The sequence below is a fragment of the Macrosteles quadrilineatus genome, unplaced genomic scaffold (assembly GCF_028750875.1).
Source record: "Macrosteles quadrilineatus isolate MER2022 unplaced genomic scaffold, UCM_ALF_1.0 Scaffold_10__1_contigs__length_6754688, whole genome shotgun sequence".
In the NCBI taxonomy this organism is placed as follows: Eukaryota; Metazoa; Arthropoda; class Insecta; order Hemiptera; family Cicadellidae; genus Macrosteles; species Macrosteles quadrilineatus.
The window spans coordinates 6,660,125-6,732,213 of NW_026542603.1; positions in this window are offsets into that span (position 1 = coordinate 6,660,125).

A 72,089-nucleotide genomic window follows, 5' to 3' on the forward strand; every position below is an offset into this window, starting at 1 on the left:
AATCTATTATATAGTATATTATTCACATAGCACTAAGTTAGTGTTACAACTAAGGTGCGATAGTATAATCTTTAGATAGCAATAAGTTTAACCATACCAACTATAGTGGCACAACTATGGTGCAATAGTGTATTCTTTACATAGCACTATGTTTAACCATATCAACCTATGATGTTACAACTATGGTGCGATGGTACAATCTTTACATAGCACTATGTTTAACCATATCAACTATAGTGTTACAACTATGGTGCGATACAGCGTGGCAGCAAGGTAGGAGGTAGGCACCCTGTAACTTTAGACCCTCTTTACTGTGGCTTCCACCTATGCTTGGTCGATTACTGAGTGCATAACGTTGTCTATGTAGCCAGGGGACACAAGAGTGGCTCCCCTACAATCTTTTCTCGCTTTTCTACTTTTCCGCTTTGCTTTGCCGTTATCACTACCCTGGGCGTGGACAGTCACTCTTGTGTCCTATGGTGAGTGTGGGAGCGGTGGCTATAGAGGGATTATGCACACTTGGAGGTTACTATGTAGATAACGTTTTGAGGAAACATTTGCTAAGGGGTGTTTTGATATTGATAAAGTTGAAAATACGTTTCGATTTTTTGTATGAATGCAATTGTTTTTTTCTTCGAAACCCCTAAAAATATTTTTCAAAAAAATATTCTATTTCCACATAAATTAAAGTGTTAGTATTCCCAAACACTGATAGTCCACGTGAACGATTTTATGAGATACAAAATTTCACAAAGGACCAATCCGTTTCTGTTATAGTTTTTAATCGGGTTATTTTTGTGCAGTCAGCTTGATAACAGTCCCTTGTAAATATAAAGAACCTAGAGAACTATCGGGTTATTCTATTTTTGGGTAACAATGTGAAAACTTGTTGAATCAATTATCAATGGGGGTTTTCACAGTAATTGATATTCTTTTGTTGCCATTCTTTTCTAAATATATTGGATGTCCTACCTGATAGGGTTTTTTACGGATGGTTTGCAATTTTTTATACGCTGGGTTGATCCGAGTTAGTGCTACCCTATAGCCACCACCCGCCACTAAACGCTTACCTACAGCCATGTACAACACTGACAGGTGTTTTCCTCTTTTGCAGACCTAACCCTCAGAGGACACTCCGCCACCCCCGCCATCACTCCGCTTAGCTTGTCGGCCAACCGATATGCCAGCTTGACCGGTCCGCTAGCTTCGCTTTCGCTTCCTTCACCCCGTCGTCGACATTTCCTGCAACATTTACTTCGAGTACGATCCCGCGGCCGTGGCGTCCACCCCGAGTGATGAGCTGGCCGCACCTCAGGTGCTAAGTGTTCCCTGTGTCCCAGTACCCCCTTCCCCGCCTCTGACCATGGCTATGGTGAACATGAACAATCTGCTCAATGGCAAAGACTCACGGTGGCTACAGCTGGAGGTGTGCCGGGAGTTCCAGCGCAACAAGTGTTCTAGACCTGATACGGAGTGTAAGTTCGCCCATCCTCCGGCCAATGTGGAGGTGCAGAACGGCCGCGTCACTGCCTGCTATGATAGCATTAAGGTACGTCACTACTGTACACTATGTGTAGACTAGAAGTATGCTGCAGTACACAGAGAAGTAAGGTACAAGGGAAACTATAGGCGTAGGAATGTCATTGGCGTTGGAACACAAATACAATATCGAGAAGTGAAAAGGGTAGTTCCAAAATGATCAAGTTTTTCACTGTTTTAAATTTTTGAGAGGAAACAATTCCTTGTTCACCGTACTTCTCTGTGGTAACTACTATACATTGATACGGACTATAACTATACAGTTAACTCGACATTGTAGAATATCTTTTTTACGTGTTTTCACAACAGAGCTTTAAAACTGATCTTTACACTTAGGATCAGTGATGTATAGCAAAATCATACTGTGTAAGCATCTACTTAAGCTTCCTGGAGTAGTGTTAGAGATCCCCAATGTATATCGCATTCTTCTTGCTTCAGCTACCTTGTTAACCACACAACTTGGTTATGCTGTATATTTATGCCCTTTGCTCTAACCTATTATTGCTGGAATTCTTGAACGGAAGTTTATTACTTTTATGCAAAATATTTTGTAAAATACAGTGTAATTCTGAAGAAGTAGAACTGCATAGGACTTCCAGTCAATATATTGCACATGGGAGGCTAGGTTATACAAAGTACTTTACTTGTCCTACGAGTATGGATTTAGAGTACCACGAGGCGTAACATCCAAACAAAATTGTTTGCACAAATTCAATTTCTCATCCCATTTATCCTACACAAAGCCATTATGCAGCTTGACTTTTAATCTAGTTTACACAAAAAATTAATTGTCTAGGGCTTGGAGAAAAACAACTCTCGTTAAAGGAGGCACGGTAAGGGAATTAGTCCTGTAAATTACCTAGCAATTTATGGGACTAGCTACTGTTTAACCTGGGTTTAGGCGGAGTTTTTGGAATATAGTAGCCCAGCAAGTATTTGTTATGAGGTTTTTAGTGATTCTTGTGGTATATGTTTAATTATAGCCATTAAACATGAGATATCTTTTGCAAATGTTGAGTCTTTTTCTAATTATCGTGTGGTGTGAGTTTAACAATAATTGATTGGCCGAATCTCGGAATGTCTAGTCTAAAACTTGTGCACCTAAAATTTATAGTAAACTCAAAAAATTTAATTAATTTTTTTTTTGTTTTCCTAAATTAAAAAAAAATTGCGCATCTTGATTACTGACTTGTCTGGATTAATGTAGTTAAACCGCTTGCTGGTTGTGTCCGAGTGTTCGAAGAGTTGTAGTGGAGAGCAAATAGGTACGTTGACAAATTTGGACCGTGTTCGTATTTGTGTTACTCAGCGAAACAATAGACTTGGATCTCGTGTCGGCAATACACTATACACTATGTGGTGTATACATACTCATGGTGATGGAGGTTTTAAGCTGGGCATTGTTATGGGGTTGATGAATGACGAGCTAATTGGATATACTGTTGGTCACTGACTAGGGTATCTTACATGTTATAAAGTTATGTTGAGTATTGAGTACTAAGGCATTTCTTTTAGCAACTGGTTAGTTGTTGAGTAATTTCAGTATGTTTTCTCGATATTCGTGGATTACGTTTTGGTTTGCTCGCGAAAGTATCACATTGGTGTTTCAACAAAATACGACCCAAGTATTATTCCGTACTCAACTAATTGTCCTGTCGTGATTCAACTAAAGTTTGTAATGCGGAGCTACATAATCATTTTTAGATAGTTGCTGTTCAATTGGAGTCAAGTGAATCAACTAATTGTGATCTATGTCAAAGTTTATCGTTGTATCTGTTCTCCACTCGTGTTTATTTTCAGTTACCACAATCGTCAAAGTTAATAACCAATGACACAACAGAATGAAATTCCTCGTTACTCGTGCATTGAAGATCTATCTTATATCAAATCCTAGTAGCTCAATTAACTTTTTCAAATTGTTACGGAAGGGCTCCATCCAACATACACACTTTTTAAACTACAGTATAGAGGCAGATGTTTTTTCAAATTTACCAGAGATTTTCACCTCAAGTTCTATCACTCCATGTGTCCTAGTGTGGGTTCCGAGCCACTCGGACAAGTGCGTGGCCGTTGGTAACGTGAGAGCAGCGAGTGGGAGACAGCAAGTGCCCCCCCCCCCCCCCCCGCTGTACGAAGGTCACCTCTCAATGCGTCGACACCGGGGTCAGCTGATTCAAAAAGAACCGGTCGTGGACAAAGCTAAGCTACGGGGGTGTCAGAGAACCAGTCCGCCGCCGAGATGCTGCCTAGCAACGCGGCGATGCCACTTCTCCAACATATACTGTGTATGCAGTAAAGATGTTACGATATGAAGATTGGTTTGGATATATTTAGTAGAAAATATTAAATCCAGTTGACCTTTTTGCTAGGTTGTAATAGGTGTATAGGTGATTCGGATTATCTATATGGGTTGGAAATTTAGTTTACTGTACTTTCAGAGGAAATTTCTCTAAAATTTAATTGGTTATTAATTTACAATAGAATAGTTACAACCCAACTACATAAGACTTCCAGTCAATTGATCACGGTACTAAGTTAGATACTAAATTGTATGTACATTTTCATACTTCATGTAAAAATTAAAACACAAAATTGTTTGCGCAAATTCCATTTCTCAGCCAACTTATCCCTACAAAAACCCATTATGCAACTTGACTTTCATTTTACACAAAAAGTTAATTGTCTAGTGCATAAAACACCTTATAGGTTTAGCTAATGTATGCATTTTATTTAATTAAAACCAACAATTAATTAACCTGCGATGTACTTTACTGGATAGTAAACGTATGGTGAAATTCGTCCAAGTAAGAAATGTTGAAACCTCCACGAACATCAAAAGCAAATTAAAACCGTAAACGAAACCCCTCTTACGATTCCACAAACAAGCGGTAATAAAGTTGATCGAGTATAAAATCCCACCCAAAGAGCTTTTAATTATTTTCTCCAGAGTTTCTATAAATATTAATAGATTTTAGTTGTAACGTAACGGGGTCGGGACTTACAGTACGGGACTGCAGTAAAGCAGTTTTATCGTTGGGCCCCGAACATGCGCGCCCGCGAGATAAGGACGTTATTTCATTTTACTTTATGTGCAGCGCCGCTCATTCGCTCAACATTACACGGCCAAAGTTGGGCTCTTGGTGACGCGTATAAATCTTTCTGTACGAGTTTCTCTGTCACTGGCGGGTGATTAATACGCGTCGCTGTCCAACAACTTAAATTCAATTCCCGTTGTTTCCCAAATTCCTGGAATTATTTCCCGGAGGGTCCCGCAGAATCCCCTTCTGAAGCGGTTCATGTATGTTTGTGAACTCCAAAACGGCTAAGTCACCAAAATAATGGTTGGTTCGCTGTAGAAGAATCGCCACTTAGAATCAGCGAACCGTCTTATTTTGGTTTGTAACATTTTAATGTAGAACCATGTTAGCAAGGCTCTCATTGGAATTATTGGATAAGACGAGTTAACATAGTTGCCTTCTTATCGAGGTTTGCAATAAAACATGGAGTAAAACAAATTCTAGGTGATTTGAAAATACAGTACTGTACTTGTTATTGACTTATTATCGAGGATCCAATTAATTTACCAACGTTAATTTCAGCTGAACATGGGCTTGACTCACGGTCGTAACCTCTACTTAAAATTCGCTAATAACATTTTTCTATGTATTAACTCCACAGTTTTCATTATAATCGTCAATAACAACTATTTGGAAAATGAACTCTTAAATTTATTTTGTTGAAGCATTTAATTGCACATTTCATTAAAAACGTAAATCTGTCTGAGTTTTGAATTAATCTTCCTAAAAGCGAAGTGGAGTGTTTATGAAGTTTACAGTGGAACAGGTATAATACTTCTCTGTAGTTGGCGCAACTTGCCTAAGTAGAGTTCTTGGCAATTAGCAAATTACTTTGACGTTATCAGCATTGTGGATCGGTCACCTTCGGGCAAACATGAAAGTAACAAGAGTTTAGCTTGTACACGATCTTCTCATTTGTGTGTTCATCAATTACAAATATTGCATTAAAATAATTATATTTGGCGAACTTAAATTTTTAACGTATATTTTTGAAGACAAAGTTGAAACACATTGGAATACAATTTGGAAGTAAATCACTTGCTTGCTCGACCGTAAATACTGTTTAATGTGCGGTACAGACGTATAAATTGGATAATGGATTGAGGGATTATGTAATAATTCAGCCGGTGTTTTGTATCCCGAACCTAGATTAGAGCAATTAATATTGTTCGGACCACGGAACCCTCTGCTAACAGCTGTGCGAAGTATTCCTACCTGATCAGCTGATCTCAGTAGAGTAGTTTCTTTACGAGTTGAGCCCCGCTCTTAATGAAATCCCCGACCGGCAATATTCAAGATGGCGGCCATGGATTATCCGCCGTTATTGGACACTTATTGGAGATTGAAATTCATTACCGGCCGCCACTTTTTGTCCCGTGTTTGCATGCAAGGATGGTTTCAATTTTGAGATTTGGGGATTTTCTTGTTGGTTTTAAACCGGGATAGCAGGTATTACATGAGCGGATGGGGCTTATCGAAACAATTTTCTATAAGGTCAAATATTGCCCGCGTTTTTGTAATCACGCGAGGTGTTAATCTTTTCATTATTTCGTGATTAAATTGTTATAAAACAATCATGTTTTTATTGATTCTTCAGTATACGCTCAGATTTTCATATTGAGACAAAACTGCATCATTATCTATTCAATTTCACATGTTATCCTCTTTTAACTACAATGTACTGTACTGTAAACCATTTAATCTCTTGTGATTTAACGCGTATAAAGGATATATTAAACAAAAAACACCTCGGCGATATAGAATAAAAATAAGGAAGCCTCCTTTTGGATTCCAACTCAACGCGGACGAAATTTATAACATGGATAGAAATGTAGGTGGAAATTTCGTATCCTAAAAAACACTTAATTTTTCCTCCTGGTTCATGATCTGAGAACTGAGGTGTTTTTGTTTGGCAGAATAATTTTCGGTCACCATATCGATTCAGATGAACGAACTCGGAACTAATCATTAGCTAAACCTGACCACACCTAATTATTTAGAATATGGCTGATCCAACAATCAAAGGTAGAACATCCTGTGTTAAAAAGTAACAGACTTAGCTAACGTGTGATTTGTGGACACCCTGTACTCCAATTTAAAATAAACGTATCGTGTTTTTATTTGTTATTTTTACAATAACTATGGGAAGCTTTTATACCTTAAAATGAAAGAGAACACCGACACACGGCAGACAATGGAATATCGATCCTCTGTGCATGCGGTAGTGTAAATCACCTGATAGTGATAACAGAAGGGCTGAGCGTTATCAACAGAAGGGGGGTACAGGGGGGTTGACCAGGCGCTCTTGGCTTAATAAATAATCATTTGCAACTGAGACCACCGCAATCCTCACCTTCCTAATGCTCTTATTCGATTGGGAAGCTTCCATTGGAGGATTGTCTCAAAATTCCAACTAATTCCTTCTAATTGGTCGCCAAATTAATCCCTTTTGGGAAATTCAATCGGGGATAAACGGCGGTGGATTATGTAAGATGCTATTTTTAGATCGTGACACCTATTTGAGTAAAAAGGTAAAACCAGTTGAGGTAATTCGTTTAAAACGTGTTTTTGTGTGTGTCCACCCGACAGGCATTTTGCATGTTAATTGTGAGGAAATTGTGAAAACCTAAGACTTGTTACTATTTTACGCAAATGTTATCGAAAACATTGATACAAATCAATACAGTACGGCAATGGTAAAAATGCGATTCGATTCACAATAGATTTCATGATGTTGTCAGTATGTCTAGACAAATATGACAATTGGTACATAATGGGTATAACGCGTAGACTATTCAGGCTATTTAAATCAACTCTGCACCAATAAAATACAACTCATACGATTTATCAAACAATTTCGTTATTGTAATTTCATTGACGAATATTATTCGTGCATCTACACTGTCTAGTAATGATTAGTGTAACTTTTTTATGGAACTCATTTAATTTAGTTTTTCTGTGTGTTTCTTCCCCCCAAACAAATGAGGTCAAATTCTTCACCAGAGAATGATGAAAATATAATTTTACCAACGAAAGTTTACTTTTCATATCTTATTTCTTTCCATCTAGAAAAACAACAAGTATACTTCACACGTTTAGTAAACGTCTATGTAATCTACTTTGTAGTATTTCGTACAGAGAACGAAACAAGTGGGAAAACACCGCTCAAGAAATGTGTCAGAACCGCCACATAAACTGAAGACGTTAGCTATCGGAGGAATCGGCCAAACATGTTTTGAAACTGGCGGAGCGCTTCTATCCATCGATATATCGATGTATCGACCGGTCAATCGATATATCGGACACAGTAACAGCCCAGTAGCCTTCAATCATGATCGCATCTCGTGCATTATGGTATTATGTTGGCAACATTGAAAATGCAATTTGTAAATGGGCAGCTCCCTGTGTTATGGTTTTATTATGCACTGCCAGTACGCACGAACAGTTGTCATAATGTATTGAATTGGTCATTGCAATAGTTTTGAGGGGATAAAATCCTAATCCAAGCACTGAAAGTTAAATTTGTCGTCCTCAGGAGAGAGTTACAGAATGAATTTAATCCTTTTAATCCTCCGACAGGAAAATAATGTGAAGCTGTAAATTTATTCTTGATTAGGCCCACTTGATATTTAGTGACAACTTTCAGTGAAAGAACTAAATAAATAAATAAAAAAAACTCAATCTGCTCTACAAATTTTAATTATTTATTAAAATAAATTTTGAAGAATGTGCTGCTAGACAATTGGTTAGTGTCTAATGAATTGTGTGTATGAGTGACGGGTACACAAATTTCGATAATTTTGCCCCGAGTATTCTTATTACTGTATGTGTAACTGTGAATTAAATGTCGATTGTATAAAAGTTATTTTTTAAACGTACCCGCACCCTGGCACGATTAATTCAAGTACGAGTCTATAAGTCTTAGTACTATATTTAAAAACTCAGAATTCCCAGAGGATAAAAAGAGACACTCCTTACAATAGCGGTTAAAATACGACAACGTCTCTTTCACTATGCAAGTAAATAAAATTAGGTATCTTTAATTTCCAACTACATTTGAGTGATGTATTTTCCCTCGCATTTCTCCGCCACACAACAATACCCTCTGATTAGAGCCGACTTTTGGCGGGAAGCGCATCGCTGCCGCCAAATATCCTGACGAAGGAACAAAATTAGTCGACGAGGCACAACAGTTTGTCCCGTAATTACTTTACTTGCAGGTAATCTTGGGTGAATTATTCAGGGCGGCCTTATTGCAACCTGGCTTCCATCTTGGAACGAGGGAAACAAAAACAGGGAGTAATGTGTTTACGCATTATTTTGAGGGGAAATTGCACTGTAGCAAATATGATCTAACAACTCTGTGAATAGGTTCATGCGTGTTTTTTTGTGGTTTCCTTTAGTTAAATTGTTAAGTCAGCATATTGTGCATGTTTCGTTGCTTTTACATAAATTATTTTATCAAATGGTTCGTGGTGATGACGTAGTACAAAACTTTTACAAGGTTGTTTCTATTTTAATTTTATTCAACATTTTCCACTATTGTGCTGATCTAAAAATGGTTAATCCTAATTATGGACAGTTTTCCTTTATTTATTAATTACAGTTAAGTATTGGTCTCGTGTTTGCTTTAATCCACACATTTGCTGCAAGACACAGTAAAGATGGAGTAGGCCTAACTTTGTTTGTTACCGTCTCGGATGCAAGGACGTCGTGCAGTTAGAATTTCCAGATGCTCATACGACAGAAGATAAAAGTTTCCAAGAAAATTGTCTTTATATTAAAACAGCTTATGTAGGTAACATTTTACGATGAGCCGGACATTGTTACAGCGATACAAAAATTGAACTGTTTTACCCTGTGCTCTCTGGTTTTACCCAAAAAGACTTAATTCACAAATTCCTTCCACTACTCCCACATAATGACGTGACCGTGTGTAATATGACTGTGGTGGGAATTGTATCAACATTTTTATAATTTCAACTACATGGTAGATGCAATGTTCACGATGGATTTTGATGGGATATATTTATCAATTATCGTGAGCGTTGGGAGCAAACGGTGCATTAAATGTGGTAATGCAACCAACTCAACCGTTGGTTGGCTGGTAACTGTTTACAGTGTTTCTCTTTGGTAATCCACGCTATTACAGGAAATATGTTTGGTTTCATTTGATGTGATTGGCTAAACACGCTTCAGTAGTGATGGGAATTACATATTGTATTGCTTTACAGTTATGAAACTATACAAATACTAACAGGGGTGCCACTATTACAAATTTCTCTATGCAAATGAAAGTGTTTGAAATAAATTAGGAGTATTGATAGATATACATGTTAAAATGACCAAACCTAAAATAACCGTAACATAACCTAACCTAACCTAACTTAACTTAACTTAACCTAACTTAACCTAACGTAACATAACCAACATGCAACATGCATAACATTGCAGCCGAATCATCCCCGTATCACAATTCTAGTATATCTAGTAGTGATAGATATACATGTTAAAATGACCAAACCTAAAATAACCGTAACATAACCTAACCTAACCTAACTTAACTTAACTTAACCTAACTTAACCTAACCTAACTTACACTAACGTAACATGACCAACATGCAACATGCATAACATTGCAACCGAATCATCCCCGTATCACTATCAAAATTCATCCACAAAGCAGTAATAATTATTTAATTCTCTGTATTTTAATACGTAGTGGTGTGTACGTATTCGAGGCAATACCAGGTCGGGGGTATTCTAATGTAATATTGCAACATTAACTAACCTACACATCCTGCAGTTAACATAGGACACATTTTGGTATAATGGCCATCTTCAAAAGATCCGGCAAAAATAATAACTTAGAATCACAATTATTGACACTGAGGATTATGCTTACCATTTCACTTACCACTTATTTTGCATTCTACCTCGCTAAGTATCCTCAATTCCCTGGACAGAATGCACTTTAAGGTTACAGCTACAATGTGTGTACGAAAAGCATACTAAGAGTGGGGTTTACTGAGGGTGGATGTATGGTGTGTATGGTGTATGTATATGGTAGAATGGTAGATCGGAGATACTATGATTTAACAGAGTTTGGCCAGTCTCATTTATGCAAGACCATTCCCGGCCTACAGGCGTTGTGTGAGTTTTAAATGTTGAATCACATCCTGTATCGCGAATTCGCTAGTCTGCCGTCGGGTGGTGATCAATTTTATAGCTTGTTCGAGAATTAAATCTGTTTTACGCGGAAATAAAAGTTGGAGGTTCAACTACGGTTCAACACAAACCCCGTTGGGAGTATTTTTGATAATAAATTATAACAATGGATCCAGAGGCTATACCATAAAAATAAATTATAAGTAATACATAAAATTACATTACATCTGATAGGTAAAGTAATTATAAGATTTCTTTGACGGCAATGTATTTTAGAAGGTTGCGTATACCAAATTACAATATTTCGATTCTTATTTCATTTTATTGAGTCAGCGATGTGTATGAATAAATATTATAACTTCACGTCATTATACGTTCAGTGTGTTCAATCATATATAAAACCTGTGTTGTGTTGGTTAGTCTAGTCTAATGTTCAATCCAATTGTATGTCTTAACAGATATTGCAATGTATATTATTGTTCAAATGTGTATACTTTTAAAGCAGTGAAAAACAAGAAAAATGTTAATATCTTAAAGTTTTTACTGTTTAGCATTTTTAATGCGTTAAACGTTTTAACATCCGTTATAATTATAATCAGATTTTGCGGTAACTTTTGTACCTAAGATCCAATAAATTAACAAGAATCGTTATTTAGCGCTACAATATTTAGTGTCAGGTTCATATTGTTCCTCCAAGAGGAAATTAACTGAACACTGAGTCTGCTATTGTTTGTCTGGGGCTTAATTTATGTGAGTCGCGTCATAAAAGGTGAGATATGTTAGTGCAATGTAGGCAATAAGGCAATTGTAGCCCACAGACTTGAGTCAGCGATATTGTTGTCAGCTTACTGCTAGCTTCGTGTTCAACTTGCTCCCCCTTCTCTACTGTTAGTTTTGTATTCAACTTCCTTCTCATTCTCTACTGCTAGCTTCGTCTTCAACTTGCCCCTCCTCTACTGCTATTTCCATATTCTACTTGCTTCTCTACAGAAGATCTCTACAGTTATCTTTGCATTCAATTTGTTTCTCATCCTCTACTGCTTGCTTCGCATTGTAATTATATTACCTATATTATGCTTTTCGTTTCTTCTTTACTGCTAGCTTCGTATTTACTTGATTCTATTTATCTTTATTTTCCTTTGCTTTTGCAATCTAATTTAGTGGTACTTTTAACTTCTCATTTTGAATGCCCTTCTGTACTGGTTGGATATATGAATTTCGAACCAATTTTTATTTACATAGAGGTCTCCAGGTTTTTTTAGAAGGTGTTACGCAATCCGCACAGCATATTATTAAAATAAATTCTTCGTCTAGTTTTCAGGCGTTTAAACTGTTGGCCTATGCTTTAAAAAAGAAATTGTGTCCTGCTTTCACAAGTTTGTAATATATTTAGTATTGGATATGGAGAGGTAATATTACTGCATTTTTTACGAACCCCTTACTTTTCACATACGAACGGACGTCATCAATACAATTCCCAATAGTTTCAACCTAACCGCACGTTTTGTTGCGGCATCGTACGCCGGGTCCCGGGCGAATTTGAATGTTTAACCGGGCAAATCGATTGTCAGTTCGGAAAATAACCGCAGCCCAATTTCGGTCTATTCCCAGCTGACGGCGTCAATAATCATCAGTCAGCTCTGTTACAACTATGGGGCGTTCTACAGCTGTACGCTGTATACTGCATAGCGACCAAGTCTAGCGAGCACAACACTCTACAGTCTACACTCTACAGTCTTGGTCTAGACATCATTACGTAATGCTACTTACCGCCCACAGCGGAACGGCATTGAACTATACAGAGCTTTGTGCTCGAACGACCCTGTACGAGTTTTGTCGATCGATACGTACTTTCGTGGCGCAGTGAGGTGTTCCTTCGCAGTACACTGAGCAAAGGACGTGGAAAAAGTAAATGTGGCAGGACTAGCTGCACCTTACAGCACGAGTAACTGTCTGGTAGAAGTTCTCAACCAAATTTTAGCTGTTTAGCCACAACCGCAGCGATTTAGGAATGACCATGTTGGTAACTCTAGTGAAAGCTCACTAACCTATTATAATTAGCATTTCTGCAACAGCTAATATAATTCCCTGTCTAGCTGGGTGTATAAAGTACTCGCATAGAGCTTAAAGGGTAGCGGGTTCGATCCTGAGAAAAATATGGTGGGACATTCTTCTTTCCTTTTTCTTGATTTTTCAGAATATTGCCTTAAACAATATGTCAGATTTGATTCCATCAATAATGTTAGTTTCATTGAGTACTTATGCTGTTACAAGCAAGGTTATGGGTGTTTTATTACATTTCTTTGGTTACAAAATGAATAAATTTGCCAAATTTGAGTAGTATAAACATGTAAACTACAACAGTTTACTTATTCTTCATACAAATAAGTAGGTAATTTTAAATTTACAAATACGTTCTAATACGTTCTCGTAGCTTCAGTCCTAACAAAAAGTAATACCGTGTGTTTTAACGCCATGTATACAGTGCAGTGTAGTTTTAGCGTGCCTGCCTGCTACACGCACAGCCAGAGTACATACACTGTGTACATAGACATGAAATGTATTGACACTGAGCTGTCTGCATGTGAAGCACGCCTCGGCCATCACGAGCCATCACCTCACAGACAGGGTCAACTGTGATGCGGTTTGTTATACTATGGTGGCTTCGAGTGATTTAATTCGACGTTCTATTAAACTTTAGCGGCCAAAATGTCTAGAATATCATCTGTAGGTAAATGCAAATTTGAGGGTTTGACAATACCTCACGTAATGTCCTTTAAATCTCGTCCTGATTATGGCTACAACTGGCTGCTATTTACCACTAAATATTCCTAACATTTCCACCAGACGATCAGGGTTTCTTTTGATACATACGAGTAAATTCCGACGACAAGAACATTTTTTTCTTCCAATGGCGTAAGTGAAGCCCACAAATGACGACTCTATTAAGAAGATATTAGGGTCGCGACGAACTGATATCGCTGGAATAATGGAACGTCGAACGCCATTAAAAAGAAGTAGGAATCCGTAAATAATGGCGAGCGGAGCAGCATCGATCCACTGTAGTATGCGCAGCTAAGATTAATGCGGCCGTGGATATTAAAACTGGTGGTCATTAGGGCGACAAGCCTGAGGCGCTACGTCGGGTGGCGTAGAGACGTAGCGGCCTAGCTACGTGGCGTAGTGTGGCAAGGAGAAATTGTGCAAATCATACTTTTGGTCATATATAATAATATACTAATCGACTGTTAAATAGTTAATTCGAATTGGCAATTTATTTAATTTATTTTGTGTGGACTAAATATGATACAGTAACTCAGAACGATAAAATAATTTAACTAATTCAAGCCTAATATATAATCAATTGCAGGGAAAATTAGGTGTATTAAATGCTTAAATTGGAAGAATATCACGAAAAACATCACAAATAAATAACAAAATTAACCCAAAACCCCAACAACTCTTACTAATTATCATAATTTGCATTCCAATGCAGACCCATTAAAATCTGCAAACTGCAACACAATTACCCCAACTACAAGGGAAGTGTTTTATTGGCGAATTGAATTATTCACATCATAAAAGCGATATTGGCTGAAGTATATGACAATTATGGTTTATCGATGCGTACGTGATTAGCCCTACAAATAGGTTAAACTTGCAACTCGCGATATCACCCGATGCTGTTGCAATATTTACGCGGTAATCCTGGTATTTACGCGCCATTTTTGTTCTCATTTACCCGCGCTGATCTCCCATTCGTTCTGATTCTGATGGGATTGTGGCCTGATGCACTTAGCCGTTGTACAACACTGGACATAAACTGGTGTAGAATTGCTGGCCCGTGAGTTCTTGTTAAAGTTAATTTTAGATTTTACTCGTGGCTGCGTGCGTGGGCTATGTTTTACCGTAGAGTTACGACTTTTTCACCACACTATGATGTTTTTGGCTGTATTACATACGTTAATTGGTGGCTGAAAGTTACGTTTTGCTGGCCATGCCAGCTGTCATCGAAATTTGGGGACCGAGCAGGTTTTTACAGGCCGGGGCCGCAAAATCAGCTGTCCGCTTACTTACTTAAAACATGAATGCATTTTAAATGCACAATCAAAATCCATAGCATTGCAATAGAATTGTGTTATTGTCGCCGTTGCCTAGCAACTATTTATTTTTATTTTTGCTGATTCCTCAAATTATTTCTTTACATAACCTTAAAGTTGTAGTTGTGTTGACTATCAGTGTGCATTATTATAATGGTGAATAGTGGTAATAGGGTATAGTGTGGTGAAAAATAGCGTTCGTACCACGGGCCGAAATGGTTTTGCAGCTCTCGATCGATTTAAGTTCTCGACTTCGTCTCGAACTTAAAAACTATCTCGAGCCGGCAAAACCTCATTTTCGGCCCTAGGTACGAAATATACTATTGTACAGTATACTTCTCGTAACACGTTTAGTCTAATCCGGAGACCATTTGTCGTGGTATTCCACGACGTGAAATGGTGATAAGTGTGATTTTATTTGGTTATACACTTAAATGTCCTATACACATTAAGAACATAATAACCCAATAAATAGACCACATCAGTGAGTTTCTAGCTTTTCAATTTAGATTGCTATGGCCTCTATGGAATCGAAGGTCCAAATATTTTCGGATTGGATTTAAAAAATCTTCAAGCGGTATATTCCTATATGTTTGTTTTACTATTCTCTTATGTGTGTGTCACTTTTATTCTCATACAACTATCGACTATGGTAAAGTATCTTCACTAAAACTACAACCACGTAATAAACAGAGAATCACATTCAACAAAAAGAATCATCCAACGAGTGTAACAACGGGATTACAAGCAGATATAGAATTGGTAATGAAAATCAATTAAATCTAAATAAAGAGCGAAGTTTGAAATGCACTTGAGACGGACGAGAATCAAAGTAATTAAAGCAGCGTAAACGTGCAAGAGCGAGAAAGGGGTGCGGGGGGGGGGGAGAGCAGACGACAAATGCTACAGCTATTGATGTTGAGTTTGATTTGAATAAATAACCACCAGGCGTTACAGAGTACAGAGCTCTTGACGTCGCGAACCATTCATACCACGGCGACAAGGGACATACAGTTGTCGAGTACCACGCTAGTGCGTTCAGCGAAGGCCATCATCAGGAGGTGAACACATTGACTACCGTCTCAGTCTTTATTGTAAGCTATTAGCGAATTTTAAACCGTAGGTCTCATACACCTTTACCCCAATTCCTATGTTGTTTTGGAGAATAAATAAACTGTCGTAGCTTGCTGGCTTATGGATATGTTTGGCAAATTTGTTTACTTATCAAGCTACTAATATTTCAATAAAAACACACTTTATTACCTTCCTTGTAGCAGTGAACCTAAGTGTTAATTAGCTTTAATGGTATTTTAATAGAAAATAAACAGTTTTAAGGGAATATTTGAGTGGAATTTCGACCAGGTAAATGAAAGTTTGTTTAGTCTGCAGGTTTGCTGTGGCATGGATATTTTAATACCTTGTGATGGGGTGGGGTGTTTCTATTGGTGTCTGCTGTCAATAATTAGTAGGTTTGCATGTATACTTGTCTCTGCAGCTATAGTGTACCACACACCCAGTCGCCCCCGCTCGTCTTATCACCGTAGATAAGCCCCTCATTTACTAGTTACAAGTCTCGCTAATGAACTCTAAATTGCCCCCGCCAACACCCGGTGTAATCGCTAATTAATTATTTGCCTCGGACAGTTTGCGGTTTTGCCTACGCTGTCGGCTAGCGTACCGTTGTTTTCGTAACCACAGCGAAGAATATGGTCAGCACTGCTAAAATGAAATTGGAATAGATACATATTTACCTTTGATCGTCCAACCATATTTGATATTGGTTAAAACATGTTTAATTGTTTACAAAGATAGGTTCTCCACTCGTATCTAATTGCTTGTTTTGTTTACAAATATTTATAGGCGTTAGAATCACACCTTTATAGCGATACTCAGCAGAACGCTTATACCGATGGTCGTTAAATAAACTTTATGATAATTTCCACCTGCAGCGGATGCTATAAACCATGTTTTCTCGGTCCTCAAAACGCAATTAAGATTTGTCGCGGAAGATGTGAGGTTATAATTGAAAATTCCTTAACTGAGAATAGCCTTTAGTGATTAAATTTCAAGCAATAGCTGTAATTGTGTATTGTGGACTTTTTTACAGTCCGCAAAAAAGTCATATTGCAATAAGGCTATTGCAATCTCAGTTTTCGGGAGTATACAGGCTGTGGATCAGGTTTTCCTTGTGGGTTCCACTTGGCAAGTACAGTGAAAATCCTTAACATTGAGATATTGGGAGCCAAGTGTGTGAAGACATTTTTGCTTGGTCTTTACAGTAACAGTGCATTATGATCTCTCTCTACGGATTGTTTTCCGATATCGAGCCTAAATCGAAAGTGAGGAGGAAGTCGCTGCATTCTTTGCTGTGATTGGTTATTTTACAGAAATTGTTCATTAGGGCTGTGAGTTTGAAACGATCTTCTCTTCGAAATTCTTCCTAAAGTGTTTGGAGGGTGCATTGTATAGCCAACATACCATACTGAAGGTGTGATCATACTGTAGTAGCTCTGGTCATACTGTAGTAGCTCTGATAGTCATATAGTAGTTTCTGTAGAAAATTTAATAACATTTTATGGTAACCAAATTCACAATATAGCATGTCTGGAACGAACACATTTTTAAGCCTCAATGTTATTTTAGGCAATTTTTTTGTTATTTTATGCAATTGTTGTTTGTTGTCTGGGAGAGGTTTGTCGCGAAATTTTCTTACGCGGAAATGTGTGTGTTTCGTGGAGAAGTTTTCCTCAGTTTTACAGTTCGCCAGTAAGTTTCATGTCTATTCGCAGAGTCGTCGAGGTAGTGGGAGCTAAGTTATGGTCGACAGCCTCTGTTGGCCTTAGGCCATGTTTGTCTCTCGGCTCCAGTCTCGCACTCCGACGTTTAGAAGCGATCGTAATTGCGGTTGTTCGCTGTATTTAGCATCGTCATTTACAAACAGCCTTTCTACTCGGTTGCGTTAATATTAGGTTCAGTGCCAAAAAGGTGATTTCTCCAACGCGGATTTAAAGTATAGTGATATTAATTAATTAAATTTTTTTCACAAATCATAGAGGTTTTGATTCTTAGCCTAGTTTAAAATTGTCACATCTGTTTTTGCCTTCATTTTAATCATTTTTATACTAGAATAGAAAGTTTTGAACCCAACCCAAACTGACACAACCATGAGAATTTACCAGTAAATGCATATAATCTGTGCGTTCAGATCATTGAAGTATGTGTATTCAGACCGTTTCTTCTAATGATGAGTCACTGTGTAGGAGGAAGGTGCGGCTGTAAGTGTTATTTGATACAGTTATCACCGTTATCTATCTGGCCTTGGTAGATACGCGCCTTCTTCACAGACACTTGCAGTTGACTTGTAACGTTTGTTCGTGTCTACTGTAGTCAGTTTTTACCTTGGTAGAAGTAAATATAATTTAGAATTTTAGAAGACTTATTGAATATAGTTTGAACCTGTACTAAACGTGTAAACAATAACTTCATGACGTTGCAGGTGTGGTCTTTTTCATTCCATGCACAGAGAATAACTTTATCTTCTTCCAGAGTATGCTATAACGTGTCTTCTGTGTTGTCGTTCAATTAACCATGGTTGAACGTTGAACAGTTGTAAGATAGCAAGCAGTAGTGAGCGCTACTCCGGACACTTCAACGTCATTTTTCACTTATTGTTATACAAGCATTAATTCTTCGATACGTAAATAATTATTCCATATAGACCAGCTCAGTCAAGGATGATGTAGTTAAAATTATATTTTCTCTTTTGATTGTCACTATGATACCTATGGTGACGTCACATAAAAGTTGCTAAAGCGTACAATAAGTCGTTCTCTAAGTTTGGCTTGGTTGAAAAAGTGGTATATGCAATAATTGAAATAATTAACTGACATCGAGCATTATGCTAGAACTGGTAACGATATGAATAAGACGTCTACTCCCCAGTCATCGATACAAACCCTATTTGCTCCAGTTGTCGAATGTTCAACCCAAGGGACGCATCCCACTTGCCGATGTCAAGTTTCTATCCAGTAGTCAAGTGTCGGACCGGTGGTCAGCTGTTGAGGGAGGGTGGAGTAGTCAGTTTCTCACGAGGTCCAGCTCCAGACTCACAATGTGTGTCAGCGGGCCGCCCTGACCAACGGACAAATCACATGTTGCTTACCCTTTGTTGCTCTCCCTCGGCTAATAAGAACCTTCCTAACGTATTGGACTTTGGCGTGTCTGTGTTCTGTTCGACACGTAAAGTGTTCAGGATGTAAAAAACTGTAGATTAGTCTAGGCTTTGAAATTATGAATAGTGGATGTTTCCATATTATAAATTGTATCGACACACCATCAAAAATCATGACTTTTTTTGTGACGTGTTGAAACTGAAATTGCTAAAATACAATTAGATGATTAAATCTTTCGTACCCGACATGGTATATTGCCAATTTTCTTATCATTTGTTATTCATTTTCCCACAAAAACTGCTATATGACTATCTGAGCTACAATAGTATGAATAGAGCTACTGTACTACAGTATGATTACAGGTTCAGTATGGTATGTTGGCTATACAATGCCCCACGTTAGGGGAGAATATCGAAGACAAGATCGTTTCAAACTCACAGCCCTAATGAACAACTTCTGTAAAATAACAAAACCAATCACAGCAAAGAACACAGCGATTCCCTCCTCACTTCGTTGTAGGCTCAATATCGGAAAACAATCAGTGTTTGACTTGGCGATCACAACTCGTTCGGATACATCCGTATTGTTGTCGATCCCTAGATGATCGGATACATCCGTCGTGTTGTCGATCCCTAATCGATCGGATACATCTGTCGTGTTGTCGATCCCTAATCGATCGGATACATCCCTATTGTTGAAGATCACATATAGATCGGATACATCCGTATTGTTGGCGATCACTAATCGATCGGATACATCCGTATTGTTGGCGATCACAACTCGTTCGGATACATCCGTAGTGTTGTCGATACATAATCGATCGGATACATCCGTAGTGTTGTCGATCCCTAATCGATCGGATACATCCGTATTGTTGGCGATCACAACTCGTTCGGGTACATCCGTATTTTTGGCGATCACAACTCGTTCGGATACATCCGTATTGTTGTCGATCCCTAGATGATCGGATACATCCGTAGTGTTGTCGATCCCTAATCGTTCGGATACATCCGTATTGTTGTCGATCTCTAGATGATCGGATACATCCGTAGTGTTGGCGATCACAAATCGATCGAATGCATCGCGATAAAGGGTGTTTGGTAAAAATCGTAATGTTTAATTCAAGTAGTGTTTGTTTGGCTCAGATGATAAATGCAAATTGACGAGAAGCCGTCGCTCGGTATCGAAACTGTTTGAATTGTATGATAAATATTAATGTAAGTAGGGAGGCGCTCTAGACTGTAGAGGGCTCGGGCGTTCGTGCGAGATGAGGTAACGAATAATGAACCTTGTCTTTCTCTCTTCTGCTGTCTGCTGAGTCAGCATCAGACGATTCTTGTATTGTGTTTGTACCTGGTGAGTTCTACAATCGGATGCATATCATGGTCTTCTAGAATCTAGAGTAATCCGTTAGCGGTCAATGGTGTTCTAAAGTAGTTTGTACAGAGGTGTTTAGCTTCTGTATTCTTTTCGTTTTAATTTCAGCCACAACAGCTACATACACGATTTTTTCTAATTTCTGGTGGGAAATGTGCCCCTTAAACATACAATTTTGGCAAAAATCCTGTAAAGCGAGATTAAGTTTCTCAGTTTTATAAGAATTCATATTAATTGTTTCTAAATCTTCAAACCGGGTTATCTGGCGTAATGGTAGACTATCCGTTCCAATTACAATCTAAGAAACAGAAACAACTATTTAGCATATTTTCGAAGATATTTATGAAATAATTAAACCACTGATGTCATAAAGTATAAAAATCCCGTAACTTCTATCTAGATGTTACTTAAATGTTGCAAAGGTGGATTAAATCAACTCCAACAGTAACACTTGTGTCAAACCGCCAGTAGTCAATTTCCTGAGAAACTGGGTACGGTCAGTCAACATAAATACACAGAGTGAAGTTAATTCCAAAATCTAATTCATCGAATATAATGGTGCCAATCCAAAAACTCTAACAGAATGGCTTTAAAATCCGATTGCGTAAATCTGGTAATGGTTATTCAATAATGTGATTATGCATTTCTCTCTTGGGGAGACTTTGCTATAGCTTTGTACCACTCTTTGTCTGGGTGATTTGGTGTTTGATAATTGTTTCTTGTTTTCATTCGCCTACTTTAACACTATTTAAATTGATATACAGTAAAATAGTTGTTTGTCTGTGTTGTTTGTTGTTGTATTAAAACGAAAGAGTAATGTGCATACTGTACCCAAAGTAAAAGTATATTTATTGGACCTTAGCACCTTCAAGGGAACCTGAACATGCAACACACAAAAAACGGGTACAGATTTTACCACGTGGTGAAAATCGTTCTTGAAAAATCCAAAGTCAATGGTTAAATCACACGCAAATAAGTCTACTTCTAACGCAAAAATGAAAACATTTAATTTAGCTTTTTGAGAACAAACACAAACGCAGGAAGAGGAATAATCAAATCAGCTGATGTTCCTCGCACTTCTGGGAATTGATAACTGTAGTAATCATTTTCCGTGTATAATTTATCAAAAAGTGTCATCATGTATCTGTAATTGATTTGTGCTTCAATTTGTTCTGTTCAATTGAACTAATTGCCTTCTTTGGCTTTGAGCTACTTAAGTGGCTCAGCCATATTTTCAGTAAGAATTCAAAAAGCTTCCTATTATTTGTATTGTAACACCTTAGTTTTACTTGCTGCACTATTAGTATTCTAATTTCACTCTACTCTTTTTTGGTGCATATTTTATAACAGCTGATTGATGTTCTTCGCGATTCTTGGAAATTGTTAACTGAAGCATCATCATTTCCAATTTATTCAATATCAACTAATGTAATCCTTAGTAATAGTTACGTACACAAATTCGCTGTATCAAACTAATTTGTCTTCTTTGGCTCTAAGCTACTTATCGAGATCGTTTTTTCCCATTTGAAAACTTCAAAAATACTTAATGTATTCTTCTTGCCTTTTATAAATATTCAAATGTTTGTTAGTTTGAAACGTGACGAATATATACTTTTAATAGTATATAAGAGGGACATAAAGGGTGCCCCGGAGTAAATTCAAACAATTTAGGAACATGGGTCAAAATAAAACCGGTTAAGCGTGTTCCTAAATTTTGTGTACTTAATTACTAACGGGACATTCTGTATATTCTGGCCGTGTGTGTGAGGTGTTGAGGGAAACCCAAGCTGTGAAAGTTGCCGATACAGTGGCTACTGAACTATTTCGGTAACTCTCCAATTCTGGGTGCTGTGCAGGTGTAGTCTACATGGCGTGCAGTAGCATTTTACCTGGCGCGGGACCAGAGTTTAATTATGTGGCACAGTAACTAAAGTATAATAGTGGTCGCCAAATGTTAATGTTGATAGTTTGCAGTATCGGTCAACTACCCAATATCAATTGCGTTTTAGTAGTCATTTCCACATTATCGCATGGTAGTTAGCCTACATGATTGTAATACAGGAACATCGTGAAGTGTCTTCAATTTGTTGGATGCCATTGTTGATGGTTTTATAGTCTAATCGTTATCTCATTATAATTGTGAATTACCTCACTAGCTTGAGTGTAATTGCTCTATGAGTGTAAATTGCATTGATATGGCATTATTTTTACAAAAAGTGTTTTTAGTGAATTGCATATGGGGAAGAGTCTATTACCGCAGGGGCGCGAAAATACCTAGACCCAACCCGAAACCGATTGATTTATCATTTTGACACCCCCTTAGGCAAAAAAAAAAAAACTAAACTAAATTATTTTTGATTCATGTTTAATAGTCCATAAGCCAATACCATACGTATCTGACAAGCCATACAATTTCTTACTTTATGTAGCTATGTATTATAAATTTGACAAGACCTATTGTATTTTGTATTTACAAATACAGGGTCAATAAAATGTCTTATTGTATTTAATCGTCATTATGAGTGAGTCCGTGAACACGATATTCGAGTTATCCTGGTCCGATTTCGAATAAACTTGGCATGAATGTGTAGATGTTGATAATCTTGAATGCGTTCGCGAACCAGCAAGATTTGGTCATAAGAACACGGGGTATTATGGGGGTTTTCAAAAAATTGTTACCCTTGAAACATGGAAATTTCCAGTTTTTATTACAGTGATTGTGTAGAGCTTAAAAACAATTTTGTGTATTGAAGTGCTGTTTTACAATTCAATTTTACACAGAAAATTCTATAAACAAGTCCCATTTTATTCTTAAAAAGAAAAAAAATTGTAGTTTACTTGTTTATGATATTTTGAATGGATTTATTAAATGTATTTATTTTGTCAACCACTATTAAGATGTTATAAAAATACACATTTCCCTTCCCCAGCAGCAAACCTAAGGACCCGTTAAATCAAATTATGGTTAAATTGGAAATAAACATGATTTGTGGAAATATTTTAGTTAAAATCCAATGAGACGAATTTTAATTTTAATCCGAAGGTTTGCTGCGGGGTATTTATCAAGTCCAAGCTACGCGGCGCACACTATAGGCACATCGCTGGAGTCATCCCATACACCTGTTCCTCTACAATTAGTCAGTTGGGGCCAGAAATAGAGCGGACATTAAGGGATTTCTCGGGTCGTCTTTCCACATTTCGTGTCGCAATATGTCCTCTGTGCTGTACAATCTGAGTTTAATTTTGATACGAAAAGTTTTTTCTCATTCATTTTTCATGGGTTTCTTGTTTTTTTTTTTGTTGTCTGAAAAGCCGAAAACTTGTTAGGAAAGGATTTTCATAAACGTTAACGACTTTATAATTATTTTCATAGTTTTTTTACAACAAAAACCTTATACAAATTGGACCTTATACAAGCTGGAGGAAAAATTGTATCATCCAGAAATACGCATTACCATATTTCTGATGCAAGAGTGTTTAAGCTCTCGAGTGTCTTTTACAGCAAGACCGTACTATATAAATCAATTTATTTCGACAGCCCGGTCGCATTACAGCTAAGTAGTCTGGTAGGGAGTTTAAGCAGCTATAGATCACCATTGCGACGGAGCGAGGGTTCTGCATGAACGTAGGGTAAAACACGGGGATACCGTAGAGTAGCGTAAACGTAAACGTTCTTATGAATACAGCGTTTGCCATCAGTTTGCCAAGGTGAATACTTGCTCTTTGAAAATACTTTTTTTTGCCCAAAAATTTGTGTGGTCCAGAATTGGAGGACTAAATGAGTGTGGGGATATCAGATTAGTTTACCGCATTTTTTATGATTTGTGCAAAGGTATACACGAGTTACGTTTTTAATTACTTTTTATAATGCATATATGAAAAATACAGAGTTGATGGATTACACTAAAATAGGATCTCGTATTAAAGGTTGTAGAAATAAAAAAGCAGATAATTCTAGCCGGTCGATATGTAGGCCTATAGGAAAAAACTTATTAACTTATGACGACTCTTACAAATATGTCGTTAAAAACGTACACAATCAGCAACTATACATCCTTGATTGAAGAGCATTTCAAATTATTCCCCACTCTCGGGGTTCCCCAGCGGTTCACGCTGGCCACGCTACACTGAATGAGTTTTCTCATCGGTTATAAATGTTACGCCACGCCGAGCCAGGCTGTTTTACCCTAAGCCAAGGTCCGACCGCGGTAGGCCGTGCAATTAATTTCCTCTCGGGGAAAATAGCTCGGAAAACTCGAGAGAAATCCAAGTGTTACGCCGCGTCCAAACCCCGGAAACTGTTACGGAACATTACGTCTTATAAAGTATTGCACGGTTGTACGTGCTATGTTGTGAGAAAGTGTATTATGTTTGTTGAAGTGTGTTATCACTCAGATGTATTTATACCAATAATAAGTTTTGAAAGAGATATTCTACGTAAACTCAATTTTAATCTGAGTTATTGAATCAACATGATCAGTGACATCGAGATGTAGTTACCACATATTCTATCGTGCAAATTTTTGTAAATGACCCAATGCTGCGAAAATGGACAATAACTACTCACAATATTCACGTACAGGTCGTGTTAACGCTACCAACAATGGCCAACCACAACATTGTTACTTTACTCAGGTGTTGTTCTAATTCTTAAACAACAGCTGTTTAATTTCTTAAATGACGAATATTTTGTTGTTTTAATTTGTATTTTACATTATGAAACGAATATTACAGTTTTAATCGGAGTTTAACTATGCTTCCACCTTATAGAAGCAAGTCAACTTGGCATTTAAATTTATTTCACGATCACAAAAAGTTAATATTGACCAAAGAGTTTTCAATTACATACGAGTGTAAATTCCATCGTTGAATCTGAATGTGCGGAAAACACCCAAGCAATTACATCTTTTAACGTCTTGGGAATAGTTGGGACAATGATGGGGCGAACAAACAATTAATGGGAGGGGGTGTCTTGTGAACACACAAGGACCCTTGCGGTGGAGGCTAGCTGCTAGCTGCTCGCGTATACCAGTTGCCGCGGTCGTAATTGTCAGTGCTCGAAATCGATCAACACTCGAAAACACTGCACATCTGCATGACAATGACTGGCGAGGGGCTTCGATGTTTACTATGCATTGGGATGAGATTGGTTTTTAATAAGAACAAAATAGGTTGGAAAAGATGTTCGGAGCGTTTTGGAGGCTTCGTTGAAATGACAGGCAATCTGTTTTGAAATTACGAGTGTCGGTGGCAATTGTCGATGTGTTTCGAGGTGCATATTTGATAGGAGAGGGTGTTTTTGAACTATTAGCTTAGTGGTTTAGTTTCCCACTTTGTCTATTAAACCAAATGAATCAATCATATCACACTAAACTAATGTGTATTTATGAGGTCATGTTGGTTTTTAATTAACGTAAATGTGTCATTGTCCCTGTTTACTGTACACATTTTGTTACTATTAGTCCAGCGTTACTTGTTGTTTTGGGGCGTATATTTTAGCTAGGAGAGGGCGATGTTTCAGCTACATGTAATGAGTACTGCACATTGTAACGTTTAAGAATCGATTGAGTTGCCTCTCAAAAATAATTGAACCAATCGGATTGCATGAATATCTCTCATCCTAGGTATAAATCATTTTCAAATATTTAAAGAGCATTAAAAGATCATAAATATTTTGTTCGCGTTTTGTATATGACAGTGTGTTTATGGAATCGTTATACTGTAGTATAGGCCTATGTCATTTCACTACTCAAATTTTAATCCACATTAAACGCCCATTGCAGAAACTAAAACCGCGTGACAGATTCCGTGATCTACACTGTAACGATTAACCTTTGACACGTTAAGATAAGAACCGTGAGAAAGCATAGAGCGAACCTAACCTAACGCGTCGATTGTTACCTTAAAACAAAACTTGCCCTACACCATTGTCAGCTCATCAATGGCGACCGTGCATCGAGCCGCCTTGTCGTGATAAGATGATAAGAGCTACAGCATTGCGGCATTGCCTGCGATAAGCTAATAGCATTGCACCTTTGGCGCTATCTTCCGATGCTTCCGTGCTGCTTTCTATGCTAATGCTTCGGGTTCTCGCTTTTATCTTTTGATTAGAATGTTATCTCCCGAGGTGAATAATGAAAACGATACTCACGGAAAACACTATTTGTTTATGAGTTGGTATCGCTGCAATATGATTGCGTGTTTTGTAAGAAGATAAAAATATTTAATCATAATCAGTACGATATGGGAAATGCTTTGGGTTACTCACACAATGAAAACATTTGGCTAATCACCAAGACATATAATGCTATGTAATTTAAAAAGTTACGACTTAGGTGCATAATCTAACCTTACAACTTGTTCACTCAAAGAGCGGAAACAAAATGTATTCTCCAGTTATGTAAATAAATGGTGTTACATGCAGACCAGCCGTTGTGTAATGGAGGTTTTAGGTCCCATACATTTTGCAGCGACAGATTTCACTGGGACAGGTTGAATGGTAAATTTGGAATTGTCCAATAGTTTATGCCTAATTACAGTGACACGGCGGCCGTGAATATTGCACTGCATACGTCACTGTGCCTCTGGAATATTCATGGAATATTCAGAGCCCCCCTCACCCTAGTTCCAAGAAGGCAAGCTCTTCTAACAAGCCGTGCGCAGTTAACTTTCATCTTTGTTCATTACAGGTTTAATTAAGAGATATGATACGATTACAGTGTTGCGTTTGTTTGAAATTAGAGGCTAAATGCCGCTTTTTGTCGCTGGGGTGCTGTCAGGTTTGCTGTGAGGTGTTTGGCGTAGGCTATGCTTGTTAAACGGTTTATATAAGGTTTGGAAAGTAATGCTATTTGACGAATTATTATGCGGAATATAAAAAAAGGTTTTCATGACGTTTTGTGATCTATTTACGTTATGAGGATAAAAAAAGTACATAAAACGTATCAAAATTAGTACACAAACAAAGCTGAAGCACGTACGAAAATGGTCCAGAACTAAATAGTTTAGAAAGTTGTTCACTTATACTTAAGTCAATTAAAATTGCGTAAGCTTGTTAAATAACCAATATATATTGTGTGAGCAAACTAAATAGTAAATATGTTAGAATGGGTAATTCCCCAAATTCGTATTACGTGACTGAAATCTCTTTCATAATATTTCCCCTATTCTTGAGATACCAAGTTTGAATAAAACGCAGACCATGGTGTTCGCCATTTGTTCGGAATCGTTTCGCGTTTACGTATTCGCATCCAGCTTCGACGATTGAGGTCGGTTTGTCCGCGGACGGACCAAAGCATATCAGCGGCCCGCGGCTCAAAGGCGAGGACCTCGTCGCGGCGGATACGACTACGAACCCGCAGAATGCAAATAGAGCGCATTGTGATTCAAAACGACGTCGCGAGCAGCGCGCCACCGCCACGGCTCATACATATCTATATTCTGCGACATATTGGAAACGCCAGACGTCACATGTAATGGGAACGGGAGGTATTGCATCCTGGGTACGCGGTGATGTAAAGTCTTGAAAATAACTTTGGATAGTTCTTGTGATTAAAAACCTTGCATTATGGTGTAATTGTATTTTATCGTACCAAACATGCTGACTTTGATATGTCCAGCTTCTAAAATTAAGGAATGATTAATAGATGATTACACGTAGTCGGGTACGATAAAAATCGCACAAATATTTTGCTTGATTTTGAACTACTCTGGTCCGATACTAACTCCTTCAAACATATCAACCTCTCTCTCAGGGCGCCATTCGAATGGCGTATCGAATATAAGCTACTGCAGTAAACCTACGGAGAAAGGACCTGCAGGGTAGTAGAGCACGTAAAAGGAACGTGAGCGTCTTAGGGCTGCGGAGCTTGTTTTAATATGGCCCATAAAGGGGATGTAGTGTACAATAAATTGTAGCCGGCGCACGGAAAAGCCAATTTAGAAAAGGAATAAATTCCGGTGCTGCCACCAGATGCATGCATAAACAAACGTCAAAATTGGGCTTCGTAGTTGGGACTCTAGTAACTATGTTCCGTGTGGTCCATATTTTGACAGTTTTATACACTACTTTCTAGTAAAGGTTAGCTTGTGAGATACAACACCGATCAAGTACGTATAAGCATAATTACCAAAGATTAAATAGCTCGACGCGTGCCTTCCCTTTTCAATACACGTTACTCTTACCTAGAGATACAGAAGGTGTTTACTCATTGTGATCGGACTAGGGAAAGCGCAACAAATTAACAGTTTCTAATTGATATTTAGTGTTCTTAACTCACGCACATTGCAAAACAAGTGCAGTTGCAAAATTAATAGAGCATCGAATAAGACATCTTTTCTTTGATAAAACTGTATTAAATGTTCATATTTTCATTGTTATTTTTGGGCCCTTTTTAGCGGTCTTTGCCTACAATACATCTAGTCTCCCTAAGCAACAACCACCATTGATTTAATAACGTGTAAACCCCTATGAATGATTTGAGTTTGCGACAAACCCGCAGCGCGTATGTAGCTTCACGCTGAAATACCTCTGTTTGTATTTGGACGCCAAACTGGTGGCGTTGGCGTTTTACTGTACACTGGCTAATTTATATTAATACAGATTTCAATTTGCCAACCAAAATTGGTTTTCGTAATAATTTTGATTTTGTTTGAAAGTAGTCTTAAACGATTGTATTCAGAGTCAATTAGTCAATTAGGTTTGATTTTGATTTTATGTATTTCAATTTTTTTTTTAGTACAAAAGGTGCAAATAGGCAAAGTTAAATTTAATCACCTAACCCATTTACGTGATCCAATATAGACTAAATGCTGGAGTTATATTGGAACGCTAGGAAGCCAGAAACCAATATCCCCATTATCACAAAGACATAGCTGCGATCTCGTCCTCATTACTACACCTCGAGGGAATTGAATAATCCATGAGAAGAGAAAATAGGAATGCTCCAATCACCTCAGAGGTGCAGGAAGCGCCGAAAAGGTCGAAGTCTTCCGAAACCGATTAATATATCGGCTCATATCGATTGTACGCCCTCCCAGATAGCCCAGGAATGCTCAATTGAGAACCTCTACTCGGAATTCTGCGAACGCCCGCCGAATATTTGCCGCGGATTCCCTTTTCCCGCCAGAATCGTAATGATGATATCGGAATTGGATTTGGTGTTGATTGTGTTTTAACGCTCGTGTGAAGTAGCCATCGTTCATGTGTGAAAAGCGATTCGCTCTTGAAGTACACTTACACTTTTGTTCAGTCACATTATTGGGTTCTTTATTAACCCCAATTACCCTTTATGTATAGACTTAGTGTCGAATGATCTTTTTGTATATTTTTTAACTGAGGCTTTTCGAATACTTTAAAGTTGGAACTAGTTAGTTGGATTCATCAATTGTCTTGCCTTTTTTTAAATTTTTATCTCGTAAAATACCTCTAACTGCCGCACTTCCCGTTCGTTCTCTTCATTCTCATTAGCAATACATAATTTCCCCTACAGTAGGGTGAGGTATATTAGGTATTTTTGATTACGATTTAGTTAGAATGCTTTTTTATTGTGGTAGATAATTTAGTCGTTATTTAACTATTTTCGTGGAGATGATTATGGAATGAACTTTTCTTTTTCTTGGATACCTCCCTTTCTGTAGAGTGATCATATAGTATATTTTGATCTTCATTTGCGCATTTACTTCACTCTACATTTGCACTCATGTTGCATTGCGACAGTTGTGTGAACTGTGTGATACACAAACACAGGTAGGTAAGTAGTGTGTAGTGTGATAGTTAGGGGCGAGTCCACACTTCACACTCAAGACACCCCCTCAAGACACTTAACTTACGCTCGGTCACTTCCGACCATTGTGTAATCTTCAAACTTCTAACGTAGTTTAATGGCTGATTGGAACTGATTTGTGTGAACTGTGTGATACACCAACACCGCTGGTAGGTAGTGTGTAGTGTGATAGCTAGGGGTGAGTCCACACTTCACACACCCTCAAGACACTTGACTCACGCTTGGTCACTTCCGACCATTGTGTGATCTTCAAACTTCTAACGTGGTTTAATGGGATCGGGACTGATTTGTGTGAACTGTGTGGTACACCAACACCGCTAGTAGGTAGTGTGTAGTGTGATAGCTAGGGGTGAGTCCACACTTCACACACCCTCAAGACACTTGACTCACGCTTGGTCACTTCCGACCATTGTGTGATCTTCAAACTTCTAACGTGGTTTAATGGGATCGGGACTGATTTGTGTGAACTGTGTGGTACACCAACACCGCTAGTAGGTAGTGTGTAGTGTGATAGCTAGGGGTGAGTCCACACTTCACACACCCTCAAGACACTTGACTCTCACGCTCGGTCACTTCCGACCATTGTGCGATCTTCAAACTTCTAACGTAGTTTAATGGCCGATTTTCTGTGAAGGATTTCATCCGTGCTACGCGTGTAAGCCCTTGTTTTGGAACGTGTTAAGTAATACTAAAATGACACGAATATAACGATGACATTGATCAAAACGCAAGTTAAACATTAGGCCTATTTACAAACTTTTGACTTGAATCATTAGAGGAAACAAAAATTTATTTTTTTAAATGTTTAAGTTAAGCCGCACAGATAGCTTTATATCACAAGTGAATACAGTTTGTTGAGTGATACTAACTGTACATGTTGACAAATTTGTGTTGTATTCTTCAGGATTACTTATTTATTTCCAGATAAACTAAACATGGTGACAGTCACTAGTATTTCTCTGTAGCTTCCTCAGCTGTAGATAACGTGGTATTACCTGTAATGATGGCACTCGCAACCAACCACACAGCGGTGCAGAGTGTGGGAAGGTCATGACGTCATCGGCGTATCAGTGTCGATTGCACTGGTGACGTCATCCGTGTCAGCTAACACTGAGCTGACCACCTTATAGAGAACTGCGTACATCTACTGAGTGTGTTCGTTAGGAGAGTATGCTGAGCATTATTGTATTTCTTTCGAAGGAACGAAGTTTTTTTTCACTTGACACTCGTGGCTGCAGAAAAAGTAAAGATTGATTTGTATTCAAATTGATAACCGGTTGAAAAATAGTTAATATTGATCATACCATGTGTAGTGTAGTCTACTTTGGATTGGGATATTAGATTATTCTAATGTAACTATTAGCGAACCATATGAAGCAAGCACATATTGCAATGTGTATTTTTACAAAACAATACAGATAATATTCTTTCAATAAGTCTTTCAATCTCTGTTTAGGAAATCACTGCTAATTAATCAAAAATCGTTTGAAAAGTCTTAAAGGTTTAAATGTAAAAATTCAAAGGTTTTACTCAACCGATGGTAAAATTCATTGAAGAAAAAATATTATGAACATTCGACGTCATTACACATTTTATCCCTCCAAGCTTCCAAGTTGATAGCACAGAGTAATAAATAAAAAATCTCAACTTATGTTGCGTAGAGGCCAAAGCCAGGTGAGATTATGAAAACGCTGATTATTACGAGCGAGCCTCGTAGAAAAACCCTTTGATGTGTCAAAGCTGCTTACGCCGGTGGACCGCGGATCATGCGATTATAAAATAATCTCCAGACCATTCATTTTGGCCGGTTATTGAGTTTTACATGGACTGTATCGGCCAGAATCTACTAATTAAATGTGTTTAATTGCTGTGACCCATCATTACGATTGTTTTAATCAATAAATCATGCCACTACGTTGTATTAATTATTTATTTAGGCTATAGTATTTATTTTTCGCCGTACTGCAGCAGAACAGCTGTTTATAATACATACATTGCACGTCACTATATAGTGAAATTCAGCTGGTGTAAATATTATGATTGTAAGAAATCGCACGCATCGTAATTATGTATCGATTTATTTCATGGTTAATTGTTGCATTCTTTTCAATAGTCAGACATATCGATAGTATCATGTATGTACATGAACACAATCGCAATAGACGAAATGATTCAATCTCTTACTAACTAGCAACATTGAAAACACGTTGGAAGTCGTTTGAAGTTTGATTTTCTTTACAAGAAAATTATTTTCGTTTTCTAACTTAGTATTCTTTAATCATGCTGCATGATGAAAAATTTTACCCTAGTTCATTTTTCGTCGATTCGAAAAGAGGTACTTTACGCCCGTGTGATACTATTTCCACGTTAATTGTACAATAAATTGCAAATACCGCTGTTCTATTATCAGGTGATAACAACCCACACCATACAATGTTGCTACATCGCCAAGTCACCATACAATGTTGCCATTCAAGTGTCGACGATGCATAATGGAGCGGGTCCACTGCCTTATACGACTCATTCAGACACATTTAAATGTCAAAGACCCCGGCCGGGGGCGCCAGATTGCGCGGGCTTATTTAAATACAATCATTTCCCAAAGGCAAACACCTACAACCCCTTTCGTGGGAACAGGCTAATGGGGTTGGGAGGGATTCGGTTTGTATATGCATTAGATACATTTAACAGTTTGTTTGGGAATTCGTAAAGAGCCTAAACACATATATTTACTTCTATTACACAAATCCAGCTATACAGGGTGTCCGCAAAAGATGAGTGCAATTTTATAAACTAACCATGCTGTTACATTGAATTACACGTGGTTCTATCTGGGGTAATTGTATCGACCACAATCTTAGGTTTAGTGTTACCGCAGATTAAGAGGTATAGTCTCTTTATTGTGGGGTTTTACTCTAAATGTTTGACGAGTTCGCTATTTTGCACTTAACTAAAGCTAATTGACTGGCATTTATACAATGAAGATTATCCCAAATATATGCGATAAAAGGGATTTCACACGCATTAAGAGTTGGAATTTAGTTTGTCTCTTGAAAAAAAATGCCCTTTTAGTTCATCAACTGAGAACTGTGATGTCCTTTATTTGCTCTATAAGAAATAGTTACAAGGCGTTTTGATGGGAAAACGAGGAAGCGAGTATGTTGGTAAAAATCTTGTTCGTTGTATCTGTTCGGAATATATTTTCACACATCGTATTCAGATAAGGTCTCAACAACCTATGAGTGGAACTAAACTTTAGCATTTGGCTGATACAACACACAATGGTAGAACAATCTACGTTAAAAGGGTTGGGTATGAAATTGTACCAATCTTTGGTGGACACCCTTTATAATGGTATTAAGTGTTTGGACGGCATTGAACTAGGCAGCCTGACGTGTGACGTAACGCCACTGCCACGGTAGCTGCTCTCGACGTTATTTTCCCAGCAGGACCTCGCCGTTGCCAGCCACGCCACAATGCACCATTCGACACACACTTTCTATCGCCTAGACGTGATTGGTTTCGTGGCCGTACGAATCCGTTCGTCACGCCGCTGCGAATTTCTTACGTTTTGTTCCTTCTTGCATCCGCGTCCTGCTGTCCTGCTCTTGATAACGCTCGGATGCGGCCGGAGTGCGGCAATTTGGTGGCAATCAAAGAAAATAGACGACTTTTAAGAAATTGAAGCCGAGATATAAGAGGAGGGTTAATCCACATAGATAAACCTTAAAATCAGCAAAAATAAGAATATTTTTACAATTTTAGATTTTACATAACGTCGGTATTCGTCAACCCAATTTTTTTCCACTACATGGAAATGACCACTTTTCTACACTTGTAGACAGTTCGCAAAATAGCTCATTTCCGCTTTATTTATTCTCGCGGCAATTACGTACTTTGCGCTCTTAAACACACAAAATATAGCCTGTAGGTAATAATATAAAAATACTTTTTTCACAACACAAATCGAGTTGAAATTCCAGTGACGTTCTTCCAAAACACGTATAGTCTCCGAGGGAAACTTTGTCCTAACATCCAATCCTAGAATATTTCAAGTAACAACGAAGTCGCTATGATTCTCGTCCAAATCCGTGTTTGCGAAGGCAAACAAGTCGAACTTTGCAAGTTTCTAAAGCAGTCCCGTAATGCTGAGCCCGTTGTCGGGTAATTCACCCGACGTGCTGGGAAACTCGGGACGTGAGATGAACGCCAAACTGGGAAATGAAACAGACTCCGTTGATGTTGATGCCGCATTTGTCAAGGAACACTTATAGCATTTATCAGTGTAAATCGCGAGCGAGCGGTTCGAGTGTTACTCGACAATGATGGATAACTTGCACTATTGGATTCTTTTGGAGGGAAACTTTCCACTGTCTAATTACCCATTCAGCCATAAATCATGAGTAGACAACTCACAGCTGACTCGTCTGTTGAAACTTTCCCGCCGAGTTTATCACCCGTGTGATTCGTTTTGGCGGGAACGTTTAGTCGCGCCACTCTGATTCGCCTTTTGTCTTTTGATTTGTTAGTTATTTGTTGGATTTGATGAAGAGTTCTCTGATGGGGTTGAAGTAACGGAATTACATAGATTTAAAACTTACACACTTGAAAAGTTAAATCATTAAACTGTAATTATCGGATTTGTTTTTTTTTTCATTAATTAAATTTTTTATCTGAAGACTGCTACGAATTAAGTCGACAGATAAATACTTGTATTAAAGATTTACATTCGTTCCTAGCTTTAGACAGCATAAAATATGATACTTCCGTAAAACCTACTTAAATATTGCTTCTGCAAGGAATCAATGCATTACACCATCACATCCAAAGTCAAAATTAAAAGTCATTTTATTAATAAGAATGTTTCGAGAAAACTAATAGAATACAAAATATTTCCCTCGAAAACCGATAAACGACGGCACTTTTAAAGCACAAATGCATCTAACCTAGCTAGAATATCATCGACATGATCATGTAGATCAGAAGCTGAGGACAATTCCACTCATCATTTGATCATTAAACGCAGAGAGTTCAATTCCAGCTCTCATTACGGATAATACAACCAGATGGAATCACGTGGTGGTCAATTCAATACAGCACTGTCTCGGATCCGGTAACACGTATGATGCAATACGTTACTAAATTGTAACTTATTTAATAATCTATCGTTTCATCATGGAATACCTCTAAAATTATTTCTGTTGACTATCTAATATTAATATAGGTTTTGCAGTATTCTGCAATTGAGTTTAATTCCCCAATTTGTTCTTTTATTACGTACAAGTTTGCTAGACCTAGGGGTTGTGGCATTATCACTTAGATAAAATTCATTGGTGATTTGGCAGGATTTGAACCCGAGACCTCAGGTATCGAAGTCCCGTGCTCTTACCACTCGACCAGTTCGCTCCCCTATTTCGTACAGGTTACCTATCTATTTTAATAGTTTCAGAGTTTTCATGTAAATTATAGTGATATCAAGTATGGCCTCGATGCGTCTGTGAAATTTTCAAAATCGATATGAATATATTAAATAAATGCATTATTTACCACATGGGATGGTTTCACACTGGTTCATGTTGATGAAACGCTGCTACTGGGGCAGGTACGGAACACCCCAGGGCGCCGGGGCGGCAATTCGCAAGGTATTTCCCTTGGGGGAGGGTCCGCCCCGTACCCTACGTCAGGTAGTCTTACCCCAGACCCTTGGCGATCACAAAGAACGCCCTTGCCTATTGGCATTTGAAAAATAAAATGGCCGAGCTAATTTGTGCCTCGGAGTTTTTGCGATCGATTTCTACAGGGTTTGCCATGTGAGTTGAGAATGGCCGACCTTTTAAGATTAAATGGGAGAAGCAAACTTTGCACTTCTAGGATATTCTGTATTTGATTTACTTTCGTACTTCGTGTTTGTTTTTTGTCGTCGGTTGATCGAGCCAAAAGAATTATTCGTCGTATAAGTAGATAATGGTATGAACTTCTATGGATAACGTATTGTACAAAATTTAGCTTTATCAACAAATTTTAGCAATACATTGCAAGGGTCACATTTTATGTGAGTTTATCCTAGCTTACATTTTTGTAATAGTGATGATGTATTTATGACTAAAGATTAATATATAAGAAAATTAAAAGCAATAATTTAACATATTAGGCAATTCGATTTGGTCATGGAAGTTAGAAGCTATTAACTCAGCATATACAAATTCGCCAAACTTTTAGTATACAAACTGGGTGGATATTAATTAGTATTTGGAGAAATCTGTTAGCGAATGTATGCAGTCGAATTGTCTATAACCTGCTGGCGATATTTTGCGCATGTCCCGCTGAATAGTTGACCTTGTGTTTTATTGCTATCCCCCAATGTATATAAATAACTACATTTATCCATACATTGACTATTATTAATTTTTTCCCAAGTATGATTGTGTATAAGCTGCAAACGCGCAGCAATTCCACCTAAATAATATAATCATTGTCACGCGTATTTTAATCAGTATGTAATCTGCGTTTATCCTCTATAAATACTGACGAGCGTTGAATACAAATGCCTACCTGCCTCCTACTGAGGGTTTTTGTTACATAATTTAACCCAATTTCAAATTTAGATACTACAAGTAACACACACAGTAAGCCACACTGCTGGTGGCACTGATGCTGTCAGTTTAGCATGAATAAATAACTTTTAAATTTTAGGAAATTGAGTATAGGTATATTTTTTAAATGCACTTTTTAACAATTTTTTGTTGTTTTTGTGGCTGAAATTTAACGTTTTGTGGTTTTTACAGGTATGAGATGTTCACGCACTCTGCAAGTTATAGTAAAGGTAAACTATTAAAAGTTTTCTTGATACTTAACAATTTAGTTATTAGTATAGGGTCTTTTAATATATATTTGTATTGAATTTTAGCCTCCTGATCGCATTTAAATACTATAAATTGGTGTAAAATACCTGCATTTATGCGATCCTGTGTTGTAGCTGAGTTGCTACCGGTTTCAACTCACATTGGAGTCATCTTCAGGCAGTTATAAGATGTCATATCGCTTCATTCGAAGGTCGTCAGTGGATAATAAATACATAAACAAAACACAAACACGTACACGGACATAAAAAAGAACATTTAAAGCTGTAAAATACTGAGAACGGTAGGCCTACGGGACACGACACGACGTGATCGGGCGAAAGTTATGTCTAGACCTTCGAATGAAGCGATATGACATCTTATAACTGCCTGAAGATGACTCCAATGTGAGTTGAAACCGGTAGCAACTCAGCTACAACACAGGATCGCATAAATGCAGGTATTTTACGCCAATTTATAGTATATTTGTAGTATATGTTTGCTCATGTAGATGTTCAATAGTTTCAGTGCCTAATAATTATAGCCATGAACTATTACTTCGTAGCAAATTCAATTACTTATTGAGTTAAGAGATTACACCAGCTATTAGTAAGTAGAATGCGAATGAGAAGCTATGTAAATTGCTAATCAATTGTTATAGTCTATAATTGTGCATCCAGTTTTTTATGACAGAGCAACCAAAATAAACACACTAGAACCTCAATAACGAGACTCGCGGGGATTATAAAATGCCTTGCAATCAAGGTCTTTATCGAGGTTTGCAATAACATGTGATTAGGGGTAAACTAAGCTATGGGGGATATGAAAATTATACTGGTTTGATCATTTTAATCATAATACGTCAAGGGTGACTGGTTTTGGGGTTCCAATGTACTTGCAATTTAAATATGTTTATTAACACATGCTATAAAAAAATCATGCACATCCATTGACATTCATGAATCAAACAATTTAACTTCAGAAAACCTTCTTGGCTTTAGGTAATTAGTAGATCAATAATTAGTTGTTTATACAATTAATTAATACCGTTGAAACTTGACTACAATAAGTGGTACAACAATTTGGGGGGTTTCATGTCGTGCTATAACACCCCTAGGAAGGGTAGGTTGGATTTCTGCAGTTTCAACGCGTTATCCATACTTTGCGGCTCTATTGTCGTTACAGATGCGATTTCCCAAGGACGGGTCTTAATTTTGTTACCGGTCTTTGATCATGTTTGGGGGAATTCCTTAAATAAACGGGGGTAGATTTGACAAGGGACAATGAACTCGTGTTAAAGATGGCACGGAATTAAATTATGTATGAATAAAATTAAATGTATTTTGGTATGTCTTTCCTGTAAACCTTCTATCCGATAGCAGTGAAGATTTGGTAAATTGTTGTCAGGGATGACCCGTTCTTAATATGCCTAAAGAATTTCAAAGATTATGTGACATTGAGCCGTATTAATAAAGATGAGGTAAACCTTTTACTTTCGAAAATTCGAGCAAATCCTTCAATCTGTAATAATAAAAACTAAAGCAAAACCTTTTGCTTTAGAAGTAAAAGGTAATCTATAGAAATTTGAGGTTTTGCTCATGACTTGAGTAAATGGTTATTAATAAAACTCACCATTTACTTTTTCTTTGAAGTAAATCCTTCAAAAATGATGCATCTGATCAGTAGCAGATTATACGTTTAAGTAAAAGGTGTGTGGTGGTTTTAGTGTGGTGCTAAATTTTAGCGAATTTCCTAAATAGGGCAAAAGCTATTCCGTAGGTCTCATGGCAAGACCTTGACCCATGACCCATTTACTTTTCCGTTTTCAGGTCCCCAGAGGCCAAAAACCTCCTCCGTTCAAATTCATATACATGTTTGCCCGTTAGCACGATAACTCGAGCAAAGGTGATCCGATTTTGATTAAATTTGGTGCAAACGTGTAAACCTACGTTTATTCTAAGGGATTCGCGAATCAGCATAATAGGATATGGAATCGATGGTTTATGAGCGGTTTTATAGGGTAATTGGATTTTAACATTTTTTACCCTAAAAACATAGATTTTAGCAACTTATTTCCACGCCATTTTGTAGAGTTTAAAAAAACTATTAATTTAGTATATCAAAGCGATATTATGCGCCTAATGGCTACGGAGAAAAAAAAAATGTAAATTTAAAATTTCCATGTTATTTTTATGGAGACATTTTTAAACTGTTGTAGTTTTCTTGTTTATGAGCATTTTTTGATCAAATTTGCATTCTATCATACTAAACTATTACATTTTATAAAAAAAACCTTTTTACCCTCCCTGTAGCAGTAAACCTAAGTACTCAGTTAAACTAAAGCTATTTAAATAGGGAATGGATGTGATATTGGAGACATTTTAGAGTACATCCAATCAGGCAAATGGAAATTTACTTAGTCTGCAGGTTTGCTGTGGCGGGAGTATCTTGTTTACCTCCTACAAAGCTATCAACATTTCAATAAAAACACACCTCAACACCTTCTTTGAATCAGCAAACCTAGGTACTCATTAAAATTAATATTATTTAAATAGGAAATAAATCTGACAATTTTCAGGGAATATTTTAGAAGAAATCCAGCCAGAAAAGGAAATTTATTTAGTCTGCAGCTGCGGCGAGGGTTTCTGTGGTTATACAGTACTGCATGCTATCTACAAAGTGACAAATAACATATGTTTAGTATTCTTTGTTTATGTTGTGTTTGTAAATATTTACAAAACTAATCACAAAGCATATATGATGATTTCTATAAACAAATTTATTATGTACCCGACTAACTATTATCATCAACCAAATTCTATGTCTAGAAAGGGGTTAAGATTCTAGGGGTAAAATCCGGGGTAAAATTCCGGCCCACACACTCTAGATTTGATAATTTAGTTTGTTATGATTAAATTTAAAGCCAGATGCAAAACCATTACACGGAGTTGGCACAGTTAAGCCTTCGAGGGATATCAGTAGACAAAAATAGACAGGATCAGACGTGTAACATGTGATGTTCCTAAAGAACCATTTACTTCCGAGCAGAAGGATTTGCTCGGAAGTAAAAGGTAATCATTATTAATACGGTTTGAAGGATATGCTTTTACTTTTACCTTTTACTAGAAGCAAATGCTTTTGCTTCATACCTTTTCCTTTTGAGCATATCCTTCTTTTTATTAATACGGCTCATTGCATTGACGGTAAGGACACCAACAATGTTAAAATATTTGTAGTAGGGGATTATAATTTATCAAATTTACATTTACCCTATTTGTCTCCTATCTGTTTAAGCTATTACAATATTATCCTGTCACACAGCAGATTGAAACTATGTGAATATTTTTATGAAATTTAGCGGTGCCATTGAGATTGAAAGAAAAATTTGGTGCTAATTGTTTTACTTTAGCCTAAAATAACAAGTTTCTCATTTACATTTCGTTATCGCCTCTCGCAAAGAATGCATTAGGTTACTACTATGCTACTATAAAAATAATTTAACGTCAAAATTACTTACAATGACTATTAAGTTTTCCTCACGAGCCAACATATGTCTTGCAATTAAAAAACTATATATGTGGATAAACACCGTGATTTATTAATTCTCAATTCAATTCTGCAGAATGGATTTCTATTTTCCATCTTATGAACAATGAGAGTTGAGAGTGGGAGCGAGCGACATTCGATTAGCGTTTCTGACTGAACCAAACAGAATTTCCCTGAAGGCGTCGGAAATATTCAAATATAATCTGAAATTAAAGATATTCTCGCTCGTATTTCTGTTCGACTTAGTGCCTTGACGCTACTACGCGTCATTTGGTGAAGGTGGTTTGATGTTTCCTTCAGTTTTGAGTCATTTAACCAGTAATTGAATTATACATCTGTGTGATATAGCTAATTTGCCTGCGTTCCTAGAAGTTGTTTATCCAGCTTGTCATGTATCCACATAATGCAGAAGATTCCCATATACTTCCTCAAAACTTTATATAGTCTTTGTTTGGGACAAATTTCAATTTTGAAGGTAATGTAGTGGATTTATGGCTGTGTTGTGTTCATTATTGTCGATCAAACTATTTATAGAGTTGTGCTGATTTTCTGTAAAAAATCTCAGTTTCTCAAATTAATTCGTATTTAATAAAAATAAATAATGTTATGGACGTGTATGTAGCATTGTTGTATACTCTAGCGTGAGAAGGGGTGAGGTTTGGGGGTTGGAGGGGGATGGACAGAGACACCCCTTGTAATGTATCACTAGGAAGACAGTCAAGTAATTTGAAATGTTCGAAAGTGCGACTTGAGAGTCTTGCTGCGATGTTTGCTGTACAAATTGAATTCTAACTCCGTAGTTACAACAAACAAATGGAATTCTCCTGCTTTTAGCTGGACTGTTTTAACAGCACGCAATGGTTATAAGATGGATAATTATTTACAAAGTGTATCAATATTAATTTAGCATTTTATGTGTTGGAATGAGGATTGGAATAAGTTTTTCTTGTCTAAATATCTTTTTTACTTCCGATATTTTGGTTTTCAAATTAATTTGACATTAATATTGCTGAACATTTTGATTAAATCCGTCTAAATAACGATAAAAACGAAAACTATTTACATTTAATTCTTATATCAAACTCTTTTTCACCTATGAATAACTACTCACTGTAAAAACTTAGTGCAGCATGCTTAACTATGAATAGTTAATTAGATGTTTACATAGAATGTATGCTTTACCAATATTACTTTTGCCAACTTAAAGTAATGATAATGACTATTACTTATTAAGTTCTAACTATGAATTTTTTTAATGGATTTTTACTTTAAACCGTATATTTTTATAAACAATGTTTTGACCTAAAAATAGTTCTGACTTTGCCATTGTAAGTTCTCCGTATACACAGTATCTCTATTTTTACCCCTAGCAGAGGAAAGTCAGTTGAAAATACCTCAAGATTATTGTCCAAGCCGGCGTGTCTGTTACTTTGTATACAAGATTGGAGCGGTGCCAAGGCGAATTCAGCCAAACGAACAAAAACTTGGCTCATATTAAATTTCCCAACCGCACAATATTTTGTGGTCAACTAATTGGTAACATTTAAAATGGTGAATGAATAATGTCTTGAAGATATAAAAAGTAAACTACTTTGTAGCTAGATTTAGTTAGTCATTAGTTATTGGTGAGTTTTTGTAGGAAATTATGACGTCATATTTCTTAGAAGATTTTTTTAACCCATGAAGCTTGATAAAATATACTTGCAGATTTACCTCGAGAAGGTTTACACTTTTTATGTTCCATTATTCAATTTTCTTTGCAGCTACATAGCATATTTTTATTTTCCCAATGTCGATTTTTAACCACAAAAAGAGCAGGGCTTGTGTTTATGAACCCCGGGTTCTACAGTTTACATATCACATTTAACTATATGATCACTTAAGGCATCTTAAGCTTTATGTTTATGTAGGCCTATACAGGAAAAAGTATCACCAGGCTAAGAAAACTTTTTGTGTACTGTGAACACTCTAAATTATAACTTACAGTGGAATTAATGTGTCCAATAGAGCAAAATCTATTCTCCAAACTCACATTCAAATTCCCTAAGCAAATGTAAAAAATCGGTAAATTCAACCAGTATTGTATCGAAAATGTTCTTCTTTGGCATAGGTGTTCCTCACGGTCGTATAGAGTGCGAGCAAGGCTTGGATAAGCCATATCAAGTGTTGAGGGGCTTCTAAGCTCAGACCCGCTGAATGTGTAAATAACGAAGAAACCCCGCATCGTCCGGCTATTCCGGGTTGTGCTGAAGGAACCAACAACCAACTCTCCTGGACGTGTGTATAAGTTAATAGATTGATTATTAGTTCTGTTGATTTTGTGAATTTCGATTCGACTCGGAGAGTTGGTTTTCCTGTATACGTTTTGACAGTTTTCAGCCATAGGATTAGTCATTGGAAAGTTAAATTATCTTAAAACTAATTGAGTGATGCATATACAAGGTGTAACAATTTTATCGGAGAAACATTGCAATTATCATTTTTCTATAACACGTCAAAAGTGCTGACTAATGTAAGTGACTGTTGATGTGTTTTGTGATGTTATTTACAAAAGTGTGTATAGATACATTTCGTCCAAACTAGTCACATGTATTTTTAAAGACAACCGCAAAATAAATAATCGTTAAATGATCGTAATTGGCTATATGGGTAAATTCACAGACAAGAATTTAATTATTTTGTCTACGATAAAATGGAATACCCTGTATATGGGTCCTAATAGTTATAACTTGTTCAATCCTAATCCTAATGCAATTTTAGGTTATCTATTATTTTAAGCTGGGCCTATCTGGGATTGATGAGTTGGTCCTTGATCTTAGTAAGTAACAGAGCTACACAATGCTTTACAATAGACCCATTAAGCATCTACTCTTAGCTAACTAGAGCAATAGCTGTTTTACCTATTCTCATTATGAATTGCATGATTACAAGTAAAAAAGTTTTAACTGTAATGTCGTGCTACTTGACAAACGTATAGCTGTGTAAACCATTGTAAACAGACAACAACTAACACTTTTTGCAGGCAACAATACTATATATATAATCCCGTAACATATCTATCCCATGACGAAAGGGGTAACATACCATAGAGCATCAGGTGATGGCGGTGTAGGTAATATGACACTGACAATAGCCTCGTCAACGATGTGCTGTATAATATGAAAATGGGCGTAAACGAGAAACGAGCGTGATTAAGAAACGAGAGATAGTGGCACGTTTATCACTCGTTCCCGACGTCCCGGTCCCGGTATCTCTCCCCTATCCCTCGGGATACCCTGTCAGGAGTTGTATGGGCAACGTAGCTGAGGTGTACGATGTAAAATGTATGGTTAAACTGGAGTGTAGCTACAGATGAGCTAGCGTACATTTTGATAAACTAATTATCTTTTATTGGCATTGTATTGTAACAATGACGCAAAGATTCAGTTGGCGATTTGGTCTTACTAGAGCTGAATGTGCTATTGGTGAAATATTTTTTTTTGTGTTTCTTTTCATACTGATTCTTTATGTAAAAATTACAGTTTATTCTAAAACTGGCTTGAACAACGTAAGAATAAAATTATGACTCACGTGAGTGTGTTTATTCAACAATTAAGTCAGCTTCCGATGGTATAAAAAATATATTTCCTCGTTTCCGTAAAACACGTGAACAATGTATTCTTTTTGAATCAATAGAATGAATTTGTATCTAAAAACTAGAGACACAACTCATTGGACTCAAAATTTTGATTCATGCTATACACATGTGTTTTTGCAGCAAAAGATTCTTTTTAGGTCTTACCATCCCTAAAATGAATATCAGGTAATGCACACAATCCTGCTGTGGGAACACATACATTTTAAGTTGGGAACGATTTGCAAGCAAATATTAGATTTCAGCGAAAATTGATGTAGACTGTGCGTCAGCGTTAGAACAGCCTATATCAGCTCTACGATCTGTGTAATGAAATATTATAACAAGTCAATAATTTGTAAACTGCACTGTAATGTTTACTTATACGTTACAAATTTCTGCAAACGTTGAAGTGCTACAAAAATGTGCCTGTTTATTGATGAAGACTAGATAACTTTGTGATTTCAATTTATAATAATTTCATTGTTAAATCAATTGGTTTACTCTTTAGGAAAGTATTTAGATGCTTCATAACAAAAACATACTTTATGTTTACTTTAAAACAATTATATTTGCGTTTAATAACTGCAATAATGTATTCTACATAATCACCCCCAGTATACCCCTGGTGTAATATTGTTGTGCTGTGGTAATATCTAGTAATGAGTGTTGTGTCGTCAGTTTGCCGCCAGATTCGGCTGCACCACGGGGTTTGGCGGTAAATCAATTGTCACCAGCTAATATGTTTCAATTTAACAGTTCACTGGTCCACTGTTTCTCTGAAAACGGGGGAACAACAGACTGGAGCATTGTTGTAGCATTGATCTCTGGGTTGTTGTTTCGATGACCATCGGAAGAGTTTGCTGGGTTTTGAAGTCATCATTGTGATAATGTTTTCTTTGTTTGAAACAAACTACTTTAGACAACTCAAATTTGGTTAATCGCTTGTTAACAACATCATTGTTTTTTATTGTAGTTACAAAATCATTTTTTGATACGGTCATGGATAAAATATATTAGCGAAAGAGACACGAAAAACGAGCTTCAAAATTTACAAAGCAATGAGAAGTCCACTTCTGCTCCGTTTCATAATAAAACATAATTTCTATTTGTCCTCGCGCTATTCCGCAATTTTGTTACAAGGATAAACACAATGAATCGACAAAAATCTAGGAATGACAAAAATACAAAGCGTTCCCTATTTCTTTGTAACCATAATTCCATAGTGGCTTTACCATTTTTGGGCCGCACAATCAAATGCAATCAAAATATCACGTATTCAAATGACAAACTCAATATCTCTGTATACTTGAAAAAACTATATGTTAAAGTTTAGTGGTCGATGAAATGGTAAAATGCATTCAACGCCACCTAGAAAATCAGACTCCGCCACTAGGTATACAACACATTGTACCCGTGTAAACATTATTTTCCGCCGCTGACAGTCCTATTGTCGCGCTGTCGATGGACCGCTCGTCGTTTCTTTTATCGGATAATCCGAAAGACAGAAAATTGGAATTCATATATGCCTTTTATGCTTTCAAAGCTCGCCCATTCCCCACCCTCCTGGGTAGATATTAGGGTTTTATCGTCTCTTGTTAGTATCGATGAATACGAGCTGCAGTTACGTTCGGAATTTTCTCCTTACGGTCATGGGAGATGGGGTAAATCTTTAAAAACACCTCCGCTTTTCTTCATTATAAGATTCAAGCGTAAGGAATGTGTTTTCAATCATTTATGCATTTTTCATTTCCTACTTATGAAAAGGTAGTAAAAGCCTACATTGGGAAGCTAGAATTATATGAAATCTACCACACAACAAGATTTATTTTTGTAGTTGTAAGATTTTTTCATTTTCTCGATGCAGTGTATTTTAAAAGTGGTAACCACGTGTTTCCTACTTCAGGTTATCCTACTATTATTCAGATTTATTACATCCTCGAATCCCGATAGCACAAAACAAGTTACTGTGGTCGTTTATCAATCATGTTTCTACACATGTTAACTTCATACAAAAATTTAAAGGATCGCACGATAGATTTTTTGTGCTCTGTAAGCATCACCATACTTCTCAATACTGGTTGCTTATGGGCAGCCAAGTGGTTATAGAGCTCACCTTCAAATCTGAAGGTAGCTGGTTCGATTCCAAGCTATATCGATACAGGATACAGATGCCATTTGTCGTTGTACTATCAATTAATAATGCTATCTAAGAAAAGGTCGACGTTATATAGTGACATGACCAGGGATTGTATCGTCCCCTTTCAACACATAAAATTGCCTAGCGGAAATAGACACACAAAAAAGGAAAAGACACCGTCCACAGCTCGTCTTAAAAAAGGTGAGTCACCACATCACAGTACAGTATGCAGTACTGTTGCTCGGTGGTTTCAAGCTACATCAATGGAGGCTTTATTCGATTACTGTTTGATGCCAATTTCGAAAGTTTATCGCCCCGGGTCTTGCCAGGCACCTGTCTTCTCGCTTCGCTCTTTTCCAAATTGCAGACGGGCTTTTCGCATTCATTTGCTTTATGGGACAATTCGTTAGTCGATGACAGTGTGTATTGGCTTGGCAGCGTTGCCGTGTGGGCTGTACACTCTCTGTCAGTCCAATTTGTACTGAATGCATCGAAGATAATTACATACATTGTTGTGCGAGTTTTGTTCAGCAGGGTGCGGTTTGGGTCGTTGAGACTACATCGTCCTTTCACTTTCGTTAGAGAACTCCTTGTGGTACAGATTTAGATACGGGTATTCCGAGAATCATTTGGGAATTTGGGTTTCAGGTTACGACTTCAGACTGAGTTTTCAGATGGTTTCTTCGTGTCATATTCAGTTTCATCTCCAAATATGATTGGTTATTTTATTGATAAACTCGTCTTCCGTCGTTTGACGAGGTCAAATATACTCCTTCGATTGCTTTGCACCTAATTTTATCGAGAAGGGTGTCATCGAAACTCAGACTCCAGGATTGGTGTCTTATCTCACACCACACCCGCTTGTCTCTCCGATAACATTACAGTGTTGCCAAGTCGCCTTCTTCGTGAACGGTAGTTGGCGTTCCCCTCTATATCATGCTAGGTGGTTGGGACTGCACATTTTGTATAGCAAACCACAAACCGCTTCTCCCCGATGACATTACCCGTGCGGTGTTGCCAAGTCGCCTTTCTTCGTGAACGGTAGTTAGGCGTTCCCCTCTATATTATGCTAGGTGGTTGGGACTGCACATTTTGTATACCAAACCACAAACCGCTTCTCCCCGATGACATTACCCGTGCGGTGTTGCCAAGTCGCCTTTCTTCGTGAACGGTAGTAGGCGTTCCCCTCTATATCATGCTAGGTGGTTGGGACTGCACATTTTGTATACCAAGCCACAAACCGCTTCTCCCCGATGACATTACCCGTGCGGTGTTGCCAAGTCGCCTTTCTTCGTGAACGGTAGTTGGCGTTCCCCTCTATATCATGCTAGGTGGTTGGGACTGCACATTTTGTATAGCAAACCACAAACCGCTTCTCCCCGATGACATTACCCGTGCGGTGTTTCCAAGTCGCCTTTCTTCGTGAACGGTAGTTAGGCGTTCCCCTCTATATTATGCTAGGTGGTTGGGACTGCACATTTTGTATACCAAACCACAAACCGCTTCTCCCCGATGACATTACCCGTGCGGTGTTGCCAAGTCGCCTTTCTTCGTGAACGGTAGTAGGCGTTCCCCTCTATATCATGCTAGGTGGTTGGGACTGCACATTTTGTATACCAAGCCACAAACCGCTTCTCCCCGATGACATTACCCGTGCGGTGTTGCCAAGTCGCCTTTCTTCGTGAACGGCGGGAGGCGTTGTTGCTCAATTACATTAATCAAACGACTATAGCCTCAATAAGCGCAGATTGCCGCTTTGTTGATTATGATGCTCGGTCTAGGCGCCCAATTACTTACCCCGCCCTCTCCTACGTGTGTGTGTGCGTGTGTGTGCGGTGCCAGTACTCATACTAATTACCTCCCATGAGTCACCGGCTATTTTTACCCCATTACGCACGTCATCTATCGTGCTGTTGCGGCAGACATGCCCCTCTCCCCCTGACCCCGCGGCTCAGGTCTTCCGGTTTTTCCAAATATGCAAATCGTCTGCAGCGCCTTCCGCCTCGCGTGGGCTGGCGTGTCGGCGCCGCGACGGCTGCACGACACAAGTATACACTATACAGCCTGTAACGAGAACTTGGCGTGTGTGTTCAGCTGTACTGCGAATTAAACCAACTTTTTAATGAGTTTGCCATGTGTTTCACTTTTTGCCGTGGTTACCCCTGTGTTTAAATGTTTAAAAAAACTCCGGGCTTTAAATGACGAGAGGGAAGAAAAATAAAAGTCATACTTTGTTGTATAGTTACATGTGAAACGAAACAAACTATTTTACGGCACGCCGTAAGTGGGCCCAAAGGCTGTTGCCGGCTCTGATTAGCTAAGAATAAGTACAAACGCAATGAGTGTGTCTATAGAGCCCCCCATACACTATCCAACATGTTGGACGGACATGTCGGGATCCAACGTCTTGTCGAACATATTGGACAGTGTGTGGGTTCCGACCCGACATGCTCGACGGATATGTCAGGTCGGATGCTCGGTCCGATAGCACCACCCGACTCGAGCCGTCCGCCTGACATGTTGGACCGTGTGGGAAACCATAGGCTACTAGCCACAGTTTCCAGTTAACTTGTATTTAGCGAGTTGTGCGTGATAACCGTCCCATTTTTCCATAATGTCATTTAATAATAATAAACAGGTCTGGTCAGAATTTATTTAACTCTACAGAGACCAGAAGGCGTTGAGGGATGTCAAAAGTAAACTCTATTGCAACAAACATGCGCGTAGGGGCACGATATCCTGATGGAAAAGTGCAAGGAACTGTATCCAGAGTGTGATTTAAAGTTCGTTAAAAAATATGCTCTAAAAATCCCTAAAATCATCGCTAAAAATCCCCCTCAAACAGCTAACAGTCGTCTCAAAATCCATCTCAGAACTAATATTTCACCTGACTTGTTGGGTAACATGCTCGATAGTGTGTGGGAAACACCCGACATAAGTCAGGTTGGATGATGGGTCCGTCGTCAGGTCAGGTTGTCAGGTCGGGTGGCATGTTCGATAGTGTATGGGGGGCTTAGTACATCAACATTTTTATATAACCATTTAACTACCAAATATTTTACAAATTACACATAGGTACCTTTTTGCTTGTACCTCTACACATATTCTTTACATTGTTGGTTCCAATCAAAACCATTACATTTTACACCAACTTCCCACTTTACCTCAAAACAGTGCAATTCTTTAACCGCCATTTCCAAGACAGCCGCAATAAGCGTGTACCACTGGGCTTAACTTGATGCACTGCAGTGTATTAACGGGGGAATAGTTTAGAAATGCCCCATTATGTCGGCAATAACTCGGTCTGTTGAGGGTGGTTTTTGAATAACTGGCTGACCACTGGAATGTGTAATAACTAACCTGGAGCTGGGCTCCTTGATTAATAATACTCCTTCCTCGGCCACATCGTACATGTCTCATTGTTTTACACTTTTGCTCAACACAACTCAAATTAATGTTGTTTTGAGTAGCCTATTACGGCACATTTCATTAGATCCATTTGCTCAGGTTGACGAGTTTGCATAAAATATTTCTGTTATACAAATCTTGACTTTTGGTTGTTATTTGAGAAGAAAAGAACTTGAAGGATGTATAGGAAGTCTCACAAAGAGATTGATAATGTTTAATCAATATTCCAGACGCATCGAATACAACAAACCTTAAATTCAACCACTGCAAAAAATTCTCGTAAAGTAACACCCCGAGCCTACTTGATTCCGATCCAAGGGTGAGTAAATTAAATAAAAGTAATTTAAGAGATGTAACATATCAAACTGATGTGTGTAAATCGCTATGTACTTTTTAACCTATACTAGCTAATTTTGTGGATAATTTCTTTAGTATTTTGTTCCACCTCCTTTTTGCCAGCTCTGCAGATTGACAAAGCAAAATAGCATACGAAAGAAAAGTTTGTTGAAGTAAAAAACAATTGCAGAAGCAGCTACAATATTATTACAATTAATTAAACAACGCTTGTAAATCGCAATACGCGGGAATTGGTGTCATAAGTTTAATCAAGTTCAATTGTAAAACAATCACAAATGAAGCAAAATAATCAAACTAAGTCGTTAGGATTTGATCGAGAATGTTTGTGTTTCATACGTTCACAATTATTGTCACAACAAATCCATGTGTTTATAAGCAAACTACTGTTTCACATTCAGGCAAGGATTTCCCTATCAATGTCTTAACAACTGTAATTTAACAGACAAATAGTTTAGATTATTAGAATTGGTAAAGATGAGATGATAATTTAGTAAATCCATACATAGTTTGAAGTTTAACCCAATCAATCAAGTATTGGTGTATGACTTTCCTTGTATATACTCATGTGTAAACGCTATGAATTGAATCCCATATCACTTTGAGTCAGGTGCAGAAATATTTTATTACACACAGTTCCTCATACTGTTCATAAACAAATTACACTTGTATTGCCAATAAAATAAATGCACTTTTCTCCCACAGGCATTCAATTAAAGAAAGGGTCTTGTTAGACCGTCGCAAACGACTTTCCGACTTTACAAGATACGGGTTTTTTTTATTCTCGAGATTATCAGCATTTTAAACTCAGCGAATTACGAATTTGATAATGTAATGAAACGTTAATTAATTGCTACGCTGTTTTGCCTCGCCAGCCACGGTATCTCGTTTCACAATCAGTTGCTATGAAACTAAACACTCGCCTTTTGTTTTCGTCTGAGAAAATTTAATTAGTGTCAAAAGGGTGAATTTTTATCGCGAAACAATATGTTGCGCTTTATAACATTCCCGTGTTATTTAATGAGATAATTTTCTTCCTTTTGGATGATATTAAGAAATTTTATATTAGTTTTGGATTTTCACAGTGGGTCAAAACACGTGCTCTCTTTTATAATAGTCTTTTTTAAGAGAAATCCTAAGACAAAATCGAAAAGGTACCTATCGAAACTGGCTCTATAATATAGTAAAAAATCGCATACATCAGTACATTTCACATTTCACGCATCGAAAATTCCCAGCCTTTTGGAAACATAATTTCGGCAATATATCTTGAGACCAGCACCTACATCGTCGTCGCCTGCATACCACCAAGTGTGCACGATTGATATCTCCGCCAGCGTCGTCTCGTCGCCCACTGCCATCTAGATATGTTCGCCATGCACTGACGTTGCAAGTCTAGAAGGCACGTTTTGCAATTCTCCGGTCTTGGTCCACTGATCACCAACACAACTCCACGGTCCACAAACCGGTTGCTGCAGTTTCGGCGCAAACCTCTACTCTACTTCATCCGTATCATCTTTTTGTCCTGGCGGCCATCTTGGATTCAGTGCTTTTGCAATGACTGTACCCTGCTTTGTTAGCCTTGCGGTCCAGCGTGAGAATGCAGTTCGGGTTTGCTAGGTTGTGTGTCTAAAAAAATGTCTAGTTCTCTTTGCCCAAAATTAAACATAAGATCATTTAGTCATTGAATTAAGTCCTAAGTAACGCAATGCTGAGAGCTTGAGGTGCATATCATTATAATATCAGGTGTTCCAGGAAATCATTTATCGTAACAGCCTGTGTGTTGTTATACAACTTTTTATTAGGTAGGTACTTTGGTATTATGCCGACCACAAATTTGGTATTGTACCTACATTTGGTAAGGTTAGGTTAGGTTATCTTCCGGTTATCTTATCATAACCTAACCTAACCTCAACTAAGCAACGACCACGGGTTCCTCATGGTTCAGCAACCAATTTAGGTGTGGTCGGTGTTATAAATCTAAAGTACCTATAGGGTAACTATGTTTTAAAGCATGGATAAGAAAATCAATCTGATCACAACATCAAGAGTATAATGATGTTTTTGATACACTCTTGTATCAGCATCGTTATGCACAACATAGGTAGGAGATCTTTTGAACCACACTTTTAAAAAACCTCCCCTCCTAATCTGAATAAGCCCTTAAAGCTAATTTGTTGCTTCAGCTCAAGGTGTTTACTCCCCCTAATTAAATCTCCCCGCGCCCTCATCTAACTAGGAATTTAAATTCAATCAGTGTATCTTTGGTGCTCATCACTTGCCTTGTTTTCCTTAAACTTTGTAAAAAGTATGGTGGAGACAAATTTCTCATGTAATCAGAACGTTTTCAAACTTACGTTGACTTAGTAACTGTCAAATGTTGATACTTGGTTGTTGATTAATATTAACCGTAAGAATAATAATTTGAGTTAGAACTCCAGATATGGATTTATGTACACGGCTGAAACCATTATTGTGTGTGGTTAAGAGTATTCTAAATCTCAGATTTTAATACTAAACAATTTTACAAACAACCAAAATGTTATACTATTTTCTAAGTGTAACTTATTGAGGTGCTGAGTTTCCCAGTTCCCACAAAGGAAAGAATTTAGTAGCATAGATCAGTTTCTAAGTAGGGTTTGTTGAAATAAAGGGTAGTTTCTAAGCACAGTTTGTTGGAGTATAGGTCTGTTTCTAAGTACAGTTTGTTGGAGTATAGGCCAGTTTATAAGCAGAGTTTGTTGGTGTATAGGCCAGTTTATAATTAGAGTTTGTTGGAGTAGATGCCAGTTTCTAAGTATAGTTTGTTGGAGTAGAGGCCAGTTTCTAAGCAGAGTTTGTTGGAGTGTAGGTCTGTTTCTAAATATAGTTTGTTGGAGTATAGACCAGTTTATAAGCAGTGTTTGTTGGAGAATAGGCCAGTTTATAATTAGAGTTTGTTGGAGTAGAGGCCAGTTTCTAAGTTTTTGGAGTACATGCCAGTTTCCAAGCAGAGTTTGTTGAAGTATAGGCCTGTTTCTAAGCAGAGTTTGTTGAAGTATAGGCCAGTTTCTAAGCAGAGTTTAGGAGTAGAGGCCAGTTTCCAAGCATAGTTTGTTGGAATAGAGGCCTGTTTCCAAGCATAGTTTGTTAGAGTAGAGGCCAGTTTCCAAGCACAGTTTGTTGGAGTAGAGGCCAGTTTCCAAGCATAGTTTGTTGGAATAGAGGCCAGTTTCCAAGCATAGTTTGTTGGAGTAGAGGCCAGTTTCCAAGCAGAGTTTGTTGGAGTAGAGGTCAGTTTCCAAGCATAGTTTGTAAAAGTAGAGGCCTGTTTCTAAGCAGAGTTTGTTTGAAGTAGAGGCCAGTTTCTAAGCAGAGTTTGTTTGAAGTAGAGGCCAGTTTCTAAGCAGAGTTTGTTGAGTAGAGGCCAGTTTCTAAGCAGAGTTTGTTGGAGTAGAGGCCAGTTTCCGCCGAGCTCGTTGTGACGGTCCGAGCAGATTTCGTTATCTGGTTCGTTAGCTTGTTCTGACCCTCTTACACGGTATTTATTTTATCGAACTCCCCCTCTCCCCCCACCCAAACCCCCTCCAATCTACCTTCTTCGCCGATCGTTGTTTATACGATTTTGTACCAATTTACGTAACAACCCTGTATAACGACGTGTGTGCCAAAGAGTTTGTTACCAGGCTGTAAGTTTTTTTTCATTTTATAAACGTGTTTACACATTATATTAACAATCATGTGCCACAAGTGGTGCTAATATATCACGTAAAACTACATTATTAATTACATAATTATTTTTTTTATCACTTATATTTAATATGATATTCTCTGCTGTAACCTTTCTACTTGATTTTAAATATTGATTTTAATCCAAAACCTTTTTAATGATGCTCAAAAGGTTTCACATTTAATAGGTCGCCCTATTTACACTATATGAAACCCCGTATAAAAGCGATGTATTACGAAACTGTGAACTTACAGTTAATCTAGTTCTTTTGTTACATTATTCATGACGAGCAAAATGATGCCAATAAACACTGTATTTTCACGAACACTTCATCATTGATAAAGTTAAGATATTCTTATTGTTGTAATATTCTTTGTGCCTTCTAAATCCAATTCCAACAAGTAATCTTCGCTCACGTTCTCTCGCGATGGATATTGAATGGGGAAGTGAAACAGTCGTCATTTTTTAAACAGACAAAAATTGTAAGTCGGCAAAAGAATGTTACATTATAAATTTACCCCCAGATGCGGAACGAACGGCCCCGGCTGACATAAATCAACTGGTAAGACTTCCCTGGAGGATGCTTTCTTTATTTTATACACCCTCATCGTTCATGAAAGTATCTTTCAGGCCCAATAACGGCGCCCCCGCGCCAGATGGAATCGTTTACTTCAGTTTGTTTTATTACGATTTACTAACTCCGCTTCGAATCATTTTGAGTGTAATTTGATTATTATCAGTGTTTTTATGAGTATAGGACAATTATTAATTAGACGTTGTGTTTAGAATTCAGTTGTAATTGTCAGAGTGTTTTGCAGACTTTGAAAGCCTGATTGAGCCTGATGATGCCCTGATGAAATTTCTAGCCAACTTCATCTTGTATATATATACATCTAAATATGCGATGGAAAACGTATAACTTATTAATTTGTAAATATAATGCATCAACACGTTTTGTCCTGAAGCTTGCCAAAATATTTCAACCAATAACGATAGGGAAATGGCTTTACTCTGAAAATATTAAAAGTCAAATAAAAGCTGTGTTCCTATGTATAGTCAATCAAGAATAACCACTTGATTAATTTAACTATGTGTAATCAATATGTTTTGTTCAAAGTTAAATGTTTATTTCTCTTACGGAAATTCATTGACGTTAGTTTTATACAATCTATAACGGTTAACAATTGAATTGCATTTACATAATTCAATAAGTAGGAAGAGGAATAATTTCACGTTGAAACGTGTAAGGATTGAAAAGCCCGTCTGTTGCTTGGCTGAGTGACAGAAAAATACAAGATTGGAGAGGATTCGCAATATTGAAACGTCTCTTCTCAGATCAGAAGATATTTTCATGAAGTTTTAATGCAAAACATCGCGTCAACGCATTGTAGATGAGCTGAAAATTCTACGAAATGCTTCTCAACTTTAAATGCTATTTTTCGCGTTTATCATTTTTGTTTTTCCAGCGGAATAATTTATTATCGGTGTCGGTACTGTGCATTTTTATGCATTTTTTATTGGTGGCAGTTCTTTAAATTTGTTTCAAGATGTGCTCACTGAATTTCTTAGAAGGACCATGTTTAAAATTCAAGTCAAAGAGATTTTTTTCATTTTGATTAGGATACTATAAATCCCTGCAAATTGGCGTATAGGCACTGGATAATTTACTGGACATGTTGCTAATCTATAGCCTATCCAACCAAATTTATAGGCGTCTATGCGATGTTAACGATAATTACGGCTTATAAATGCTATGAATTTATTTATAATTAATGTAATGCAGCTTGAGTAAAAATATGCATGTATTATATATATTATGTATTGTATATCTAAGCCAATTGGTTTCTAGTTCCCATCCTCTTTCACCCACATTTTTATTTGATCATCTTCATAACTATTAATTATTGTAACTATTATTATTGTTATTATTTTATTATTATTATTACGAATTTAAGTTAAGCAATAAATCGCTGTATTGTACAACGTGACTGATGATATTTAGTGTACGATGCTGAAAATATATTCGTATCTTATCAAAATTTTATGTTTCAACTTCAAGAATATTTCAACAAATGGAAAACATCCATCGAACAAAATAAAAATCACCTTTAAAATAAGTTGTGCACGCACTAACAATGAAACGTGAACTGTTGCGCGATTTAGGGTTTCTTTAAGAAAAGCGTTTCTTTGATAACGGTGTGGAGTTTGATGTAAAAATATTGTCGTTTCTACACCTTTTTGTTGCTCTGCTGGCAATAATACAAGTAGTTGGTGATATAATTAAGGAGATAAGGAGATGAGCACGGTGAAGTGGTAGAGCACGGGATATAGGTCCCGAGTTCCCGGGTAGACGGGTTCAAATCCCGCCAGTCGCCAATGGATACCAGTGGTAACCCTGTAGGCCTAACATGAAGTAACGTGTAACGGTTCCTAGCTATATAGCGTCATAGGGTGTGACAAAAATACACCTTAAAAGGTACGTAGGTTACGGCGAGTGTCCGGCGAGTGTCGAGGTATCTTGGGACTTTGTCGTCCAATCAAGAGTGTTCATAAAAGTGTTTACCCGCCATGATGAGACGACGAAAGTGCCTTTAACAGGGTTAGTTGTAATGAGCCAACCTCCCTCCCCCCCCCTTACGACTCCTCACATACCTACGTCACCATCAAACTGTATACGGGGAAGAGGGAAATTATCTTAGAGGAACCGAAGGAATTTAATTAGATTCTTGTAAAGTTATGGTTGCGTGGTGTGTTGAAATGTGGAGTTTTGTCTGAGTTTTGGAATGTACTTGTAGACGTTTAATACACAACTGTGTGAAGGAAACGAGACAACTGAGGCGTGGAGTAAATGTTATGGTGTCTTGGAACTCCTAGATTAAAAGAGTTTTGAGTGGGTCAAATGTTAAATACAGTGAATTTTCTGTAGGGAAGTAGCTATTACCGTAGGTAGTATGTCAATGCCTAGACCCGTAACAATTTTCCTTTTATAGAATTTCTCATAGGGAATAGGATATTGCCGTAGGTCTCATGGTAATACCTGGACTGAGTACCGATTCAACTTTTCGTTTTGAGGTTCGCAGAGGGCAAAACACCTTCCGTTCAAATGCATATATAGTTTTCAAACTAGCAGCATCGGATCATGCATGGGAACAAGGCGTTGGAGATTTGAAATTTAAAAAAAAATTGGTTGTACACATTTTCATTCTTAAAAAAACGGAAACGGCGAATTTGTATTGCAACCATCATGTCGCAAAAACAAATCATTTTGTGTTTTGGAAGCGGGTTATGGAGAAGTTACCAGTATTCATTTACAGGATACCTTCTAAATATTGTATTTGATTGTGATTTAATCATAAATAGTAAAAATAAAAACTACATAAAATCTGTAATTTAAAAATGCAATCCAAGAAAAATATGATTTCAAGAGAAAACTGTATGATTCATACACGGAGACAACGTAACAAAATTGTCTAGAAAAGCTCACGTCGTAAGAGCAGTCATAAAAAGCTTTATGAGGAAAGTAATTGAAGGCTCAAGTGCGTGACGGCGTCGTGCGATATAGTGGCGTCGGCTGTAGGCGTCCCGACGTACTGACGACGCTCGTGTGTGCAACATTAATGTTGGAATGGTCTACAGGGAGTACACCGGCTGTCGGAGCTAAACATATGTCCATGTGGGAATAATTGATATTTTGTATTCGTGAAGTGAGATGTTATAAAATTGAATATTTGTAAAGATGGATTTTGTGTACATATGGACGTGCATGTACGTGAATGTGTATCTAATGAGTTAATTCGAAAGCTTTCATAGTTGGAAAAGTTGATCAGCAATTTATTTAAATGAATTGTTGTTCAGCGGATTTTCTAAAACACATTTTGCAACATTTGTCTTGTTTTAGTTAATTTTCCTCCAGGCTAGTAGCTATTACCATAGGTCTCATGGTAAGACCCGGCACCGATTTACTCTTTCATTTTGACGTCCTCAGAGGTAAATGGACTATTTGTCAAAATTTTTATATAATATGTGTGTGTGTCCGTGAACACGATAATTCGAATTTTGGCCCGTTTTGGGGGGAACTATACCATGAACGTGTAGGTGTGGATAAACTTGAATGAGTTCGCAAACCAGCAAGATCGAGCCATAGGAACGTTAAGGTGTGTTTTTCAAATGTTTACTCTTGAAAATGTAAATGCCCCATTCTTATTACAGCCATTGTGTATAACTAAAACGAACAAAAAATTTTGTACATTGAAGCATTTTTGTACATATTAAGGTTATGCATACAATTAAAGAACTGTTTAAACAAGAAACGTCAGATAAAGTAGGATCATATTTTCTATCAGTACAACCGATACCATCAATGTAATAGTTCACGTAAAATGTATTAGTCTTGGGAAAATAATGTCGGCAACTTTTTAATGGAAATCTTAAGTTGGAAAGCGAAGACAACAGTTGGATGAGCGTTTAATGTTATGTTTCGATTAGTCAGCAAACAAAGGGGTGGGAGACATAAATTTATGCATTTACAGTACAATCACAATCAGTAGCATATCGTCAAACAGGGATGATGAGATCAAATATTAGCATGCGATACAACAGCACCACTTGATATTGGCGTGATAGGGACTCTGCTTGTGTGTCTTGTTGGAATAATTAACTTAAATGCTAGTTTTATATTGTCAATTCCTTAACGACCATCTGACTCTAGCTTACCCTTGAGCCAATAATCCAGTTTTTGGAACTTTATTTTAAAAGAAAGTCATAAATACTAAGCACTAGAAAATTTATCTGCTCGGTGTAATGATTTAGAAATTTTACTTTGTGATAGGTTTGCTAGTCTTACAGCCGCTTTAGTTTTAAATCATATTTGCCATCCTTCTGGCTATAGTATGGGATGTATGATTAGTTTATCCCAATTCATGTCTAGCTATTTCCATTGCCAATATATATTTGATGTTATGCAATTTGTTTTCTTTATTCTTTATTTAGGTAGGGCCACGTAAAATTAAAACGTTAACTTTAAATGTTTTCTCGTGATAAGCTTGACTATTGGTACACAATATATGCTAACAAAATGTTTATTTTGCAGGTATGTGTAAAACAGGCTGAATACTGTTCTATAGCGTGTTTTGTCGGTAAGTTTTACTCTCATAAAATAATAAAATATTTGCTTTCGAATTTCATCAAATGTCACAAAACTGAGGTAAAAACTGTCATTTAGAAAGACACATGCATTGATTTGTTCTCATCTCTTAACCATTGTTAAATATACATAGATCTCCAAACCTGGCATAGTATGAAATTTAAAATTACCAAGTTACAGCATAGTTTTATTTTTAATGTATTTATTTTAAAACTAAATAAACTAGAAAATACCACACGTTCTTCATATAAAATACACAAACAGGGATAGTTCACGCTTGGTTTGATTGTTTAATTCCGCTCGGTATTTATCTCTGATTAGGTTTGAATATATTTAATGGGACGCAATGTTTGCAGCACATCCCACCACTAGATTGCCTTTGTGTGAAATTTACTACCAGTATGCCTAGTGTTGTTTTTTGTACTATGCCTATTTGGTTCTCGACTGAAAGTTTGTAGTTTACATGTATATTGATGAATCGGTGATCAAGTCTGGTTTCGTTAGACTAAACTTATCTGAGGGACCATAAGTTTATCATCCCTTGTGATTTTCTCTAGTCTCCAAGTGCATTTAAAATATAAAGATACTGGTAGTCCACTCTATATCAAGCCAATTTTATACTAGCCAAAATGTTCAAAGAGTAAAGGAAGTATTGTAATATTAGTTTTCCAAATCTGAATACTGTACAAACTTTTGAATGATTAAATTGTTTGTGCCTAAGAGGTGTAAGATGGATTAATTGTGTTCGGTACCTACTAATTAATGGTTAACGCTACAATATTAAATAGCTCAACAAACATATGAATAAATAAACGGTATCAGCATTCTGACACATACTTTCTCCCATAAGTTTGTCAACAACCTTTATCATGTGTAAGCGGTGAGAGTAAATATACGGAAATGGGATTTGTAAGATTTTCTTCAGAATTTAAAGGACTATAACATGCTAAATTTTTATCAAAATCGTTCGAGCCAATATTGGGAAAATATGATTTTCCGTTATTTTATGGGGTTTTATGGGGAAATAACATAATTTACAATGACTTTTGAACCGTAATTTTTACAGAGATGGGATTTGTAACATTTTGTTCAGAATATAAAGGACTATAACATACTAAATTTTTATCGAAATCGTTCAGGCCATTTTCGGGAAAATCTTTTTTTTCCGTCATTTTATGGGGTTTTATGGGAAAATACCCATTAAAAATAAAAATTTCTAAGAAATGAGAAAAACTATCAAAATTGTAAGGATCATAACATACTATGTTAAATAAAAACGGATTTTTTTGTCTAAAATCCTGTTTTTCGTTATTTTATGGGATTTTTATGGGAAAATAACATAATTTACCATAACTTTTGATCCGTAATTTTTACAGAAATGGGATTCGTACCATTTTGTTCAGAATTTAAAGGGCTACAGCATACTAAATTTTTATCAAAATCGTTCGGGCCATTTTTGAGAATATCCGATTTTTCCGGTTTTTTATGGGTTTTTATGGGAAAATCCCCATTAAAAATCAAAATTTCAAAAAAATGAAAAAAACGCCTGGAGATACCATGGATTAGAACCTACATACCAAATTTCATCGAAATCGGACTACAGGTGTAGTCTCTAGCTCTGTACACATCCAGACACACAGACACACACACAGACATCACTTCGAAAACCACTTTTTTGGGTCCAGGGGGACCCAAAACGAATATATCCACTCAAAACTCAAACTCGAAAATTTTGACGAAAACAATACTTTCTCCATATACTATGGTATAGGGGGAGAAAGTAAAAAAGATCCTCATTACATTAGGATGAGTTTCAAAACATCTCAATCCAATTGTGTGTTCCATTAGGAACTTTAAACCTGTAATACAAGAAATATAGCCATTGATAGAAATCCATTGTTGAACAATTGACTTGAGACGTGGAAGTAGTCGGAGCTAATAACACAGCAAGTCATGTAGAAATGACGGGAACTACGTGCTTGCTACCTGCAGTGGTGTTTAACCGTATTTTTATTGACATTTCTATAACTCAGTAGAACAATACACCTACAACTCTGTTTTAATGGTCTTTCAATGTATCTATACAGTAGATCCAATTTCACAGGATATTTGAAAAAGAATACTGTACACTTAAAATGTTACTATCCAACTGATTTTTATACAATTCACTTTCCTAGAGTTTAACAAAGCAGAAGAGTAATATTTAATTACACTAAATAGTTATAAACCGATTTTAATTGTTAAAAATTTGTATTAAAGAGTTTGTGGTTCGTCAAATTATTTAATATTAAAAGCTGGTTTAACTATTTATTGGTTATTATTACATGGAATCATCCAAAGGGGTTTAAATTGTATGTAGTAAGACATATGTTTTTTTTTTTTTTTTTTTATTATTGTTGAATACTTTACTTTATTAAGAAGTGCATTTTAAAACCAGTTGTTGAATTGCACCATGAAAATCAAATCCCTCTCCATGTAAATTTGTTTGTAAAGACATGAGAGAAGCTCACGATTGTCTCACACAGACCACTAAACCCGACAAACAGCACTGATTAAACAAAGCTAATAAGAGACGGAGTGACCAAGTAGGAAAACAGGACAACCCCTACGTAACGAGAAGGTAAAGGGTTGCTGGATAACGTTAACAAGTCCAGACTTGCACCGACCTGTCCGAGCAAGTCCCTGTTCGGGCGCCAATTATTTTTGTTTGTGCCAAATATAGCATTTAAGGTTTAAGGTTCTTTCACCCTTGGAAAGGCGTGGCTTTTGTTTTACCCTGTATCTGATTGATAGAAAAACATTATTCTTGACGAAATATTGTGTTATTAGTTCGTAAATAACAGTAAAAAAAAACAGTAATTTAGTAATACTTAAATATGTAACCGTCACATTTTTCAAGATTTTGTATTACTCAATTTATTTTTGTATATTGAGTGCTCCAAGGATTTTGAAATGGATATCATAATGTGGTTTCGTACAAAGTAATTATTTTTAACATAGAACCAAATAAATTGGCTTAACTTTGGAAGTCATTACATAGCCAAAACAAGATATATCCCTAACTGGCAAATATGTTCGTATAAAATGATCGTTTACAGTGTGATTGCTCATGTTTTAACGGTGAGCGTATAAACCAACATGCCCGGTTTTCGTTGACATTCAAGTTTTTTTAGCATTATTTGGAAAATGTTAAGTAACAAGTATTCTTAGTTGTCAAATTCTAATAGAAATTAATCTCGTCAATCCTAAGTCAGGTCGATTCTACATCCAGATGGCATTTATGAATTAACAATGCTTTATACAACTTTTGATAATACCAAGGTTTGTGGTTCTCAAACAAAATACTGTCTCGCCAAATTGCTTGAGGCACTTAAACGCACACAAATCGATGTGGCAACCGATTTCCCCTCAGATTCTAACTACTTTGGCAGTCACAAACCTAGAAGTTGTTGACCAACGCTGGACATTGTTTTTGTGTTGCAACTGGAGACGAGATCCAGTGACAGCGAAGTAGGTCAGCGACTGCGGCCAATGTCATAACTGGGATCAAAACTCCAACGAGATAAATTTGTATCGCAGACCTCAGCGTTCAACTAGTTCAACTCATTTATGTGGAAAATAATTGTACTCATTGAATAATCTGTGTTAGGAAATAGGAAAGTGTAGTTTAGGGTAATAACACGATTAAGTTACTGTAGTATCCTTGCTAAGGTTAAGGATTCTACTTTATCCTGAATTTAAAAACCACGCCGTTTGCTCGAATGTACCTTCAACACGCATGCATACAGCCTAAAATCTAATAAATGTTATTCTTGGAACAAATGTTCTCTAATTATTTTTATTTCCTACTTATTTCACCCAACAATCAATAATGCAGCTAATCTACCGCTACAGTAGGATTAATAAATGTAATCTGTTTGAATGCGTATTAGTGTAGACTGTTCAATTAGTGGTGTGCATGATTTAGTGTTCTTGTTCTTTTAGCTACCAAAACGTTAGACCATTTATCTTTTAGTAATCTACGAAATCACTAAATCATTGCATGTACAGTTCTAAACATTGTTATGTATTTTATTCCTTAGCCGGATTCCCCCGGATGACAAGTTACCTTGTGTTGGTGGGTTTGTGTACAAGCGGTGTTTGCGGTAGGGGTACAAAGGTCCAATTAGTTGCCGGCTTCTACCAAGTTATCCTATCCACTCAGCGTTTGATACTGTTAATAAATATCAAAATTGCTCACAGTTGTGCACAATGTTCGATGCTCGATGCTCGCCATAGTCGCTGCCTGATGCTCGCTATATCCCTTGCTTGATGCTCACTATATTCGGTCTTTGATGCTCAAAATATTCGCTGTTTTATGCTCAAAATATTCGCTGTTGATGCTCAAAATATTTGCTGTTTGATGCAACTTGCATTCGCTGTTTGATGATTACTACATTCCGCATTTGATGCTCGCCACATTCGCTGCTTGGTAATAGTTATATTCGCTCTACGCTAGGTGCTTGATGCTTGCTTGCTACAAGTTTATTTTTTAACCTCGCTACAGCCGCTGCTCGATGCTCGCCTCAGTTCGGTGAAAGGCCGCTGTCTGGATCGTGCAGCTAACATTACGTCATAATCTTGTGGCCAGATGCAAGAGATCTAGAGAAAAACTAATCCGAAGCAAAAATTATGTAACTTTGTTTACTCGTAGACCCGACCTTATTTTCCAGTAAATTTTGATTACGGCGATGCATAATAATTGGCACTGTATGTTAAAAGCTAAGTTTTATGAATTTGTATTTAGTGAGTCATATTTAATTACGGGATTCGTAGAACGAATATTCCCATGTATTATATTCAATCGGACATTCCGTATGTGAATAGCATGCTAAATTGGAATTTTTTTAACCCAATATTGTACCAACGGTAGATCCATTTTGCTGTTAACAGCATCTACTTTGCAAATGGACTCATTGAACCTTCTGTTGACCAGATTATCTCAAAATATTGTGTTGATTATTCAAATGTGTATAAACTTTATCGTAGTTATGTGCACAAGAGACAATAATGTTTTCCATCACAAACTTGACTGTGTGACATTTCAACAACCACGTTGAACAGTTTCCCAGAGCCATAAGCTATGGTATCGCTGATCTGTGTTATGTATCGACCCACGCCAGACGTTGAACGCTGAAAGCTTCCTGACGCTGAACGACTTTGATCAACGACTTGTAACGTTTACCGATGGATATTCAGCCGCACTTCCGACCATCAGGAGAGTTGTGCAAATATCTTTGCTTGAAGCCCGCGTTTATAAACAATAACTGCGTGGCTTGGTCGCAACGTGTGGTTTGGACGATGTAACATGTTGGTTGGTTAGACATTGTGTAATAGTGAGTATATAGCCAGAAAGGTTATATTTGGTAAGGTTAGGTTAGATCAGAGTAGATGTAGATGTGGCGAGTGTGTGGTTAGTAGCGCGGTTTAAGGTTAGCTTAGGTTATTAGAGTAGATGTAAATGTGGCGAGTGTGTAGTTGTAGCGCGGTTGGATTGGTTAGATAAGGTAATGTTATTGGTAATTTCTTGGGTGAGGTTAGGGCTAGGTAAGGTTAGGTTTGAGTATATGTAGATGTGGCTAGTGTAGTTAGTAGCGGTAGCAGTTGTGTAGATTCAGCACCAGCGATGCACAGTGCCAATAAATCCATCAGTGTCGTTGGCCAGGTCGAGGTCAAACCTACCTGACCTGACCTGACCTGGGACCCTTACATCCCTAAAATAGTTGTCGGTCAGCCAGTTAACATTGCATTACTTCTGCTTACTGTGCAATCTAAAAACAACTACAATCAGTCCGCAACTCTACGGGGAGAACTCATCATCTTCTAAATCCAATAAAACAATTTCCAGTTGTGCGAGCATTGTTAATAATTGCAGTTTGGATTGTGATTCTGTTACACGGATTTATAGAACTTTGGATTAGCTTTCCTGCGGTACTCTGGTTTAGCATTGGTTCTAAATGTGTAGAAAAATTGTCCATGCTGATAGAGTGATGATTGTGCAATTAATTGAACAATATTTCTATTTGTAACTAATACAGTTGTTATGACAATTTAAAACGCCAATTTTAGTGTTCTATTTCTATAAAGCATTCTTTGTCAACTCTTAAAACCCCATCAAACTTCAAGCGAATTGACAAAACCAAAGAACGTGAAAAATGCGGTCTTAAACTTCAATGATAAAACAAAATGATACTTAATTTGATTCCGACTACGTACATTTTCAAGTTTTGTTGTAATTTTAGAACATATATTATTTATCACTTATGCCATTTTCCCTTTTTAAATCAACTCAATCTGATAAGATAGACATGGGAATATCCTTAACTAAATTAAGCCACGAATTACTCGAGAACTCAACCCGCTTCACTTGCAACATAAACAAAATTACTCGACACATAATTAAATTTCTTGTAAAATCCGTACAAGAATCCGTCCGAGCTGCCACGTGTATAATTATTTAACCAGCACCGAATAACCGAGACGCTACGTTCAAAGTCTCGCCTACAGCGAATTCTCAAGACGTTGGGAAGCTAATGAGAATGCCAAAGTCGAGTATGCTGATTATCACGTGTTTGACTTTTACGCGGTAATTGGTTTAAGTAATCAGTAATTACCCCGTGTTAATTATTTACGGCGAAATAAAAGCAGAGTCAGCGAGATTCGCGTAGAGCGTTGATCAGATGGTAATGTTTACCTTAGGCCGGGTTCTCCCTATCAAGAGGTGCTAGTTATCTGCGTTATCACTGCTGCGCTGTTAAATGAATATTTATTCGCCGGGTGTAATGGCGGCCGTTTATCTCACTGTTTACACTGTAGTGATTTTAAAAGGGTCGAGTAGTGTTGACTTGGGCGGAGTTAAGTTATTCTAATGGCGTGTTTAACGTTGCAAGGTGTTGAGTAATTCTTTGTATCGCACAATATGTTGTCTGAAAATGTGAAAACCGTAGAAAATCGTGAAAACCCTCCATATCATTTAACCCTTGATAGCAAATAACATTTTCAGACATTTTCTACTTTTCTACTTTTTTGTGATCTTCTATCCCTAATCAAATGTTATTGCAAATCTCGATAAAAGTTAACCTTGATAATAAACCCTATAATGGTAAGATAATGGTAAAAAATCAATTATTTATAATAGGATTGTTAATCCTATTTTAAACGTCGGTCCAAATACTTTTTTTAACTACATATCACTTCTTGGAGGAGAAACGCACAGTATTCTTAGCATATAAAATATTACGCACAGCATGTATATTCAAGAATAATTATCACAGAAAAGTATAAAGTAATTTAAATAGTAAAAATAACTATGACGAAATAAAACACATTTTACTTCAAAAGAACCTTAATCCGTCGATTTATACGAAGCAACAACCATTATCGGGTTTAATTAAAATCAGTTAAACGATCCCGGCTACATTTAAATGTTTATCCTATCTAAAAATTGTACATTATTTCCAATATTATATGCTGTATCCACCTGATGTATCCGATGCTGAATGACTTTACCGACGCTTTACCGTTCTTTATTCAGGGGTTTCTCTATTCAGCCAATTTGATACGTTGCTTTGCTCCTGTCTTTGAAAACACGGACAAACATTTCATTACCGCATCCAATTATTTTTGCCGCTCGCCCCTGTATCAAAGAGTTAATGGGTATATGAATACTCGGCCAGCGCGGCGGCGTATAAAAATACGCCAGCCTGTCACCTGTTACCATCCGTGAGGGGGAATTAATATTTTAATATTGACAAAGTGAGTTACGTTTGAAATGAGTTTTCTCTCCACTGTTTACAGAGCTTCATTGTTTTTTATAATTGTTAATTGTTTTGCTGATTATACTGTAAGGGCAATTGAGTGGATTCGTGTAAAAGATTGTTTTGGATTTATTCAAAGTTTAATTATTACTTATGAATATTTGTTATACATTATGTTGTGATGTGTTGATGAAATTGCGTTACTTTACCAACGCTGTATTTGTAATCTAAATATTAATTTGAAACTGTTTTTCTTTGTGACAGCTATTTTGAGAGAACGGCTGAGCGTAGAAACTCGGTAGAGGTGTCTAAAGAAAGGTCTTGGTCTGTAGATGAGCCATCAAAAGAGAAACATGGTGAATTCCCTTGGGGCTTTGCCCCCGTGGCCTTTAAATACCCATCCCATGTTATTCTTATGGAGTAAAACGGGGTTTTTGTCACAGCTAATTTGAGAGAACGGCTGGGCGTAGAAACTTGGCAGGGGTCTCTAAAGAAAGGTCTTGGTCTGTAGATAAGCCATCAAAAGAGAAAAGAGGTAAATTCCCTTGGGGCTCTGCCCCAGAAGCCTTTAAAGTTGCCTCTTCAGATTTGTTTACATTACGACCATATGCATAATTCTACACTACTTTTTAATGCAACAGCTGTTAATACTTAAATTGTGATTTATTGAATTTGTCAAAAAGAAGTACAGTATTTGCAATGGATTTTTCTGATTTTAAAATTGATTTTCTTCTGCATCGTGTCATGTTTTGCAATATAATGTTCTATTACCAAATCAGTGGAAAATCCTAATATCACAGTAACTCTTAAAATTTTTTCTTATGGAGTTAACTTATACCTATTGTATGGGTTGGTTTCTGCCTTTTTTACCACTTCTTGGAGATTGTACCACAGAAAACGTACTACTATAACCCAGAATGCCAACCGCATGGTAAAAAGCATTAAGCGTTTTGAGAGAGCGTTGCCTGTCAATCCGTAGGCAGCGCCACCAGCGTTGCTATGCTATTGCATGGCAACGCTGGTGGCGCTGCCTACGGATTGACAGGCAAAGCTCTCTCAAAACGCTTAATGCTTTTTACCATGCGGTTGGCATTCTGGGTTATAGTAGTACGTTTTCTGTGATTGTACGTAGGTGATATTCTTTGGCATATTGCATCTCTAGACGAAACTTGGGTTGGTGTAATAATTACAATGGAAAAGAGCGATAAATCCTGGACAATTTGATATAGGCTAAAAATAAAACTGAATTAACACTGTGCTACATTTCTTGATCAATCATTGAAATAACCGATTTGCAAACAATGGAAACATAGAAAAAGTCATAGAACACAACCAAGTAGAAGAAATAGAAATAATGTTTTTTTTTTACACTAAAAACAAGATCAGCTTTTTGAATAAAGATAAGATATTTACATAGGACTTTGATGATATCTAACTGTTGTGTAGATCGTGAGTATTTCCATAATCTTTGAGTCGCATGTAATGCTTCGCAATTGCTCGAATTCGAGCAACAGGTACACTAGTGTTTATTAAATGATTAAATTATGCATACTTCCAGAAATGCAGTGAAAGTATTAATTAATTTAATCGTAAGTATTTTATTTGTACATGGTAATATGTATTAGATACCCGCAAATATATGAGTATATGAAATTGGTTTGCGCGTGCTTGTTAAGTTACGTATCCAAGAACGTTAGAAACTATTTATTTTTAGCACAGTAGAACCTTGATAACACGTTTCTCATGTAGATGATATGACTTGTTATAATGGCTGACTGACTCGTTATAGAGGTTTGCAAACACATGAACCAATGTAAAATCAAGGGTATTTGAAAATGACAATTGAGGGTCTTCTTATTGAGATTCCACTGTAATTTAAATTCAGTGAATTAACAAATTTAATCCTCGACTCCAAACTGTAAAACTAGGTATACGGCAACGCAAGAAGTAAAACTAAGAAATTGTTTAAGGTCGTCACATTTTACATGCGAGGTGCGAGATGAAATGACAGATGACAGAGGTGTTAAATTTGGCGGGAATGTAACGCGGCGCTATCTCGCCCGCGCAGATGGAACTGTGCTATTCACTGAAATGCCTACTTTACTGCGACCAGCGAAATTAAACTAAATTAATTAATTTACCGGTAATAATTGGAGACCTCTTCCTCCTAAGGAGCTTACATTTTCGTAACCGCACCACCCTTTATTTGCCAATTAAATTTCGTCGGAGAATTCCCCGAGTCGGAGTTTTCTGGTACTTATTTCCTCTGTAATTCAGAGTCTGATGAAAAAGCTCGCAGGAGTGTTTGTCTTTGGCGGCTCCTTCGCTTTGAGTGCAGTTGAGAATGTTTGTTTTGACTCTTAAAGATTTTATTCAAATTTACTCAGGTTTGTACTCTTGACTCGTAATAATGGTTAAGGTTGTGTTGCGCACTTTTCAAGTTTAATTTACGCTAATGTACTCCTAATTAAAAGTCGGAGTTTTTCACTTGGAGTTTCATTCAGTATGATAATATAATATCAAAATAAAGAAACTACTGCCAATCATATTTTAGAAAGTAGGTTCATATTTTATTGTAATAAGTCAATTAAATTCTTCACTGTTCTTCGAAATGCAATTATCAGTTAGATTATTTGGTGTTTTTGACATAATTGAATTTACATTTTTACAATCTATATGGTAAATATTATACTTAATGAAATCCTCCATTCACTCTATTTTGTCTGTAGACGTAAATAAGATACTAATTGGTAACGAGGATTACAAACAATGCAATTTACAGTATTTGTTTGTATGATGTAAAATAATTTAAATAGATAGTTTGAATTGTTTCTATGTAACAATCGACCACGAGACTGTTAGATTGTAAGATTGTGGATTTGTAAGATTGTCAGATTGTAAGATGTAAGATTGCTTGTCTCCAGACGTGATTGGTTCGTCTCACCTTATCCTCGCGACGTAAACTTTTACTTATGTTCATCTTTATTCATCCTCAGTCCGAGATTTTCTTTCAAACTTTTCCCGCCGACGCCTGTTGCTTACTTGATGAGTTGAATAATTCGCGGAATTCTAAAGGTTGTTGAAAACTGTCAAAGTTTGGGACGGGCGTGCCTCTGCTTCCAGTTTAAAAATACAAGTCCAACTCTAACGAAATTCCCGGCGATTGTCGCGATAGATTTAAAACTTTCCTTCTTCGCTTGCTCAAAATTGAGCTTTGTGGAGTAAATAAAGTTTGCGAAGCGGTTTCCTAGTTTTGCAGTTATTTGAATAACTCACTGTTCACTTCGGTCTGGAATAGAAATTCCGTGTTTTAGACGAGGTTGTATGGAAAATAGTCACGAGATTTAAACTTCTGCTTTTTCTGTTAGAATATAAAATTTATTTGTTAGCAAATTAAAATGTTTTTTGGTTCGAAGACAATTTCCTAAACTGTTTCTTAAATTTCAATAATCCTGAGCGTACAACAAGCTTAATCTCATCTCCAATATGATTTACATCAATCTATATTGATTTTACTTTAATTATATTGTTGAAATGATTCGTCATGTTGATATACATTGAAAATAGTTATCTAAAATCTCCAATAATCTCCACTACGAACTACGACAGGTAAGTTACGTCTGTGTGAGTGAACCTATTTTCCACCTGGACCGCCATTTGTTTAATGCAGCAAAGAAGTTCACACTCGCAGAATTGCCGCTGTTCCCCAGAGAGTAGTAACATCCCTCGCACTCACATTCGCCAGTTATCGAGGAAACATGTAAATGTAGCAACCTACAACTGCTGCATGTATACGTGATTCGGCGGAACAAATGTGGTGAAGCGGTGATGGTGTTACGTGGTGATTTGCGAAATCTAAGTCGAACGGTGCTTTCAACAAACAGTTGGAGTGTTTGATGTCTGTTGTTTGTGCAGTGGTTGTAAGATCTTCTCTTTTTCCTCGTATATAACATTTCCAACATTGTATCCAACCAAAGAGTAGGCGTGTGTTTCATCATAGAGAAGTAAGGTACAGAGGAAACATTCAATGGTACAAATAAGTGGTGTCTAGGAATAGTAGCTGGTGTCTAGGGCCAAGTCCAACTCTGCCCTCTCGCCCTCGTGTACTACAACCCTGTTCCCTGTGCGATAACAATTTTCACACAATGCTCGCCGCTCGGGTAATTTTTTGCTCGTCACAACTCTGCACAACATACTAGAGCTGAAAGCTCTCGGTCGTCCCATAAGCAAGTTTCCTCTGCACCTCACTGTGTGGTTTCATGGAGTAAATGAGTGACCCAATGATTATACAACGGATAACGTACCTTAACGTCAACAATCAATAAGGCAACTTATTGTTATTGGTTTCAACACATTTGTGTCATGGTTACACAATCAATCGATAATATTGTGTGCTGTGTGACCGTGACACAAATGTGCTGGAACCATGGTAACCAAAAAGGTATAGACGTTGCAAGCGTTGAGGTACGTGAGGTAAAACAATTACTTGTGGAAAAATTGTAACGAAAATGTATAATTATATGTCTCAGAACTATTCTTTTTTTGGATTGAAACCCTAGTAGTTGTAATGCTAGTATCACTCATCCCATTGTAGTATCTGGAGTAGTAAGTTTAACCATTGACTTAGTGTTATATAGTCAATGGTTTAACCTATGAAGTATAGAGTTGATTTATAACAATGCTGTAATTAGTGTTTACCCCTCATTTGGCATTTATATTAGAGACGTCAAAATTTTGAGAAAAGTCACAGAGCGATTAAAAAAAATTAAAAAATATATAAATATAAAAGCATAGTTAAAAAAAAATAAAACCCCCGTGTATCTTTTTAAAATTTTAATGTATGCTTGGCACCGGTGTAGGCTGTTACGAGTTTCGCCATCCAAGTAATACATATAATTTACCTGTGTATCGCACGGGCATCGCTGGAGAGAGTTGCTATTTGCCGCTCAAATGAAGGTTTACAATCCGGCAACAAGGTTCATTGTAGGAAACAATCCAATTTACAAGTTAGCGCGGGCCACAAAGATTAAAACAAAATTCCACGAAATATACTTTTCCTTCTCGCTAATTTCGCGGCTCTGTCTTTAATGGATTCTTGGAAGGTTCTTTATAAGAGCTTTTTGGTGAACATTCTTAAAATCTCCGAATTTTGAGGGTACGGATGTAGCAAAAAATGTACTTCGTATCTAATAAAACAAGTTTGATTGTGGTGATTCTAAATTAATTTCCACCTTTCTGCGCATTAGTAATTATGAGGGAAACCAGATCCTAAAAGGCGCATCATTTAGTTTTCTAATCGTGTATCAAAATTATTCGTAAAAAA